Below are 71,052 nucleotides of genomic sequence, written 5' to 3' on the forward strand. Positions count from 1 at the left end.
GCTGGGCATGGTGGTGAACAGGTGCACACCTGTAGTCCCAGCTACTCAGGAGGCTGAGGTGGGAGGATTGCTTGAGTCTGGGAGGCAGCAGTTAAAGTGAACCAAGATCACACCACTGCACTCCAGCCTAGATGACAGAGCAAGATGCTGTCTCAAAAACAAAGAAATACTAAAGACTGTATTTTAGGGAGAAGAAAAAGAAAAAGAATATCAGATGGAAAGTCAGATATTCAGAAAGGAATAAAGATCACAGGAAGTGGTAAAAACAAAGTAAATGTTGACTATATAAAACCACAACAATAATATCATGTTGAATTAATAAATTTACATATACTTAAAATGCAAGACAATAGCATATATCAAGAGAAGATTAAGTGAAAACAAAATATTTTAAGGTCCTCAATGGTCCAGGAAGTTAATGGTGTTGATTGACATTAGATTTTGATAAGATAAAGATGTATGTTATCAGTTGTAGAGCAAACACTAAAAAATAGAAATACAGTGTATAATTTTCAACCTAATGGAGAAAAATAATGGGAAATTTTTTAAATATCAATCCAAAGCAGCACAAATAACACAAAATAACATCGTAGATTTAAACCTAAATTTTATCAGTAATTCACTTAAATATAAATAAATTGTTCCATTAAAAGGTAAAGATTGTCAAACTGAGAAGCACATCTAATTGTGTATTGTTTATGAGGAAAACAGGCATTTCATAATAAAATTAATGGAAGTATAAATCGGGATAGTACTTTGGAAGCTTCGAAGATATTTTCAATGAACGAACTACCAAGACTTTAAAGTACCGTTCGAGCCAGCAATTGCACTTATTTCAATTTACCATCCAATTTTGCTCTTATTGCACAAAGATGAACATGTGAGACTGTTATCGCAGTGTAGTCTATAATAGCAGAGGACCGGTCTTCTTGTAACTACTTACCAACAGGAACCTAGTTACATCGTAATAATCTATATAATGGCACATTCTTCAACAATAAAAAAAGAATGAAGTATATTTTTATGTGCTGATAGAAAACGATATCCAAGCTCTATTACAAAGTAGAAAAGAATAAGATGTCAAGCAATCTGTAGGGTATAATCCTTTCTGTATAATAGAATATATTAATATATATATTTTGCTTGTTCATGAATAAAGCATTTAGGAAGAACACACAAACACATGCCCAAAACAGGCAATGGTGGTTTCCCCAGAGAAGGAGACTGCAGATGGCAGGAGGAAGGGAAAGAGATAAAATATTTAAATTGTGTGTAAAACTTTTATATAATAAAATAACTAATACAAAAATGATTTAAAAATTTTCTTTTGTCACAGTAAGGAGTTTTGCAGTTGAAAGCTGTCTCCTGGCCAGGCACAGTGGCTCAGGCCTGTAATCCAAGCACTTTGGGAGGCCGAGGCAGGCAGATCACTTGAGGTCAGGAGTTCGAGACCAGCCTGGCCAACATGGCGAAACCCTGTCTCTACTAAAAATACAAAAGAAAAATTAGCCAGATGTGGTGGTGCATACCTGTAGTCCCAAGTATTCAGGAGGCTGAGGCAGGAGAATCGCTTGAAACCAGAAGGTGGAGGCTGCTGAGATCACACCACTGCACTCCAGCCTGGGCAACAAAGCAAGACTCTGTCTCAAAAAAAAATAATAATAAAAAAGGTGTCTCCTATTTGGCTGGAGCATCACCTTTGCCTTTTCATTTTCCCTTTCTGCCTATCACACACACTCTCTCTCTCTCTCTCTCTCTCTCTCTCTCTCTCCCCTACACATCATCCACAAAAGTCTTCTTCCTCCAGACCATGCCAGAATCCCAGCTACTCGGGAGGCTGAGGCAGGAGAATCACCCTGAACACTTAGGTAGTGTTCATACTTATAACAACATAGGCCAGAGAAACTTTCTTTTTCTTTTTCTTTTTTTTTTTTTTTTGGAGACAAGGTCTGGAGTGCAGTGGCATGATCTTGGCTCACTGCAACCTCTGCTTCCTGGGCTCAAGTGACCCTCCCACCTTAGTTTCCCAAACAGCTGAGACTACCAATGTTCACCATCGTGCCTGCTAATTTTTTTTTTCCTTCAGTAGAGACGAGGTCTCGCTAAGTTGCCCAAGTTGGTCTTAAACCCTGGGGCTCAAGCTATTCTCCTGCCTTGGCCTCCTAAAGTGCTGAGATTACAGGTGTGAACCACCATGCCCAGCTGCCAGGGAAACTTTAGTCACCACAAATTCAGTATGAAGTAACTAGGTGAGATACTGATGTTTTAAAAATGATGTGGTCTTAGGTTGCATTGTAGAATAATGTGATGGCTTTATTCTCTTCTATGGTGGCCAGGCCCCCGCATTCATTTCAAGCAACACTTGGCCAGCTTGATGATTCATGCCTATAATCCCAGCACTGTGGGATACCAAGGTAGGGGGATCACTTGAGTCCAGAAGTTTGAGACCAACCTGGGCAACATAGCAATGCCCCATCTCAATTGAAAAAAAAAAAAAAAATTAAAACAAGCAACATCACTTTTAAGAGCCTTATTAAAATATAAATTACATACCATAAATTCACCTATCTTAAGTGTACGATTCAATGGTTTTTAACATATTTACAGAGGTAGCTACTCTAGCTATAATTTAATTTTAGAAGACTTTCATCGCCCCTAAAAGAAATCTAGCACCCATTAGGGTCACTCCTCATTTTTGCATCCTCAGCCGCACGTAACCGAACATTTTTTCTTTTTCTTTTTTTTTTTTTTTTTTTGAGATAAGGTTTCACTCTGTCACCCAGGACGGAGTGCAGTGGGCATGATCATAGCTCACTGCAGCCTTGATCTCTTGGGCTCAAATGATCCTCTTCCCTCAGCCTCCCTAACTACTGGGATTACAGGAGTGAGTCATCTTGCCTGGCCATAAGCACTAATCTCTACGTCTCTACAGATTCGCCTATTCTAGAAATTTTACGTAAGTGAAATCATACAATATGTAGTCTTTTGTATCTGGCTTCTTTATCATAATGTTTTTGAGGTTTATCCATGTTACATGAATCAGTACTTCTGTTTTTTTTTTTTTTTTCTTTTTTTGAGACAGAGTCTCACTCGGTCACCCAGGCTGTAGTGCAGTGGTGCAATCTTGGCTCACTGCAACCTCTGCTGCCTGGGTTCAAGCGATTCTCCTGCCTCAGCCTCCCGAGTAGCTGGGATTACAGGCACCCGCCACCACGCCCAGCTAATTTTTGTATTTTTAGTAGAGACGGGGGTTTCACCATGTTGGTCAGGCTGGTGTCGAACTCCTGACCTCAGGTCATCTGCCCACCTCGGCCTCCCAAAGTGCTGGGATTACAGGTGTCAGCCACCGCACCTGGCCCGTATATTTTCATTGCCAAATAGAATTCCATTGTACGTTCCACATTGTGTTTATCAGTTTATAAGTATTTGGGTTGTTTCTACTTTTGGCTATTATAAGTAATACTACTATGAGCATTTATCTCCAAGTCTTTGCTGTATCATATAGTAACTATGTCTAACATTTTGTGAAACTGCCAACTATCATCCAAAGCGGCAGCACCATTTTACATGCTCACCAACAACGCATGAAGGTTCCAATTTCTCCACATCCTTCTTAGCACTTGTTATTGTCTTTTTTTAAATTATTACAGCCATCCTAGTGGGTGTGAAGTGGTATCTCATTGTGGTTTTGATTTGTATTTTCCCAAGTGACTATTGATGTTGAGCATCTCATGTCCTTAACAGCCATTCATATTATCTGGCCGGAGAAATTTCTATTCAAATTGTAGGCCCCTTTTGAAATTGGTTTATTCATTTTCTTATGAGTAACCCCATCTTAAGAGGGAACAGTGATAAAGCAGAGCACATTCAGACAAAGACTAAGACGAAAGTAAAAGTGTTGTTAGGAACCAGAAGAAAGAGTACGTGGAGGCAGAGAGAAACATGACCATTGTCTTCAAGGGTCTGAAGGGCTGTCATGTGAAAGAGAGAACAAAAGCCTTCTATTTTATTCCAGATGGGAAGAGGGATCATGAGGCAGAAGCCACGGAGAGGCATATTTTTCCTTACTTATGAAAATATGTTTTTTTACCAGTTAGAGCCACATAAAAATTAAACAGGAGACAGTGAGTTTCTAGTCACTGGAGGGATTCAAGAAAACCTGGCTACCTATTTGTCAGAGGTGTTGTAAAACAGACCAACTCATGGGAAGAGAAATAGATCTACCTTCATTCAAGAATATTTGAAAACACAGTGAGGCCGGGTGCAGTGGCTCATGCCTGTAATCCCAGCACTCTGGGAGGCCGAGGCAGGTGGATTGCATGAGGCGAGGAGTTCAAGACCTGACTGGCCAACATGGTGAAACTCCTGTCTCTACTAAAAATACAAAAATTAACCAGGTGTGGTGGAGGGTGCCTGTAATCCCAGCTACTCAGGAGGCTGAGGCAGGAGAATCACCTGAACCCAGGAGGCAGAGGCTGGCTGCAGTGAGCCAAAATTGCACCACTGCAATCCAGCCTGGATGACACAGTGAGACTCCATCACACACACACACACACACACACACACACACACACACACACAAGTAAAAGAAAAAGAAAAAAGAAAAAGAGTGCAGGCCAAATACTGCCAAGCAATGGAAACAGAGGGCCATGACAGCCTCAGTCAGGTAGGAGTGTTCAAGAAACTCAGCTGTGAAACAGGAGCAATGGCTGAGGGTACTAGAACTAGAGAAAAAATGGGCACTGTCCTGGGGTTAACTGCAGTGGACTGAGAAAGAGAATAAAATAAGACCTATCCACAGGGTCGAAAGACAAAGATAAATAAAGCTGAGTGAGGGTTCAGAAAAGCATGGCAAGACCAGAGTGGCTAGGAATTGAGATGGCTGATATCAGCCCTGTTTGAATGTGAGCCTCTGAACCACACTCTCAGAGCATGATCCTTTGTCCACCTGCTTCAGAATCCCAGTGCGCGAGGTGGAATTACAGGGCCCCGTCCAGCATCGCAGAATCAGCATCTCTGAGGGTCGGGCCCAGATATGTGCATTTTAGCATGTCCCTGGATCATTCTTATGCTCTTTAAAGGATGAGAACTGCAGGCCAGGAGACACATACTCAGCTTTTGAAACAGAGCAGGAACCCCCAGGTTTGATATTCTGGTTTTGCAAGTATACCAAATGCATCCTCACTGGGAAACTGTGCCGGTCCTGCCAGCAAATATCCATAAACACACACTTATAACTCTAAACTTGCTGGGCCCAGAGAGTGAAGAGCAGCAGCAGCAGCACCTGCTAATCATGGGGCACCTGTCTGTGCCAAGTACTGTGCTGACTGTTTTACTGACATTAACACATTTAATGCTCACTTATGAGGAGGCTACCATTAGTTTTCTCAATTTATAGATTACAAAACTGAGACTGAGAGAAACTGAGCAACTTGTCCTGGGCCACCCAGCTGGCCTATAGCAGCTTCATGTTCTAGGCCAATGTGACTCCCAGACCTGTGCCCTTTCCATTTGCCGACAGGTGGCAACGTTTTTCAACAATAGGTAACAAAGGGTGGTGGAGGTCACAGCATCATCCGCTGATGATAAGGCCTTGGCTAATTAAGAAACTTTATTTACCCCGGGATACCCAGGACATTATGGTGAAGCAAGCCTGTGCTGTCTTTTCTAATCATCTTGATCCCTGAGCAAAAGGTATTGTCAGCATTTGTAATGTCGTTCAGGCCTTTTTTTCATCTCAGGGAAGAAGGGTCTGAGATTCAGTTTGGGAGATTGAAAACCAAAGCTCATAGGAACAGATTAAAATGATGCAGAGATGTTCTGAATCTGGAGGGAAAAAATGATAGCACTGTGTTGGTGGAGCTGCTGAAGGGAGATAAGACACCAGCCTCATCTCAGAGGGAGGAGAGAAGGGGAAAGAAAGAACTAGAACAGAGGGAACAGGATAAACAGGGTGGAGAATGGATATAAGAGGTGAAACAAGGGCAAGGCAAGGGAGGAGGATGGTGAGACCAGGCTTCTCTAAAGGAGAGTGGAACCCAGGCCACTTCCTTTTTTCTTTCTTTCTCTCTCTTTAAGTCTTTTCGTGTATTCTTTAAAAAATGAGAGGTGGCAAAATTTCTAGTATAATTATGTTTGAACCTGATCATTTAATCTCTGTGCTTTAATATATGACCTCATTCGGAGATCTGGGTCTAAATTTGAGTCTCTTCAAGAAGGTGAGACCCAGCCAGGTGTGGTTGGCTCATGCCTGTAATCCCAGGTCTTTGGGAGGCTGAGGCCAGAGAATCACTTGAGGCCAGAAGTTCGAGACCAGCCTGGGCAACATGGCAAAACTCTATCTTTACCAAAGAAGAAAAAAAAGAAACACAAAAATTAGCCAGGCATGGTGGCTTGTGCCTGTAGTCCCAGCTACTCAGGAGGCTGAGGTGGGAGGATCACTTGAGCCTGGGAGGATCACGCCATTGCACTCCAGCCTGGGTGACAGAGTGAGACCCTGTCTCAAAAGAAACAAACAATGTAAGACCCAGACCCAAAGAACTTTCTAGCTCCATGCTCTTCACTCCCCACCCATCTCCATATTGGTGGTATTAAGAGAGGCTAGGGATGGAGAACACGTTGATACAGGTGTTAAGAAGACATCACTCAGGCAGATAGCAAGGGTATGGAACTCCTCAGTGAGGCTTTTCTTTTTAATGAAGAGCAGTCCCAAATCATTTTCTACCAAAGAGCAGCCTGCAAGCTGGGAGCTTGCATGGGTGAATGCCGGCAGAACCAGGGACTAGACATGTTCAAGATGGCGGCTCCATCGTCCCTTCTCTGCCAGCCACATGTACAGTAAGAAGCAGACAAGATGGTCACAATCAAATGGAAAGTGCATTTGCATAAGAAGATTAGGGTGGGGCGACCAGCCTTCCTCGTGCGCCATGTAAACGTCATACCTCATCAAACCAATCTATGAGTCCTATGTAAATCAGACACCGCCTCCTCAAACCGGACTATAAACTTCCGCACATTCACCACCAGCGAGTCTTTTCCACTGGGAGACCCCTTCCTCTATAGAGGAAGCTGTTTCTCTTTCTCTTCTCCTCTACCTATTAAACCTCTGCTCCTAAACTCCCAGTGTGTCTCTGTGTTGTAAATTTTCCTGGTGCGCTGCAAGGAACCCCAGGGTATATACCCCAGGCAACGCAGCCGCTCCAGCATCATCTTACTACGGTGATTAGAGGGAAAATGGGGACAACCTAAAAGTCACAGCTGAATAGTTCTTTCCACCTTCCACATGTATGTAATCATTAAGAGATCAAAAAAGTGCTTTTATATACCTGGAAGGGCCAGGGCGCATGGGTTAAGGCCCTGGACCGTGGAGGTTCTTCTTAGTTAGAATCCCAGCCGACTAACCTCTTTATCTGACTGAGCTTCCGTTTCTCATCTCTCAAACAGATAAAACTGACAACAACCTCAAAGGGTGATTGTCATGATTAAATTTAAAAGCGTATTTAAAGTGCTTAGGGCAGTGTCTGGCTTACTGCACGTGCTCTAATAATATTAGTGATGATGATTGGCCCTGTTACGAATTCCAAGCACAAAGCCAGGGGCACATGGTGAGCATCCCATGAAGATGGCATGGATTCGTTGATTTGAGGAGGAATCAGGACACTTGACTCTAATCCTGTCTCACTAACCACGGTGGGAACACAGTCACTTTGCTTCTCTGTGCCTCCATTTTGCTCCTCTATGAAATGGGGATACACTGTCCCTATGACACAGAGCACCAATGTTTGAAAATGCCTAGAAAACTATGAAGCAGCATAGAAATATAAGGTGAGATTTATTTCTATTACTCTCACATCTGTGATAAAGCCAGCTATCTTCTGCCAAGCTAAGAAAGTTCTGCCATAGCTAAGAATTCTCGCTCTAATTTGCCTTCACCACCTAGGTCTCAATGTTTCAGCCCCTTCCTCCATTGACTGGTGACCCTTACAGCAAAGGTACAGGTCCACAAGTTCAAGAACATATCTATATATACACAGAATTTCTAAGCATATTATCCCTTCAGTCTTTTTGTTTCTCAGACACATAAGATATGATCCAAATATTTGGAATCATGAAATAGACAATAAAGATAGAAATGGCTTTGTAGACTGTAAGCTGCCTAGGATCAGGGACTGGGACCCTCTTGTCCCTCACAATGCCCCAGCTCCCCACTGGGCCTTTTGGCACATAGGAGATAACCAGTAACCTTCTGGTGGATGAGTAACTACAGCAGAAATCAAGACTATCCACCCCACAGCCATTTCCAGTTTCACCCATGCTAACAGATGCTAGTCAATATGCATAGCCTAGAGAATGAATAATGATTGATTAGTATAAATCATCTTAGTAATTGCATTCCCCTTTGCCAAAGTCTGGGTATGTGACCCAGTTTGGACAATCAAACATAGGAAAGTCTTCTAGTAATGTCTGTGAAAGATGTCCCTTTTTGATAAAGCATCATATTAGAGGAAAAGTCCCATTTGCCACCTACTTCACCTACTTCCTTTCTTCCTACTTGGCTTATTTTTTTTCTTCTTGACAGGATCTTGCTCTATTTCCCAGGCTGGAGTGCAGTGGTGCAATCAGCTCAATGCAGCCTTGAAATCCTGGGCTCAAGGAATCCTTCTGCCTTAGCCTCCTGAGTAGCTAAGTGAGCAGATACATGCCACCACCCAAAGCTAATTTTATTTTTTAATTTTTTTGTAGAGATGGGATCTTGCTATGTTACCAGGGCTCTTTCTTTCTACTTGGGATGCTTTTGTGGGAGGGCATATCAGAGCTGTGGCAGCCATCCTGCAACCATGAGGGAAGCGCCAATGAAGACACAGAGACCTGACTAATACCTCATTTTCATGAAGCTGCTGAACCAACCCTACAACAGTCCTAAGTCCCAACTCCAGTTACGAGAGATGATTCAAAGTCTTTGGTAATTAAATCATTATTTTTTGTATTCTCTTACTTGTAAAAGAATACAGTCTTACTGAGACAATGAATGACTGCTTGTTCCCTACAGAAGATCTCCCACTATATCTACGTACAAAAGAAAACGTAGTTGCCTTTTTACCAAGTTCCTTATTGTGCAACAAAGATTACCACTTAACCAATCTCCCACATTTCTCTTACAATCTTGGTGTCAAGCCATCTTTCCAATGTCTTCTGAAGAGATTCATAGTGCCACCCTGACCCTAGGACATTCCTTCTCTGATTATCTTTTGTCTTTTCTTTTTATCACTTTCCATAGACTAAATATTATATCTTGGTTTGTAATTACTTTAATGGGCCTCTTCCATAGTAACTGGTCATTATCTTTATGCCTCAGATCTTCTTGAGCAATATTGATGATTTCTGTATGCAAAATCACGTGGGGGTAGTAGAACCACATAAACTTAGGCCAAGCTTTGTTCTGATTAATTAGAAACATTACTTTCTGGTGCAAAGCTATCTCCTCTTTAGGGCTGAAGTTTGCAAACATTGCTGTATATTCAAATCACCTGAAGTGCTTTAAAAACTGATACCCATGTTTCCTCATTGTGAATCAAATCAGGACCTCAGATGGAAGCCAGGCATCAGTATTTTAAAAAAATTATTTATTTATTTATTTTATTATTTTATTTTTTGAGATGGAGTTTCGCTCTTGTCACCTAGGCTGCAGTGCAATGGCGTGATCCCGGCTCACTGCAACCTCCACATCCTCCCAAGTACCTGGGATTCCAGATGCCTACCACCATGCGCAGCTAATCTTTGTATGTTTAGTAGAGATGGGGTTTCACCATGTTGGCCAGGCTGGTCTCAAACTCCTGACCTCAGGTGGTCTGCCTGCCTCAGCCTCCCAAAGTGCTGGAATTACAGGCGTGGGCCATCCCACTTTGCCTAAATTTATTTTTAGTTGACAATAATTGTGTGTATTTATGGGCTACAAGGTGATGTTTTGATCTATGGATCAGGCATAAGTATTTTTTAAGTTTCCCCATGCGATTCCACTGTACAGCTGAGTTTGAAAATCAATGCTTTAGACCAGGACTTCTCAAACTTTAATGTGCACATGAGTGACCTAGAGATCCTAGATTTTACAAGGTGAATTTTGATTCGGAGGGTCTAGTGTGGGGCCTGAGATTCTGCATTTCTAACATGTTCCCAAGTGATGACAGAACTGCTGGTCTGAATCCCACACTTTGAATAGCAAGGGTCTAGATATATAATGTAGATCTAGTAGTAGTCTACTCTAACAACGGATCTGAACAAACTAAATTCCATTTGGGTCCAACTGCGAAGTCACAGGAAAAGTGATCACTGCAATAAAGTCAAGAGCAGGGGCTGTGAGAGAACCGAGAGGATGGTTGTTTTTGATCTCTAGTTTATGGACTTAGGTTGACCAACCATCCCAATGAAGCCATCTTTGCAAAATTCTAACGGTGAGAGAAATCTGACACAGTTGACCCCATTTTGTATAGTTGACATATTTTGACCCCATAGTTTCTATAGTCCCTTACTGCTCAGGAGTTACATGGCCAGAGATCACAAGATTTGTGACTTCCTCAGTTGCTCATATAGGTAATATCACTATTGTAGAACCTAAGATTGGATTTTTGAAATATTTTTTCAGACTGATCCCACCCAGACTTGTGACTCATGATTCACCTGGTCCTGTGGCCCCACCCAGAGGTGGACTCAGCACACAAAGAAATTTTCCCACACCCCTATGATTTCATCCCCAGCTCATCAGCAGCACCCTTTCCCTAGCCTCCTGCTCTCCAAGCTGTCCATAAAAAACCCTAACCTTCAAGTCTTTGGGGAGATTGATTTGAATAATAACTCTGTTTTCCATGTGGCTGGCGTCATGTCCATTAAACTCTTTCTCTACTGCAATGCCGTGGTCTCAGTGAACTGGTTTTGTCTGTGCAAAGGGCACAGGAGGAACCTATTGGGTGATTACACTAGTTTGCCCAGGACTGAGGGTTCCTGGCATGTGGGACTTTGAGTTTTAAAACCAGAAAAGCCCAGAGCAAACTGAGACAAGTTGGTCACCATAGTTATGGTGCTGCTAGGATAGCAACAGAGCAGCCAAGCTGTGTGCTTTTTGCATTCGGATTCCTCTTCCTGGGGGCAGCAGCCCACTATAAAGCCAGGGGTGTGCTAAGAGAGATGGCTCACGGAAAAGAAATGCTGAATTGCATGGCCATACCAACAAGAACTTAATTACATGACTCCAGACGGGCAATAACAGGGCAGATTCTGTGAAAACCCCAGAATCTTAGCCACAGAGACAAGTCTAGAAAACACAAGTTACTGCTTTGCTCTAGCACTGGTTTATTGTGGGGACTGGGCAACTCATGCCCCCTTTCTGAGCCTCAGTTTCCTTGGCTGAAAATGGGAGTGAAACTGACAGATGTGTGCAGGTCTTTCCTGTGCTCCCACCCCATTATTTCACATACAATACGGATAATGCATATAACTGCACAACAGCACCTTCTCAGCACAAGCAGCAAATCCACCTTCTGTTTTGTGAGCTGCCATTTCCAGTGCTCCCCAAACTCCCTCTGGATAGCATTAGCATTCATCTTGTTCGAGAACACTTCCCTTCACTGTTCCTTGATGCTCACAGAGCTGAGAACTCGCAGTGCTTTTTTTTTTTTAAGGCTGTAACATATTTACAAATCTAAATGAAGCTCTATTTCCAGACCCAGTCTTTTGGTTTTGAGTGGCTTCCTCCTTCTGCTCTCACCTCCACTCAGGAGCCCACTTCTCAACTTCGTGTTTTCTTTAGAGAGACAAAGAGTCTCCCCAGCCACCCATTGCTGAATTCCTGTTAACCTTTCATTAAGCCTGCTGACAGCTGGCTTCGGCTCTTCATGAGTTAGTTCAACACATTCCCATTTAAATGTGTCCCACCTGGCTTCATTAAGGTTCCTCCCAGGTTCTCCCTTTATAGCTTCCTCTGCAAATGCAAATCAGATTCTGAGTAAATAATATGGTGAGAAGGGAAGATTGAGCTATAATGGGGTTGGAATTGGAAAGCCATTGATATACTCAGGTTGCTGTGGATCTGAGGACACTGAAATCCATTTGAGTCCAATGCAGGTCAGTGTTACAGAGCCATATGCATGAAGTCTGGAATTGGAGCCCTCACCATGAAGTACAGGGTAGTGGTTAGAGTGTGGAGTCCTTCAAGCCTGGTTCAAAACCCGGCTCTGCTACAGGAGATTGGACGACGTGACCTTGAGCAAGTTCCTTCACCTGCGTCTGATTCTGTTTTCTTAGCTTCAAAGCCAAAATAATATACTTGCTTTGTTGAGCTGCTGTCAGGAGTCAATGAGATAATTGCGTTGAAACAGTTAACAGAGTTAGAATCTAGTAGGTGCTCATTACAAATTGATAGTGTCTCTTTTATTTAGCCTAGAAAGGCCATGGTAAGGAATTCCGTTGCTTTAAATTGAGCTTGCATGCAGCCCAGGATGGCTTTGAATGCGGCCCGACACAAATTGGTAAACTTTCTTAAACATTATGAGACTTTTTTGCGATTTTTTTAGCTCATTAGTTATAATTAGTGTTAGTGTATTTTATGTGTGGCCCAAGATAAATCTTTTTCTTCCAGTGTGACCCAAGGAAGCCAACAGATTGGAAACCCCCGCTTTAAATTGTGAGGTTTGATCGTGGATCCACCATATAATCATTAGCTGTAAGAACCACACACTGCATCAAATTCCTTCCTCATGGAAATGGAAAAACAACATTGATGCCATCCTATTGCATTACCTTTTTTTGTTGTTGTTTGTTTCTGAGACAGACAGAGTCTTAATCCATTTCTCAGGCTGGAGTGCAATGGCGCGATCTCGGCTCCCTGCAACCTCCTCCTCCCAGGTTCAACCGATTCTCCAGCCTCAGCCTCCCGAGTAGCTCGAATTACAGGCACCCGCCACCAGGGTTAGCTAATTTTTGTATTTTGGGTAGAGACAGGGTTTCACCATGTTGGCCAGGCTGGTCTCAAACTCCTGGCCTCAAGTGATGTGCCACCTCGGCCTCCCAAAGTGCTGGGATTACAGGTGTGAGCCACCACAGCCGGCCTATTCTATTGCAGTTCCCATGTGTGTTTTGTCTCCTTCAGATGTGAAGCTCCTTAAAAGAAGCAGTTCTCTCTCCTGGGCCCCACATATAATAGATACCAAAAAGTTATTTATAGATGCTAACAATTCATCCTGATTACACACAGAGGGCATGAGAGGAACAACTACGTCCACAGCCTTCTCTGATCAAGGAGTCTCAGTATAAGAATTACATATTTATTTTAATTCATGTTTTACTAAAATCCACCCCTTACCCCCAATCTCAAACTGGCTACCTTATTTTAGCCCACAGCCATGCTTCGCTTGCCCAGGAAATTATTTTAACTAATTTTAAATGTTAATGCCCTTAAGTAGACATACACACACTCCAATTTATCATGGGCCATGTCATCTCCCATTGACTCCCTCAACTGTATCAGCTGCCTGGCCTCTGAAGTCATCAGAGTTTGCCACCCCTGCCCCAGGCAGAGCTAAGTGTACTGCTTCTAGGTAGGTCTAGAGGCCAAGGATGAAAAGGGCTAGAAGTCAGGAGACAGGAATCCCATACCTGTATTGAAAGAGGGTATCTCTGCCAAAGCATGGAGAACAGAGAGGAAAATGAGTAAAGTCGGAGATTATAATTAGGAAGATACTGCAGGAATGCAGGCAGAAAGTGATGTCAGCTTAGAGGAGGTGAAGCAGCAGGACCTTTGCCCCCAGTGCTGGAAGCTCCTGACCCTCTGTCTGGCCAAGCCCACCACCACACAGCCCTGGTAAAGAGAGATTATTTTCTTGAACTCTCAATCCATCTGTTAGAAATTACTACAGTGCAACACCTCTCAAACTCTAATGCGCATCAGAATCATCTGGATGGTTTGTGAAAACACAGCTTGCTGAGCTCTACCTCCCGTTTCTGATTCTGGAGGTATGGGGTGAAGGACATGAATTTGCATTTCTATCAAGTACCAGTGATGCTGAGGCTGCTGGTCTGAAGTGCATAGTTTGAGAGCCACCAGGCTAGACCAGCGTTTTTAGACCTTGGTTCCACATTAGAACCACTTTGGGACATTTTTCAAAAATTCAGATGCCCATGTCATACTCTGGACCAATTACAAAAAGAATCTCTTAAAGGGTAGGACTCAGGAATTGGCATTGAAAAATCTCCGCAGTTGATTGTTCAGCTAACATCGAGAACTACTAGGACAGAGGCTCCTAGAGGCCATTACCAGCTCTAAAATACTATGATTTGTTCATGTCAATGTTTCTTAGTCCTTACAAGGAGTTTCAGAATTATATTTGGGAATCGATTGAAAATAGCCCTTTGCAAAACAGAAAAATAATATTCATTGAGTTTAAATGTTGTGTTGAGGAAGTATCTGCTGTCTTCTTTTTCTAGTTAGACCCAAGTTGGTAGTGACATTGATAATGGTGGTGGTTTTGGAAGGTGGATAGGGACCATGAGCTAAGTTAGGGTTGGGTGTATCATTAACTCACAAAATATTATAACCTGACTATATACACAAAGCCATCTAGACCCACTCTATTTTCCAGATGGGGAAATTCAGGCCCTGAACCTGACTCTAGACCCACTTCCCCCACATTTTTAAATAAATGTTTGAGTTTAGCACACTAGACAAAGTCATTTCAAGTACCTTAAGCTAACATCAAAGCCACGTTGACCTAAACAAAAACAAAAAAAAGGCCAGCCATGGAGATTCATACCTGTAATCCCAGCACTTTGGGAGGCCGAGGCAGGCAGATCACCTAAGGTCAGGAGTTTGAGACCAGCCTGGCCAACATGGCGAAACCCCATCTCTACTAAAAATACAAAAAATCAGCCAGGTGTGGTGGTGGGCACCTGTAATCCCAGCTGCTTGGGAGGTTGAGGCAGGAGCATCGTTTGAACCCACCAGGCAGAGGTTGCAGTGAGCCAAGATCGTGCCATTGCACTCTAGCCTGGGCAAGAAGAGCAAAACTCCATCTCAAAAAAAAAAAAAACAAGAAAAGAAAAGAAACAGCTGTCAATCTGTTGCTCATTGTTTTCATCATTGGGGCCAATCATTCTGCCCAACTGCAACTGAACAAGTCAGAAGTCAGGCTGCCCTGGGCCAGTTTTTCCAAGTGCCCAGGTGAGGGGGATTTTTACTAACTGCTGGATCAGTGTTGTGTGAACTAATAGGACAAAAACATCTATAGGCTTCACCAGTCAAGTAAAAAGACTGACTTTTTCCCTCTCTTAAATGTAATGTCAGCCGCGCGCGGTGGCTCAAGCCTGTAATCCCAGCACTTTGGGAGGCCGAGACGGGCGGATCACGAGGTCAGAAGATCGAGACCATCCTGGCTAACCCGGTGAAACCCCGTCTCTACTAAAAAAATACAAAAAACTAGCCGGGCGAGGTGGCGGGTGCCTGTAGTCCCAGCTACTCGGGAGGCTGAGGCAGGAGAATGGCGTGAACCCGGGAGGCGGAGCTTGCAGTGAGCTGAGATCCGGCCACTGCACTCCAGCCTGGGCGACAGAGCGAGACTCCATCTCAAAAAAAAAAAAAAAAAATGTAATATCAAGAGAGTTGAAATCCAAAAGATGGCTACCTTCAGAGAACCACGTACTTATTCCATTAATGTTGCTATTGCTCTAAACATGCTGGGAAGTCCTTCACAGAAATGTCTTTCAGATCTGGTTTACTTTCCACACTTCTACCCAGCCAGAAGCCCCTCTCACTGAGGCACACATGTTTTTTATTCATTCATTCAACAACTGTTTGCTTTAATCTCTCTCCCAGGGCTCCTCATGTTAGTAGTTATTAAAGTTTTAAAATAAACCTGTTGTTACTGAGGAGCATATTTCCATGAAGTATATTTAGAGAAACTTATTTGGATTGCCTTGCTTTCGCATCCAAGCACTGCCCCTGGGTGAATATCCCTGTCATTCACCACATTTTACTCCCACGGACTCTTTCCTGTTTCCAAAATTAAATTCCCCGGGCAAGAATTAGCATGTGACACTATGGTCATCTTTAAAGACACTCAAATGTGAAAATAAAATTATAGAAAATTTAGGAGTTTTACAAGTGAGTCAATGTTGGCCAAGTGCAGTGGCTCAAGCCTGTAATCCCAGCAATTTGGGAGGCCAAGGCGGGCAGGTTACCTGAGGTCAGGAGCTGGAGACCCACTTGACCAATACAGTGAAACTCCATCTCTACTAAAAATACAAAAATTAGCTGGGCATGGTGGCATGCACCTGTAGGCCCAACTACTCAGGAGGCTGAGGCAGGAGAATCGCTTGAACGCGGGAGGCGGAGGTTTCAGTGAGCCGAGATTGTCCATTGCACTCCAGCCTAGGCAACAGAGCGAGACTCCGTCTCAAGAAAAAAAAAATAAATAAGTGAGTCACAGCTATGGTGTGATTCCGTGTCATTTCCTGCAATGTTAATGAACCATAGGCTCTGTGCTGCTCATATCATACCTGCAGCGAGACAATGAACTCTTAAAGCTAGGCATAAAAGGAGAGATACAAATACATACGAGATGAAGGCAGTTAGGGTAACAAAAGAGCCAGAAATTGTATCCCGGAAGCAAGGAAATTTGGAGAAACATGAGATTTTCCTTCCAACAGCTGAAGAGTTAACAGCTCTCCAGTACTTCCCAGCATGCTTAGAGCAATAGCAACAGTAATGGAATAAGCACATGTTTCTCCAAAGGTAACCATCTTTTGGATTTCTACTCTCTTGACATTACCTTTAAGAGAGAAAAAAAAAAAAAAAAAAAAAAAAAGGCGGTCTTATTGACTGATGGAGCCTATAGATTTTTTTGTCCTGTTAGTTCACACAACACTGATCCAGCAGTTAATAAAGAAGAGATGTTCTGTATAGGCACGAGGAGCTCAACTAGGACCTATAGGCTAATGTCATCCGGAGACAGATTTTGCTTTAAGTATTTCTTAATCTCAGAAGTGCTCTGAGATTGAATGGACTCCCTTGGGTGTGGTAAGGAGTTCACCCTCACTGAAAGTGTTCAAGTGTAGTGTGCAAGATCACTTAGCAGTGATTCTACAGAGATGATTAGAGCACGGACAGAGAAGGTGTGGTCTCTAAAGTACCTTTCATTCATGAAACTAAAGCAAGACGTGGAATAAGTGAATCCTTTTTATGAAACAAAGAAACCTCCTAAGACTTATTTTGACACTTGATTGTCATGCCGCCATCCTCAGTCTAACATGCTCCTGCATTGTTAGAGGGTAAAAAGTCCATCTTCATCTTCCCTTCCATGCCGCATGTCATTGAGGACATTTTTACTATCTCCAATGCAGTCTAGCCTGTAAACAGAAAAGAGGGGCTGATAATGGGAAACACAAGACTGGAAAACAAAACAAAAGACAGATGCTGCTAGGTTACAATGCAATTACCCTTAAAGTTCAAAGGGCTCACAGTTCATTCAGTCTAAGCTCCACATTTTATAGATGGGAAAACTGAGGCTGCAGGGGAAAAAGAGTTTCTGCCAATCCATTATAATGAGGAGATAAAAAAAATTCTTAGCAAAATATGAAATCATGATTTCAATACATTTATTTACCAAAAGGTCTCTAAGTATGACCTTGAAAGGTCACCTTGCTGGGCATCAATTTTCCTTCTTGTTAATACATATTGTGGTATTAATGCAATTAATTAGTGAAGGCAAGGCCTTCATTAATAATTTACATCAAGTTCCAGCACTTTGGGAGGCCGAGACAGGCGGATCACGAGGTCAGGAGATCGAGACCATCCTGGCTGACACGGTGAAACCCCGTCTCTACTAAAAAATACAAAAAACTAGCCGGGCAAGGTGGTGGGCGCCTGTAATCCCAGCTACTCGGGAGGCTGAGGCAGGAGAATGGCGTGAACCCGGGAAGTGGAGCCTGCAGTGAGCTGAGATCCGGCCACTGTACTCCAGCCTGGGCGGCAGAGCGAGACTCCGTCTCAAAAAAAAAAAATAATAATAATAATAATAATAATTTACATCAAGTTTTTACATTTCTTTTCCAAAAGCCAAGGAATAGGGCAGATAGCTAAAATCCCTTACTAGAGAATCTTCAAATACCATTTTTAAAAAGGCCCCAAAACAAGCTACTCCCATGGTCTAATGGGGCAGAGGAACCAACTCCCAAGAATAATATTCTACATGCTTTTTTCACTTTCCATATTGCCAACTCTCCTCAATAAACTCCAGTTTAACAATGGCCTCTTAAACTAATCTACCCATAGGTGAACAAAAAATTTCAAACAGAGTAGAGGGCCATATCACCTTCTTTCTTTTGCATGCTATACTTCTATTAATCCTACCTGCCTTGGTACTGGCATTTTGTTCAGACACAGTGTTAACCGAGACACAGGTTAATGTGAGCTAAATCTGCACAACTTTTTCACTTCTAATGTCACATTTTTCCAACTCTATAATCGGAACACAAGCTCAAGTCATTAAACCACTGAGTAGTAGCTAATCATTTGTAACAGCTTGTACAATCATTACAACACCCATTCATGCAAGATCAATTACCTTGTGTGTTTCTGCAAACAATTGGTTTCCATGAGTTTCCCTGAAAAGACAAGTCCACAGTGTGAGCCTAGGGGCTGCGGTGCATAGAACATGCAAAATGCTGGGGGAATTCCAGTACTGCTTCCCAAAGAGCAGACATAGGCCAAAGGTGAGAACCAGTGGCTGGCTTTGGCAGAAAAAGCCATTCCCTTTCCCAGGTCAAACACTTGCTATTTTAGACCACAGTCAGTGCTCATCAATTACACAGTTGTTCCAACATTCTGGGCAATGGTGTTAAGCTATTTCATTTTGAGTCATCTGTCTATCCAGAATTCAAGTACTCACTTGGGTTTTAAAACACTTCTTTATGAGACATACTCAGAATTTTCTGAAACTGTAACCATGCCTTTGTAGGAAGACTAACAGCAGGATTCCAGTAAATTTTAAATTTATTTTTGCACCTGGGGCAGGTGTTGAAATATACAAGTTTCACTATTATTCAAATCAGCTGAGATGGTTACTAGTCTCATCTCCTGCCATACTGCCCTGAAACAGCTTTTGTTAATGAGTACAGAACAATTTATCCGCATTTTACAATGGTACCAGGTGCCATGTGCCTATAATTTGTATGAAAACCATAAGCTCTGTTTCATGGCTCGTTTTTGTAGTGTTTTAAAACTTCTGGGGGTAGGGTGGGGGTGGGATGGAGGTGCAAGGTCATGGAGCAGCTTGCGAATTTAATGAAAACTATAGACCTTGTCCCCTGAAAAATGCAGGCATGAACACATAAACACTTTTGCACATGAATTCAAAGGATTCACATTACCCTTGAAGTCCCTCTGTGGCCTCTAGGTTAAGAAAGCTTGCTTTTAGGGAACACGTAAGAAAATCAGAATCAGGCCAGGAGTGGTGGCTCATGCCTGTAATCCCAGAGCTTTGGCAGGCCAAAGTGGGTGGATCACCTGAGGTCAGGAGTTTGAGACCAGCCTAGCCCACATGGCGAAACCCCCTCTCTACTAAAAATACTAAAATTAGCCCCACGTGATGGCACGAACCTGTAGTCTCAGCTACTCGGGAGGCTGAGGCAGGAGAATTACTTGAACCCAGGAGGCGGAGATTGCAGTGAGCTGAGATTGCACCACTGCACTCCAGCCTGGGCAACAGAGTGACTCTCCGTCTCAAAAAAAAAAAAAAAAAAAAAATGAAGAAGGAGAAGGAGAAGAGGACTGTTCATGGTCTTTGTCCTGCAACAATCCTAGCCAAAAGAACAAGCGACAAGCTAGGGTTTTCTCAATCAAAGAACAAAGGAAGTGAAGAAAGTGAACAAAGAATAGTACTTTCCTCTTAAGGCAGTAATAGGGAGAAAATGAATTAGGCATGTCAAGAGTATACCATCAGGACTGGCACAAAAATGTCCAATAAATGAAGGTGCTTTTCTTCCGCTTTTTTCCCTTTTCCAAAATGTGAACTCTACCAGGAGGTTAATACACAGAGCCATTAGCAACTTGTGGAGAATGAGCTTACCTGTTACATCCCTGACCGGGATGGGAACAATGACAGAACTGAGTCTCTTTGGGGAGGGATAAAGGGGAAGGAAGTGGAGACAACTCCAGATCCTCCTACAGTCGCCAGGGTTCTGAAGTGCTCCATCACCTGGCCCTCCCTCCTTACCTCTCAGGAGAAACGCCATGAGCAATGCCAAGAGCACAAATCCCAAGGAGGGGGCGAGGATCATCAGTAGTTGGGAGATGGGCATTTCATTCTTCATGGGCACGGGCATTCCATCCATCTGATGGGTCACAAGCAAGGAGATGGGCCCAGTCACTGCTAGACATCACTCTCACAGGATGACATCCTGGCCTAATAGTACCTTATAACCACCAGCAGTTTCACTACATTTTCACTACATTTCACCACCTTTTGCCAAAAATCTCTGAAAACCTAAAACACGTGATCCATATCCCAAAATTTTCCAAAGTGTTAGACATCAGACATAAGGAACTGTGGGGCTTAGGGGTCTGAGGATAAAAAATAACTGTTGTGAGCTATGTTTTCCACAGTCAAATCTCTTTCCTGGCCACTGCTCAAATCCTTTGAGCTCTCCCTAGCCCTGCGCCACTCTTTTCATGGCTGACTTAGGCTACTAGAGAAAACAGGATTGAAGAGAAAATGAAACTTAATTTCACATTTTCTACAGCAGTGGTTCTCAAAGTCTAGATGGGAAGCCCATGAGATCAAAATGATTTCCATGGGACATTTTTTGCCATTTTCACTATCATTCTGTCATGAGATGTACAGTATACTTTCCCAGAGGCTATGTGATGTGTGGCGTCATTGCTCTCACTTATACAGAATGTGGAAACAGATATGAGAATCCCTCTGTCTCCTATTAAGCCAGATATTAATGAGACTTGCAAAAAACGTAAAACAATGCCATTTTTCTCACTAATTTTCTCATTCGTTTTTCTCACTCATGTTTTTTCAAAATAGAGTTAGTTGCCATAAAACATACTATGTTAGCACAAAGCGGGTTTGTTATTTTTAAATAAATTGATTTTTAAAAATGTTTAAAATACAGACACCTGTATGACAAACTTGCACATGTACCACTGAATCTAAAGGAAAAGTTTAAACTTTTTTTTTTTAATTTTAAAAATGAGATGATATCTCACTATGTTGCCCAGGCTGGGCTCAAGCTCCTACCATGGCCTTCCAAAGTGCTGGGATTAAATTTTTTTTTTCTTTTTCTTTTTTTTTTTTTTTTGAGACAGAATCTCAGTCTGTTAGCCAGGCTGGAGTGCAGTGGTGCGATCTCAGCTCACTGCAACCTCTGCCTCCCGAGTTCAAGCAATTCTCCTGCCTCAACCTCCCACGTAGCTGGGGTTACAGGCACACACATCCAAGCCCGGATAATTTTTGTGTTTTTAGTAGAGATGGGTTTCCACCATGTTGGCTAGGCTGGTCTCGAACTCCTGACCTCAAGTAATCTGCCTACTCAGCCTCCCAAAGTGCTGGAATTACAGGCGTGAGCCACTGCACCTGGCCTAAAACATTTTTTTTAATTGTAGAAATGTCTCCGTTTTTTCTGCTGAGCAGTCTAGAGAATAAAAAACAAAACAAAGTCTCAGTTTTAAGAAACTGATTTTTTTTCTTTTGTAGAGACAAAGTCTCGCTCTTGCCCAGGCTAGAGTGCAGTGGCAATGATTACAGCTCACTGCAACCTTGAATTCCTGGGTTCAAGCAATCCTCCCACCTCAGCCTCCTGAGTAGCTGGGACTATAGGCATGCATCACAATGCCTGGCATTTTTTTATTTTTATTTTTTAAATATTTTGTAGAGACAGTCTCACTATTTTGCCCAGGCTGGTCTCGAACTCCTGGGCTCAAGCAATCCTCCTGCCTCGGCTTCCCAATGTGGGATTACAGGAGTGTGTCGCAAGACCCAGGCTGTTATTTTTTTATTTTTATTTTTTTTTGAGACAGGGCCTCTCTCTGTTGCCTAGGCTGCAGTGCAGTGGCACAAACAAGACTCACTGTAGCCTCAACCTCCTGGACTCAAGTGATCCTCCCACCCCAGCCTCCCAAAGTAGCTGGGATTACAAGTACATGATACCTTACCCAGCTATTTTTTTTTTTTTTAATGTTGCCCAGGCTAGAAACTGAGTTTCAAGAGTATAAAAAGACCCTGTGAGAGTCCTCACTGCCAGTAACATGTTCAAGGTGATTTAGAGGTCCATGGGGCTGGCCAGCCTGAGCCTACTCACCTTCAAAGTCTATGTGGCACCAAGAAAGGACTCCCCTCCCCAAAATCCCATGAAGGTTTATGAGCTTTTACTCTACTAAATTCTCGAGGGCCAACCTAAACATGCAGAGGAGTCAAGGACCCAGCTTAGGAAAGCATCTCTCAGCTTTGACATCATCATGAGCTATATGCAAGTTGGTGTCAGGAAAGGTACTCCTAAACGAAGCCCAAGATGTAGAGTTTGGTTCAATGGGAGTGAGACAGCTATGAATATCTCTAAAATGCACCTGCTGGATTTTTTCCATGACTAGGTGTGATTGGTTTTGCTGGCCTTGTTGGACTTCTTTTGGCTAGAGGTTCAAAAATAAAGAAGCAGGCATTTCTATCTGGTTTCATGGGATTAGCAGCCTCTATCCATTATCCACAACAAGCCATCGAGTTTGTACAAGTCAGAAAGGAGAGATTATATCAACGGGGTTTACAAGGATACATAGCTGGGGAAGATTTTTGGAAGGAGAACTTTCTAAAGCCAGGAAATGTGAGGAATTCATCCGAAAATAAGTAGAAAATTCCATGCTCTACACATTTTAATCAGTTATAGGTAAGCAACAGAAACTTCATATGGTCAATCAGTATTTTTACAGAAAAATGGCAGAAAAGTCAGTATCAAATATATTAAACCGGCGTTCTTCTTCAGGAAAAACTATACTAGGCCTCTGTTATCTTGGGTGATGCCATCCTACAAGCAAATGAATCTGAAATCCTTTCACTTAGAGATAAGGCACAAGCCTTGGAACTCCCTGTGCTCCTGTTGCTATTCACATACATGATTAAAATCCAAGTTAAAAAAAAAAAAGAGTATTGTCCAGGCATGTTGCCTCACGCCTGTAATCCTGGACTTTGGGAGGCCAAGGCGGGTGGATCACTTGAGGCTAGGAACTCAAGACCAGCCAACGTGTTGAAACCCCATCTCTATTAAAAATACAAAAAATTAACTGGGCATGGTGGCATGTGCCTGTAATCCCAGCTACTCAGGAGGCTGAGGCAGGACAGTCACTTGAACCCAGGAGGCAGAGGGTGCACTGAGTCAAGATGGCACCACTGCACTCTAGCTTGGGCAAAAGACTGAGACTTTGTCTCAAAAAAAAAAAAAAGGAGCATAAAGGGACCCTGATATCAAAAAAATTGAGAGGTGCTGCTCTGTAGGCAGGCACTGAGGCATCTTGCTGGGGCTATGCCATCTCCATTGACCAAGCTATGCTCTCTCCCTCCCTTCCTGTTACATTCTCTAACACACAGAATCCCAGAGACAGTGGGCACAGCAACCAGGACAGGACAACAGACAGTGTCTGACAGAGAGATGGGGAAGAAGAAAGAGGGGATGGGGAAACTTTATTTATCCTTTACAGACTTCTGTACTGCCTGAAAGCTTTCACTTAAAATGGTTTGAATCACTTTTGTAATAATAAAAATAGTACCCTCAGAAAATAAGAGAAATATTGATGGCAGGTGTTGATTCTGCAGTATGTCATGAATTCTGGGTCACACAGAAGGAACACACAATGATCTTGCATGTTTTTTGGTTTTTGTTTTTGCTTTTCAAAGCATTGGCGCATATAGAAGTAAGAATCAAGGTTATTTCTGCCAAGAGTACAAGTCTATAAATTCTTGGGCTGTTTCATACTCGTTGCAATGAATTTTTCTAGTTATCAATATCCTGCTTTTCTTAGTTCACCTCTGCAAAACTCTGTGGATTTTTTGTTTGTTTGTTTGTTTGTTTTTTGTTTTGTTTTAAGAGACAGAGTCTCCCTCTGTCACCAGGCTGGAGTGCAATGTCACCATCTCGGCTCACTGCAACCTCCGCCTCCTGGGTTCAAGCAATTCTCATGCCTCAGCCTTCTGGGTAGCTGGGACTACAGGCATGTGCCACCAAGCCCGGCTAATTTTTGCATTTTTGATAGAGATGGGGTTTTGCCATGCCGGCCAGGGTGATCTCGAATTTCTGGCAGAGAGTGATCCGCCCACCTTGGCCCCCCAAAGTGCTGGGATTATAGGCATGAGCCACTGTGCCTGGCCACTGCTGTGGATTTTTACGATTTAAGTGATATACTTCAAATACTTCACAGATTGTTTACCTGTCCTGTTTTTGTTGTTTTGTTTTGCTCAGGAACTGCAGTATCGGATGCTGGGAAGGAAAAGAGAAGAAAATGGTTATATGTCTGGTGGGGGAATAAAGCATCACATCCTGAAATAGGTAATTAAGAGCCCATCTGGAACTGCAGCTGCTGTATTTAATTATTTAATCCCGTGTTTTTTGTATAATCTATTTATGCATATTTGTTTTGATATGGTTTTAATGTAAAGTTTATCTGCTATACAACATTATCCCCCAGGAACATCTCCATTTTACAGATGGGTAGAGTCAGGCATTGGGCCAGCAGGCGATTGGCTCTAATTTTTCTGTAGGCCTCAGCAATTCATTCAGGATTTTTATCCAGCAAGAAAATGTGTCAGTTTTCTATAACAAATATTTACTGAGCACCTATTATAGGCCATGCAGTGTGATAGCTATACCTTGGACCTCACAGAATTTACAACTTAGTGCAGAAAACCAAATGTAAAAATGTAATGTAAATAGTTGAAAACATAATTAGTTACAAGTGCAAAATTCTGGGGAAAAAAACCAGTATGAGTTGTTATAGGGACATATCATGAGGTTGCCAGACTTGTTCTGGAGGGTCAAGGAAAACTTCCTTGAGAATGGGAGTTTATGCTGAGAGGTGGAGTCATGTATTCTTAATCTATAGTTGAGTTACAAGGGAACCATACTGAGAATCTACCAAATGCTAAGCACTGTTCCAGGCACTAAGAATACTGTGAGACTGTGGCAAGGCCCCTACCCTCAAGAAATTTACAGTCCATTAGAGAAGAGAGACCGAAAGATGATTTCAGCCTAACAGGCCAAAGGTAGTGATGGAGCACACACAGGCTGCTGGAAGGGCAGGTAGAGGAAGAGGCATTCAGCTCAACATTGTAGTTCATTGAAAGTTTTATTAGAATAAAGGTTCATGAGGACAGAGTCCCTGTCTGCTTGTTCACCAATGGGACTCTGATACCACCTGGCATATACTTGGTGCTCAATAAATGTTTGTTGAATAACACTTCTGAGTTAAGGTCGTGTAAGAATTAGCCAGGCAAAGAATGGTGGCAACGGTGTTTCAGGTGGACAGAACAGCATCAGCAAAGCTGTGGAAACAAGAAAGAGCGTGGCGCCCACATCAGATGGCAAGCGGCCATGAAGAGGTGAAATGAGGGGTGGTAGCTGCAGGACATGAGACAGGTGAGCAACAGCCAATCAGGGAGGGCCTTTGTTTCCTGATGGTGAGTCTCCATTGGATTCTGTAGGCAATGGAAAACCACAGAAATGTTTAAGCATGATATGGTCCAGTTAGGAGGATAAGGGAACAGCCAAGATGACAGTTATCATCTAATTCCAGGTCTGAAATTCTGAGCTAGTAAAACTGAAGAGAGAGAGAGATTTCAGAAATGCTTAGAGGGGAGAACAACAGGATATGGATGTTGAATGTGGGAGTGAGAAAGACAGAAAAGTCTTTGTTACCTCACCAGTTCCTACTTGAGACACCTGGCCATGGCCTGAGCTGTCCACTAAGACTGAGAACAGGGGCAGGAGTGGAGAAGGGTAAGTCTAGGGGAGAAAGGTGATGAGTTCACATTTACAGTCACTGAGTGACTGTGGGGCACATGCAAGCAGAAGTCGCCTAACAAGCCTCTGATGCATTTGAATCTAAATCAAACTCAGGAAAAGGGTGCAGCTGGAAATACTGATTTGGGAGTCATCAATATCCAGGGAGCAGTTGACCTCCTCAGAGTATATAAGAAATCCGGCCTGGGCACAGTGGCTCACGCCTGTAATCCCAGCACTTTGGGAGGCTGAGGTGAGGGGATCAAGAAGTCAAGAGATCGAGATCACCCTGGCCAATATGGTGAAACCCCGTCTCTACTAAAAATACAAAAAGTAGCTGGGCGTGATAGCGTGTGCCTGTAGTCCCAGATAATCGGGAGGCTGAAGCAGGAGAATCACTTGAACCCAGGAGGGGGAGATTGCAGTGAGCCGAGACTGCCCCACTGCACTCCAGCCTGGCAACAGAGAGAGACTCCATCTTAAAAAAAAAAAAAAAAGAAAAAAGAAAGAAAGAAATCCATGGGCTGCATGTTCGAAGAGAAGAGCAGGGATCCTGGAAAACATCAGCATTAAAAAGTAGGCAGAGGAGGTGGAGGAGAAAAAAAAAGAAAAGAAATGGTCAGAGAGATCAGAAAGTAAGAGCAGTATCAGAAGCCGGGGCCAGGAGGAAAACATCCAGGAGGGACGTAAAGTCATATGTACAATAAAATCTTAAAATAGAAACAGAACTTCAATAAAACACACAGGGAGAGGTCCTGGATATAATAAATACCTAAGCTAATAATTAATGAAATTGATCATTGTTTCCCCAGAGCTTCCTTTGTACTTAAGGCAAAAGGATAAATGTGGGAGATTTTGTAAGGCTCAGAATTTGGTATCAGAGAGCTGATCTGTTCATCAGGAAAGTGACTTGTTAAATGCCTAGGAACAAAGGAGAAATTCAGCACGTTTTCATATCCTAGAACTAAGTTATTGTTGTTGTTTTTCTCTCTACAATTATCCCCTACAGTTGAAAATTGCAGGTAAGAATTCAAAACTCCTACCCTTGTTCTGTCAAAATCCTGTTGTATTACAATCATTTGTGATGAATTATCCTGAAATTGAAACCATCAAAGGGAAAAGCCAGCCTGGGTCAGTTTTATCAGAGCTAATCTGTATTTTAAATTGGAATCGTCCAATGGGAGAGACATTTTGCAAACACAAATGCTGCTGCATGATACCAAACAGCACTTTTTTCCTTCTTCTTCTTCTTCTGAAGATGCTAAAAGCCCAAATGGGAAGCACTCCAAGGGCTACAGTGTCATACACCGAATGGTAACACTGAGGACAAGTTGATGGTGCTTTTTCTTCCTTGTGAAAAGTAGCCATGCCAGTGGCGAGGGGATGGGGGTTAGAAACGGCAAAACTACTGATTTCCAGGTTGTCTGTGTTCCCCCAGCCCTTAGATTCTCAAGTCCTTGAACTCTGACACATGTGTACTGAGACAAAGGCAGGAGCCTCCCAGAACTTGGTAGTAAAGCAATTCTGCAAGACGGAAGTATAATGAGTAGCATAGTATCACTACCCCCTCTCCCCACCAAATCACATCCACCCAGAAACTCAGACTGTGACATTGTTTAGAAATAGTGTCTTTGCAGATGTAATTAGTTAAGCTCTTGAGAGGAAATCATTCTACATTTAGGGTAGGCCCTAAATCCAATGATTGGTGTCCTCAAGAGAAGGGGTCACAGAGAGACACACACAGAGAAGGTCATGTGAAGACAGGAGAGATTGGAGTGATGCTGTCATAAGCCAGGGAATCCCCAGAGTACCAGAAGCTAGGAAGAGGCAAGGAAGGGTTCTCCTTTAGAGCCTCCAAGGAGAGCATGGCCGTGCCAACCTCTTGATGTCAGACTTCTGCCCTCCAGAACCGAGAGAGAATAAAAAGTTCTGTTGTTTTAAGTTTGTGGTACTTTGTGTTACAGCAGCCCCAGGAAATAAATTCAAAGGAATCAACACACAAAGATCGAAAGCAACCTTAAACGGGGGTAACCAACCTAAAAAAAAGTCAGGAAGTGGGTGCTGAGCACAGGTAAGAAGACTAAATCCAATGAAAGATCCTAGTATTAAACTACAAAGAGTATAACTCTAATGTCATATTATTATTATTAAAATTCCGTTGAACTTTATTTATTTATTTATTTATTGTGGAGACAGAGTCTCGCTCAGTCGCCAGGCTGGAGTGCAATGGCGCGATCTTGGCTCGCTGCAACCTCCGCCTCCCAGGTTCAAGCGATTCTCATGCCTCAGCCTCCCAAGTAGCTGGGATTACAAGTGTGCACCGCCAATTTCTTGTATTTTTAGTAGAGATGGGGTCTTGCTATGTTGGCCAGACCAGTCTCAAACTCTTGGCCTCAAATGATCCGCACGTCTCGGCCTCCAAAGTGCTGGGATAACAGGCGTGAACCACTGCACCTGGCCTCACACTGAATATTTAATCCTCATAAGCAACCCTATGAGGCAGACATTATGCCATATTGCCAGTGAATAAACTGAGGCCCATGGGGTTGAGCAATGTGATGGAGGTTGGACAGGTGGTAGCTGTGCAGCTGGTATTTGAACTGTCTGACTGACATAAATACCTATACTGTTAACAACCTCATTACACTGGAGCTCAAGTGCCTTGTACCATGTAAATAGCATGTCCTACTGACAGAAGAAAGGAATGTTCAGGACAGTGATTTTCACTGAATGTAGCAAAAGGATAGTTTAGGACAGTATTCTCTAAAGAGGGCTTTGTACTTACCATGAGTGTAGTAGGCAATCCACTGGCTGTGGGGAAAATGACATCTTCTATTTACATTTATGTGTACTTTATCTTTTAAACATTTTCCAGAAGGATATATTTCATAGTGTACAGAACAAATTGGTAAACAAATATAAATAAGCATCTTAATAATAAGAATACATTATTTTTCATCAGAACACATTATTAGTCTGGTCTAGAGAAGAAGGAGTCATTCATCTCTCAAATGTAGTTTGGAGACTGTGGTCAGCAAAATAATGACACCCAAATATGTCCATATGCTAATCTTCAGAAACTGTGAATATGTTCTCTTACATGGCAAAAGAGATTTTGCAATGTCATTAAGTTAAGGATCTTGCAATGAGAAGATTATCCTGGATTATCTGGTGGGTCTAATGTAATTACAAGGGTCCTTATGAGGAGGCGGCAAGAACATTAGAGAAGTCAGAGGATGTGTGATAAAGGAAGAAGAGCTCACAGAGATATTTGAAGATGCTATGCTGCTGACTTTCAAGATGAAGGAAGGGGTCACAAGCCAAGGAATGCCTCTAGGAGCTAGAAAAAGCAAAGAAACAAATGATCCCCTAACAAATCCAGTATGAATATAGCCCTGCCAACACCTTGATTTTAGAGCTTCTACCCTCACAACTGTGAGATAATAAATTTGTGCGTTAAGCCAGTAACTGTGAGGTCATTTGTTACAGCAGCAACAAGAAACTAACACAGAGACAGTGGTCCCTAAGACCTTCCAAAAGAACAGTGGCTCTGGGACAGGCACAAGAGATGAAAGGAAGATTGACTTTTCACGTTAACATTTTTTGTATGCTTTGTACTTTTTCCATGTGTGTGTATGATGTATCTTAAATTAATTAAAATTTAAGCAATAACAAAACAATCTTAACATTAACTCCACTTTTCCTAGGTACATGGATTCACCAAACCTTCTGGTTAATATTAGATTTTTCTACAGGATGAGTATGTGTTTTCAGGAGGATTACAGGTTAGGTCTCTTGACAGCTAGAATTCTGTTAGTATATTGGCTTTCTAGCTTGTATTTTGGTCTCTTGAGTTCTTGGTAGGCATGGGCACTTTGGTAAAATGAAATTCCTGTAACATTTAACTTTAGATCTTGGAGTATTGCCAAGTGCTTGCACCTCAACCGTCTTCACTGTGGCATCCTGGGACTCTCTGCCATCACTAAGTATTTATCTCAACTTTTCTGGCTGTGTGACCTTGGCTAAAATACTTTCCTTCTCTGAGCCATAGTTTATTCATCTGAAAATATTAATATTTCACCAACTGATCTCCTATGTCCTTTTTAACCTTTCTAATTCTGGATATCTTTTTACAAAGAATTTTACTGAGAAAAATTATCATTACACAATACTCTTTTAAAAGGATATAAAACTACACTTAGTATAGGAAATGAGTATGCAAATACTTAAAATACATACAGAAATACAATTGTGTATTTTTAAATATTTGTATACTCATTCCCCAAAGAAAACTAAAAAGAAACATAAAGACTGAATACATCTGCTTTCAAGTAGAAATACCAAGAGAATTATAATTATTCTTCCCAGTACCATTTTAATTTTGTCTAATTTCTAAATTTTATCAAATGTGATTTTTTAATGGTAAATTTTCTTTGTATCATGTGTTAATCACTGGAAACTCCACGATGCTTGAGGCAAGAGCAAATTCTTGGGGTGTGTGTCATTTCCCCGAAGCAGCGTCAAAGCGACCTTCTATGTGAAACCTTGAAGACAGGTGTTAGAAACCCAGTAACCCACAGCCAAAAAACGGTTAGAATGATGCTATTAAAAAGGGATACCCTCCAGATCTGAAAGTACTGACATGGAAAGCAAACTGCCCAATAGATATATACTGCTTGTTTTTTTATGTCCAAAGAATTTTTAACAGTAAGTACATATAAAACCCAACAAAGGCCTGCTAGGATTAATACACTAGTTAATTGTATTGTGCCAGCGTCAGTTTCCTGGTTTGGACAATGTGCTATCATTATGTAAGATGTGATCATTTGGGACACTGGAGGAATATAGGAGAACCTCACTGTACTATTTTTGCAAGTTCTCATGAGCCTAAAATTATTTGAAAACAAGCTTTAAAGAAAATGGTTTAAGGGCCGGGTGCAGTGGCTCAAACCTGTAATCCCAGCACTTTGGGAGGCCGAGGAAGATGGATCACCTGAGGTCAGTTCACCACCCGCCTGGCCAACATGGTGAAACCCTGTCTCTACTGAAAATGCAAAAATTAGTTGGGTGTGGTGGCGGGTGCCTGTAATCCCAGCTACTCCGGAGGTTGAGGCAGGAGAATGGCTTGAGCCTGAGAGGCAAAGGTTGCAGTGAGCCAATATCGTGCCACTGCACTCCAGCCTGGGCAACTGAGTGAGACTCTGTCTCAAAAAAAAAAAAAAAAAAAAAGAAAGAAAGAAAAGAAAATGGTTTAAATATCAGCCATTTCACAGTATTCTATCGAATATATGAATGGTATATAGCAGCTTTGTGGGAAAGATTTCTTGAATGAAACTGTTTAATGAAATTTAAAGTGAGTTTAAAAGAACATAGAATGATTTTGAAAAGAAAAAATTGAAAGTTTTTATGAAAAACAATAATCTATTGTTATGAGGAAAATTAAAAAGACTGGGCAAGGATCACGCCTGTAATTCTAGCACTTTGGGAGGCCAAGGTAGAAGGATCATTTGAGGCCACAACTTTGAGGCGAGCCTGGGAAACATAGCAAGATGCTCTTTCTACAAAAAAATTTTTTAACAGATTAGCCAGGCATTCTAGGCTGCAGTGAGCTATGATCAGGCCACTGTACTACGGCTTGGGCAACAGAGCGAGATCTTGTCCCCTCCCCCCTCCAAAAAAAAATCTGAAAAGTAAAAGGATATAGTCCAACCTGTAACAGTGGTAATCTCTTTATCTGTTGGCACTACAGTGGCACTCCAGGTTCAAGCGATTATCCTGCCTCAGTCTCCTGAGTAGCTGGGATTACAGGCCTGGCTAATTTTTGTATTTTTAGTAGAGATAGGATTTCATCATGTTGGCCAGGCTAGTCTTGAACTCCTGACTTTGAGGAGCTGTGATCCGCCCACCTTGGCCTCCCAAAGTGCTGAGATTACAGGTGTAAGCCACCGCGCCCGGCCCTTTCTGGCCCTTTACAGAAAATGTTTGCAGATCCCTACTGGTCTACTGGTGCAAAAACAACCCCCATGGTTTCAAGGAATTAAATTTAATTGTAAGAGCCTTCAGAACTTAGGATGATGATAGACTTCCTTTTCAACATGGCTGTGCTTACCGTGGTACACCAGAACCTGCTCTGTCACTCAATTAGAACTGTGCTATGTGCAGTTCTGAAGTGGCATTACACTTTTAGACAAGAAGATATTTTAAGAATCCACTTTTAATATCCCCGTTCCCATCCTATTCATAGAAACTTGCTTTAAAATTAGCAGAGACTTTCTCTTTGAATACATTTATTGAGTGCTTACTATGTGTCATGTACAGTTATAAGCACTTCATATAAATCATCGTTTTTTAAAAAACTTGAGACAGGGTCTTGCTCTGTTGCCTAGGCTTGAGTGTAGTGTTCAATCAGGGCTCACTGCAGCCTCAACCTCCCAGGCTCAGGGTATGCTCCCACCTCACCTCTGCTTCCCAAATAGCTGGGACTACAGGTGTATGCCACCACACCTAGCTAGTGGTTTTTTTGTTGTTGTTGTTTTTGGTTTTGGTTTTGGTTTTTTTGGTAGAGATGGAGTTTTGCTATGTTATCCAGGCTGGTCTCAAACTCCTGGACTCAAGTGATCCTCCCACCTCGTTTTCCCAAAGTGCTGAGATTACAAGCATGAGCTACCACTCCCGGCCAAATTATCACATTTAATGCTCATAAACCCATTTTACAGATGGTAAACTGAGGCTAAAAGAAGTTACATTGATTGCCCAAGGTGACACAAACAATTAAAGGATATTTGAAACCAACTCTGAATGACTCAAAAAAAAAATGTTTTTAACGAGTCTGACAGAAAAGAAAAAAAGCAGATTATAATCCTACTTGAAAACACAAATTCTCTAATGAGTGAGCTTCAAGCCAGAAATCAACTGAAAAGAAGAGCACTCTGTCTTCTCAGTGGGTGCATTTTAAAACAGATATCACATATGTTGACTCATCATTGAATTCATAGATGCTGGGACTCATCTGTCCTATGTTTAAAACAAAATTAGTTCTGAAATAAGTCAACTCAAAGATACAATTTTAACGCAATCCTGGAATTTTAGAAGTGACAAGTGCAAGCCTTCAGAGAACAGTTTCTTTTCTTTCATGGGTAGCCTCGGGCTTACGCTGCCCCCTGTGGATCATGGGCGATATGGTCTTAATATATCCAAAAGACAGCAAAAGAATCCAAAAATCACAATCTGAATGTTTAAGAGTTGGGAAGGATTTGAAATTGTCTCTTCCAATTTCTTTTTTTTTTTTTAATTTGTCAAGAGGGAAGCTGAAATCTAGAGAGAAATGTTCATTTGCACAAGATTTTACATAAATAACAAAGGAAGGGACTACCTATTTTGCTGACCTCTACTCAGAATTCATATTTTCTGACCTTTCTCAGCAGCACTAATACAGATCTAGAATTTCAAAACCCCTGTTGAAAGTGGAAGCACACATTTATTGAATTCGCATACTTGCTTTAAATTCTGAAGGCCTCTACATGTTTTTATACACTTAAATGAATATATACACTTAAATGAATAAATCAACAGAGCATTACATACATCCAGGCGTTCCTTAGGTCAAAGGGAAGAATTGGGTGGGGTCCATGTTGGTAATTATGAAAGAGAACAGAGAGCAAGTTGTGTTCACACCCAATGTGTTTCAGAAAGAGGAAGAAATGGTGAGATACTGTCACATTTCACGCAGATTAGGTAGATAGAAGAAAACCAGAGATTCTAGAACACCATTGTTCAAGAGGCACCTTGGTTCTGAACCTTGGCCTCAACCTTCCACTGCTCTTGAGACACCCTAGCAACAAAATCTTGTCAACCCTGTGAGAGCCTAGAGTCACCTCCTTAGGCTTCTGTTCTTGTGTGACAATAGCCAAGGGTCTCAGTAGAGCACAGATAAGACCTCATTCCTAATCGTTCATCACTGGACTCTCCTCTGGAGGGCAATGTCTAGCACTGTGCTTTGCCCACACTAGCTGATCAATAAATCTTCACCGAGGCCAAGCGCAGTAGCTCATGCTTGTAATCCAGCGCTTTGGGAGGCCTAGGTGGCCAGATCGCTTGAACGCAGGAGTTCAAGACCAGCCTGGGCAACATAGGGAGACACCATCTCTACAAAATAAAAAAAATTAGCTGGGCGTGGTGGCACATGCCTGTAGTTCCAGCTACTCAGGAGGCTGTGGCAGGAGGATCCCTTGAGCCCAAGAGATCAAGGCTGCAATGAGCCATGATCACACCACGGCACTCCAGCCTGAGCTGCAGAACGAGACCCTATCTCGAAAACAAAAGTAAATAAATCTTGATTGAGGGAGGTAGGAAGATCTGCATTTGACCTAAAAGCCTCAGAATTATTGATAACAACAACAATAATAATAAATGGCTACCATATACTGAGCACTTACTGCATGCCAAGTGCAATGTGAAGTACTTCTCGTGTTCTTAGTTGATTCTCAGAAGATGCTCGGCGGTAGTTACCATTATTGTCCTCATCTCACAGTGGGAAACTTGTGGCCTAGAGAAGTCCGGCAACTTGCTCAAGTTGCATAGTAGGAAGGGACAGAGCAAATCTCGGAGCCAGGATCATCTACCTTCGGAGCCCAAGCTCTTATCCTCTGGGCTCTATGGACTTTGGAAAACGTGGCAAGATGAGTGCTGGAGACTGAATACAATGGGAACAGTGGTTCACGCCTATAATCCCAGCACTTTGGGAGGCCGAGATGGGCAGATCACCTGAGGTCAAAAGTTCAAAACCAGCCTGGCCACATGGTGAAACCCTGTCTCTACAAATACACAAAAAAAGAAAAAGAAAAAAACATTAGCCAGGCATGATGGTGTGTGCCTGTAATCCCAGCTACTCAGGAGGCTGAGGCAGGGGAATCACTTGAACACAGGAGGCAGAGGTTTCAGTGAGCTGAGATGGCGCCATTGCCCTCCAGCCTGGGTGAGAGAGTGAGACTCCATCTCAAAAAAAAAAAAAAAAAAAAAGAAAGAAAGAAAAGAAATGAAACCCCAGTCCTCCACCACCTGGATGGGTACAGTTTTTGGAAAAGAGATTATAATAATCATTATTATCAATGATTATTATTGCGAGTACAACGTAAGCATCTGAAAGTGCACAAAGCACTTTCACATACATTATCTTATTGGAGCTTTAATATGAGTCTATGAGCTAAGCAAACTTGGGCAGACTTACTGAAAGAGGAGGAAAGGCCAGGCGCGGTGGCTCACGCCTGTAATCCCAGCACTTTGGGAGGCTGAGGCGGGTCACGAGGTCAGGAGATCCTGGCTAACACGGTGAAACTCCATCTCTACCAAAAATACAAAAAACTAGCCGGGCGTGGTGGCGGGCGCCTGTAGTCCCAGCTACTCAGGAGGCTGAGGCAGGAGAATGGCGTGAACCCAGGAGGCGGAGCTTGCAGTGAGCCGAGATCATGCCACTGCACTCCAGCCTGGGCGACAGAGCAAGACTCTGTCTCCAAAAAAAAAAAAAAAAGAAAGAAAGAAAGAGGAGGAATGAAAGCTCTGAGGGGTCCATGTCTTGCCCAAGGCTGCATTAGTAATAATGAGAGCCAGTGAATGGTAGTGCAATGACATCTGATTTCAGGTTCCACTTCTTTTCCCCTCCATTGTACTGTTGAGTATCACAGGGTTCAACAGTCCCCAATTACAGATGGTAGATCTTGCCAAAGGGCATTTGTACCTTTATTTGTTGACTTGTTTACAGGGCAAAAAACAGAGAGACCACACTGCAGAACTCACTGAGGTTTACTCATTTATTCTATCCGCTGTGAAATCAGAGACCTCTCCAGTGCCTGGAAACCCCTCTCCGGCTCTGCGTCCGAGAGATGTTTTGACTACAGAGGGGGGCCACCCAGCTCAGTTTGTTAGCCATCAATGGGGACCTATCTTGGGGCTGGCTTTGTGTTGTGTTTCAACAGCTCACCCCTTACTTCTTTTTCACTCTTTGTTTCTCTTACATGGATATACATCTTTTAAAACTTGGCAATTTTATTTGATCTTATTTGGTTGACATTTCTGAAGGTGAGCTGTTAGATGTTAGAATTACATGGGTTCAATTCCAGTGTTATTAATAAAAAAATTGTACAGTTGGTAGACTAAAATGCTATTGTGGGAAAAAATAATAAGAATCCACTTTTGTCCTTTTCCTGTATCCCCCAGCCGGGTTACTAACTGATTCAAGCCTGTGAACAGCACTGGGCATGAGAGATAAAACAAATCTGTTAATACCTCATGAAAGATGTTGACTTTGAAATCAAGTGCATCCAATTTATTTCTTCCTAACAATGGCATTGGTGAGTACAAATGTCGTTTGCTTCATTCCTCTGCCTTTCTCTGTTCCTTCTGCTGAACTTGCACTGAGAATGGCAATTCCTCCTACAACTTTTCCATGCCCTTGATCAGCGAAAGGCTCAGAAAAGTGTCAGGTTCTGACAGGGCTCAATTTTATCTTTACTTTATTAAAATAGTGCAACGTAGGGCAATGAGCTCTAATTTGGGAGCCAGAAGAGACTCCTACCTAAGGATGAGTGCTCACTCCTCTTTAAACTTTTTAAATGTCTCTGTGCCTCAATTTCCTTATTTGTAAAATAAGGAGAGTGTACTATACTAGTAATTCCTAACTGCCTTCTTGGGACCAGGGCTGTGGCCTCAAAAGACTCATCTGAGGTTTGTTAAACATACAATTTCTTGACCCCACTGCCAGAGGTTCTCATCTGCAAGTCTTGGGTACGCTAAGGAGACCTATATTTTTACTGAGTTCCCTGTGATTCCAACACATGATCAGGTCTGGTATTCATGGATGAGATGACCTCCAAGTTCAAGGTCCTGGTTCCCCAGTCTTCTCCTACCTCCTTGAGGTCAACATGAGATCTGACTGTTCTCACACCTTCATTTATTCTCTCCTCACCCTCTTCTCTCTTATCTCCAGGTCTAGATCAACCTACCTCTGCCACATTTGACTGCATCCTCCTATGCCATGCCAGAATACACCTTGCTCATTCAATGGCTCCTTCCTTCTCTACCCTGCCTTCCCTCTAAATTTCTTGAAAGAACATCAAACATTCATCCTCTAGCAATTGCTCATTTCGGGATTTCATGAAGTCCGCCCACAGAGCTCATACTCTCTGTCCACTTCATGGTGACCCTGCTGCAGTACACAGTCACCTCTCTAAATGCCTCCTCCTAGAATTTCCTAATCTTTAACTACACCCTCCCTAGGCTTTGAGAGCCCAGATTCCTCTGCCCTTGTGCGCTTATGCATCCCATTCTACTTTTGGTATCTCCCTGTCTAGCTCCTTAGCTGACTTAGGAGTAGCTCCTTAGCTGGCTTTCCTTCCTCCACCACAAGCTCCCCCAGCGTACTGCTTCTTTGTGGGGAGAGAGTCTTCCTTTGCACCTCTTCATTTCTCTCTTCATCTCACACAATATCTTTAGGTGATTATACAGGAAGTTCCATTATCCCTCCTCTGCTAATGAGGCAAGATAATAAAATGTGTAAGAGCTCAGGTTCAAGCACCAAAGAGACCTGGGATTCAAATTCTGGCCAATTTTTTAACCTCTTCAAACCTTAGTTTTTCTCCTTTATCATGGACCTTATAATAGAATCTTCCTCGCAGATTTAGACAATTGCTCACAATGAGACAATGCACTGGACACATTGAGCCAAGCCTTGGCATATAATAAGTACTCAATAAGTGCCATTTATGAGCAATGACCTCCTAAATTATATCCTTAGTCTTGTACTATTCCTTTTGAGAGAATATGCATGAAAGTATTGGTATACTGGCAAGTCTTTATTTAGCACTTATAATGTGAATCATTGTAGTAATTATTTTGATCAGATATAAGTGCCAATTAGCAAAGACACCCACCCAGGAATCCATGAGTCAGCCCAGACCCACACTTCCAACTGCCTGTTAGACACTTCTCAGAGGCATTTCAAACTCAAGATCTCACACACAAACTTAACTCTTCCTCACAGAGCTCCTTTACCAGTTAACCCACACATTGACCCATTCTCCCAGCTGCAGAGAATTAGCCATCCTTCATTCTCCACTTAGGCCACCAAGTCCTCTGACTCCTAATTGCTAAATGGCTGTTACTCTGTCCCCTCTCTATTGTTACTGCTGCTATCATTCTAATCTAGACACTCATGCTTCACCTGAAGTATTGCAGGAGCCTCCAGCCTTGCTCCCATCTAATCCATCTTCCATATCCTTGCCAGAGCAATTTTTCCTAAAACAACTGAAAATGTCACTCCCTACTCAAAAAACGTGAACGATTCCTCATGACTCTGAAATAAAAGATAAATTCTTTAGTCGATCATACAAGTCCCTCAAGAACCTAGACCATTACCAGCTTCCTATCCCTATTTTTGGATTAAACCAGACTGTTAAATAATCATCCAAAGACATCATGCTTGTTTTACATTTGCCTGTCTTTGCTCATGCTGTTCTTCCATCCTGTTGGCTCTTCCCTCCTTAATAGCATTTTCTCCTTGAAGAACCAATTCAAAGGTCAATGAGTAAAATCAGCCCTGACCCTGGCCCTCATTTTCATTTTCACCTCTTCCATCTTGGGCCCCAGTGTACCTTTTCTTACCTCTATCTCAAAGCAGAGCTCACTAAAGGATGGTTTGTTATGCACAAGCCTGTCCATCCCACTGAAGTGTGATCACTTTAAAGATGAAGGCCATGACTTACTCATTTTTACATGTCCTATGCCACATAAAGTAGCAGGCAAATATATTACCTATTGTCATATATCCAAACCAAATGCCAGAGTTACACGGTACAGATTTAAAATTCCATGTCCAACCACATTTCCCTCTGAACATGCTTCCATGGAAAGGCCAGCTTGTTTTGGACCTCGAAGCTTTGACTGGCTTTGCAAAATAAAAATATATAGTAATAGAAAAAAACTGTTTCTCAACTCATCCCTAACCCACTCCCCCATATTCTTGTCCCCGGGACCAAGAAATAACTACCGTTAAGTATCACAAGGAAAGAAAAATGTTGTTATTGTCAGAGCAATCTTCATTTTTCCCAATTTGAATATTGACAGCAAAGTCCTCATGTGTTTTTTGGTGCTTTCAATTTGAATTTGCCCTACAGTTTTGACTTCCTGCTGATTATAGATATAATGATTCATTTGGGGCACAAGAAAAAGTGAAACCTCATATTTTAGGAGTAAGTAAGGAACCCTGCCTTCAAGAAAGCTCTGCTGAGAAACAGTAACTGCCAGTCTGGGAGCAAAGACCAGCTCCTCTACATGGGATCTGGACCACTGGCCTCTTGCCTTAGCTCTCTTCCTAACTCACTACAAGGCTTCTCTCAATTCCTTGGCCTTCTCTAGGTCTCAATTTCCCATCTTCTTAGTTTCCTAGTATTCCACAGACAAGACTTCCGCCCCGCCCCCCGCCCCCCACATCCCCCGGAAGTTCGTAGACACAAGTTTAAAATCCCTGAAATGTGAGTGTGAGTCCCAGTTCTCCCTCTGTCTAGCTGTGTGACCTTGGGTAAATCATTCTACAACTCTGAGCCCTATATCTGGCATCCAGAGAGTGGACGTTAGAATTTGCCACACTAAGTAGGTCTTCTTTGGTTTATATCTGCAGACCAGCCACCTAAAAATTGGAGGAGAGCATTGAGCTAGAAGGCATGTACATGGATTTGCTTTGTAAAATAAATAACACAAACCTGGAAGCATTTGGATGGCAAACTGGACCACAGCTCCTTTTCAGCTGTAACTTGATTCTCAAGCCTAAATTATAGACTAGAGCCTCAATAGACTGAGCAATGTGAGAACAAAACAACTGAGAGGCAGTTGAAAATTAAAGATGTTCACCCACAGGAATAAAACCAGTAATTGAGAGTTCTACAGAACCATCTAAACAGAGCTCAGTGAAAAGCTTTCAGAATCTCAGATTTATTCTAATACTGAGAATTACTACTATGAGATTGTAAAAGCTTTTGTAACTTCTCAGGGTTTGTGATTTTGTCACTCCTCAACTGTTTCCCTAGTGTGATTAGTAGTTAAAAAAATCGTAAAACCAAAAAGTATCTATGTACTTATCAGGAACAGCCAGTCAACTGGGAGCTGGCAGAGGTGGCCTCTTGTTACCCTGCTGGACTGCCTGAAAATGAAGGTTTGTGATCTGGAATAGCAGCAGAGATGTAAAGAAAAGAAAAAAATAGAAGTCCCTCCTAATGACTATTATTTACAAGCCAATAATTATGTACTAGGCATTTTTCTCATGCATATTGTCACTTAACAGCCCTACACAATAAGCACTACTGTTATCCCCATTTTACATTTTGAGGAAACTGAGATTCAGAAAAGGATAGAAGAAATAACTCACCTGAGATTCTACAAGAAAAACAAAAATCTCACAAAATGGCAGAGGTAGGATATAATCAGGAGCCTTTGGGCTCCCTGACTCAACTCTTTCAACTCCCACCTAATGCTACCCAACAGGCTACGAGAACAAAGTACAAAAAAGAAAGGATAGGAATTTGAGATGTTATAGAGGCAGTGAACATAAGCCGGAGATACAATCAGTAGGGAACTTAATCCCAGGCCACCTGATTTTATTTAGGAAATGGCATAGTTATGTGGCTTTTTATGTCCTGGCTTCGGAGTCCCTACCCAGTAGAGATGGGGCCTTTTGGGAGCAACTGGGGGCCATTTCACACATTCCTGCTACCAAACAAGAAATAAAATGAATCCCGGCTGGGCGCGGTGGCTCACACCTGTAATCCCAGCACTTTGGGAGGCCGAGGTGGGTGGATCACAAGGTCAGGAGTTCATGTATAGTCTGGTCAATACGGTGAAACCCCATCTCTACTAAAAATACACACACACAAAAATTAGCCAGGGGTGGTGGTGGATGCCTGTAGTCCCAGCTCCTTAGGAGGCTGAGGCAGGAGAATCACTTAAACCCAGGAGGCAGAGGTTGCAGTAAGCCAAGATTATGCCACTGCACTCCAGCCTGGATGACAGAGGTGAGACTCTGCCTCAAAAAAAAAAAAAAAAGAAAGAAAGAAAGAAAAGAAAAAAGAAATAAAATTAATCCCATAGGCGAAAAGGTATGATCAGAGTTCCTATGTATCGAGGTGTGAGTTTGTATTACTCTAACAGATTTGGGGGGAGTGGGACCTATGTCATATTTTCACGTGAGTTGTTACCGTTGTTTTGTCTGTTTGTGCTTGCATTTTTTACTGAATTATAGTTCCTAGCCATTTAGAGGATAATATCTATAGTTGCCTAGGAGGTTGTTGTGAGATTCAAATAAGAAAATTAATGCAAAAATGCTGATCATAGTACCTAATGCATAGATAAGTCCTCAGGGGATGTTAACCACAATTATCACTATGAATGTTTCATTACCAAAAGAACAGTGGGAAGAGAGGAAGTAAGGAGTGAAAGAATTTTATTTCTATCTGTTTTTATGTATCCCTAACAAAAAAGCAAGAGTGTAATATTTGTGTAATTTAAAATAAATGAATAGTGGTTAAAAGAATATGACTTTTAATTTCAGATTAGAAAGCCAGATAAAATAAAATGATATCTAAAGAGTGTAGAATCAGAGCTAGACATCCCGGACCGGACACCTGAGAGCTGAGTGGCCTTGGGAGATTTAGATAAAACAAAAATATGAGCATTTGCTAAAGAGGGATTAAATGAAGTGGCCCAGGAAGACAACTTGACACTGACCTAGCACATAATACGTGCTCAATAAACCCTGCTTTTCATCCCTAATGACTACATGTTCCATAGAGACTGACTGGCCTTCTTACACCAACCTCCTCTTCAGACCAGCAGCAAGGGTTCTCTCTTCTGGCATTTGGTCAAGGAGGAGAGAAATGAAAACTATCAAGAAGCTTATGGAAGGTAAAAATCACATGACCTCTTGTTCCCTTGTAATTCAATGTAAAATAGTTCAAGATTTAAATGGAATAAAGGATGATGGTGTTAGAATGCTCTCCCTACTTTCCATCACCTTTCTAGTCACTGCCTTCTCTTTCTTTGTCAGAAAATAGTCCCCTATCCTTACCCCATCCCATAAACAAAGAGGGTTTGGATCTTTGGCACCCCATTTCCCCTAAATTATCAACTCCTAGTCCAGATTTTCTGTTTTCCCACTGTATGAGTTAGTGCAGGCCAAAGCGTCTTAATGTCAGGTCCCCCTGGCATTTCATCCTGAGTTACAGTCTTACTTCAAAACCTGTCCCCTTCCATTCACTCTTGTCTATTTCCTCCAATTCTGTCTTCTGAGCTTTTTCTTTTTTTTTAGACAGAGTGTCACTCTGTCACCCAGGCTGGTGTGTAGTGGTGCTATCTTGGCTCACTGCAAGCTCCGCCTCCCAGGTTCACGCTATTCTCCTGCCTCAGCCTCCCGAGTAGAGTAGCTGGGACTACAGGTGCCTGCCATCACGTCCGGCTAATTTTTTTGAATTTTTTTTTTTTTAGTGGAGATGGGGTTTCACCCTGTTAGATAGGATGGTCTCGATTTCCTGACCTCATGATCCGCCTGCCTCGGCCTCCCAAAGAGCTGGGATTACAGGCGTGAGTCACCATGCCTGGACTCTTCTGAACTTTTGAGAGTGATGTTACATTGTTTCCTTCACAGAATTAAAGGATGCCTGTTTCCTGGGTAATAGAAATATAGAAAGGAAGTCAAACTCTCCATTAATCAGGATAAGAAATGAACAAGATGGGCCGGGCAAGGTGGCTCATGCCTGTAACCCCAGCACTTTGGGAGGCCGAGGCAGGTGGATCGCCTGAGCTTAGAAGTTCAAGACCACCCAGGGCAACGTGGTGAAACCCCATCTCTACTAAAATACAAAAAATTAGTCAGACATGGTGGCATGCACCTGTAGTCCCAGCTACTCGGGAGGCTGAGGCACGAGAATCGCTTGAGCCCAGGAGGCGGAGGTTGCAATGAGCGGAGATCGCACCACTGCACTCTAACTTGGGCTACAGAGTGAGGCTCTGTCTCAAAAAAAAAAAAAAAAAAAAAGAACAAGATGACATTTTCTTCTCATAAGATTGAAAAAGTTACACAAATGGTCACATCAAGTGTAGGGAGGATATGGGAACGCAGACACTCTGTGGGTGGAAAAATAAATTGGCACAGCCTTTTCTGAGAACATTCTTCTACCAGCTGTTAAATTTAAAGGTGCACATTTCTTTTAACCAGTAATTTTTACTTTTCGGTCCCCATCCTAACTACAGAAACACTTGCATGAATGTTTAGGGAGGCACGCATGTCCTAGGATGTTCACGGCCACACTGTTTATAAAAAGGAAACATTGAAACAACCTAAATGCCCCTCAATAGACAAGAAATACTGTGAGTACTCATAATATGAAATACCACACAGCAGTTTGACATAATGATACATATCTACATAGATTAAAGAGGAAAGTGGACCAATATATAACGATAAGTGAATAAAACAAAATTCAGAATGCTGCATATAGTGTGATAACACTGTTTAAAAACATGCACAAAACTGAACTCTATATTTCTATATCTAAGATGTAGACACATAAGGGAATGGAAAAAAGACCTAGAATGGTCATCTTCAACTAATCACAGTTATTATCTCATGGCAGGCGTCTGGGATTGAGGACAAGGAGTGAAAGAGAATTTTATTTCTATCTGTTTTTATGCACCCCTAACAAAAATGCATTAGTGTGATATTTGTGTAATTTAAAATAAAAATTTGAAAAATGAATAGGTGGTTTTCCTACTATCATTCCTGGCGTCAGGTCCGCAGTTGCTAAGGAAGAAAGAAGATTTCAACAGAGGGGCTTCGGAGATGAGCAGAGGAGAGGAGAGGCCAGAACTGATGCTTGCAGCATATTTTGCTTTCACCCCAGGTGGCAGGAGGATGTGGTACGTGGCCACAAAGGAGCCAGAATAGTTGAATCCCAAGACAACCAGACAGATGACAGATTGTTTCCACATCCAAAGACAAGCCACTCATAAGAACATAGCCTCAGGCCAGGCAGGTGGCTCTAGCACTTTGGGAGGCCAAGGCAGGAGGATCACTTGAGGCCAAGAGGTTTGAGACCAGCCTGGGCAACATGGTGAGACCTCATCTCTACCAAAAAAAAAAAAAAAAAAAAGGAAACAAAGAAAGAAAGATAAATTAACGAAGTAAAATAAAATAAAATAAAAAATCACAGCCCCCTTACCTCCAGGCTGAGGAGAAGACACTGAATCGCTCGTTTTCCACATCGACACGTGGGATGTTGGTGGGAGATCCCAAACTTTGGACTCTTTGGAAAAACAAAGGAAAACAGAAAACAGACTTAGGTAAATGCTTGTCTTCCTGCTTTTGGTACTCAACTGTCCCTATACTGACTTCTGTCATTAAAAAAAAAAAAAAAAAAGTATGTGCTAGACACTGTCCTAAGTGACCTACATGAATTCTGTCATTTAATCCTTGGAAAGAGCCACAGGATAGGTGTTATTCCCATTCTACCAATGAGGAAACTAAGACCCAGAGAGATTAGGTAGATTAGCTAAAATCACACAAGCAGGGAAAAGGCAGGATTTGTACTTAGGCAGAGTGAAGCAAGAGCGCCCACATAAATCACTCTATTATTTCCCTGTGTTGTACTATGACAAACACTGATTTACTTACCTTACAGATGTGTGGTTTCCTTTGCTAGAATATTAGCTCCATTACGGTAACACCTCCCATGTGAGTGCTTACAAACGTGCCAGGCACTCTTCTAAGTCCTTACATGCATGAAGTTACACAACTCTACAACAAACCTAGGAATAAACTGAGGCCAGGGATCCCAGGAAAAAGTAATAGAACTGGGGAATCAACCCCAAGTGGTCCTCTCTAGCACCCCAAGGATGCCAATCGTGTCTTATTTCAGGGTATACCCCGTCCCAGGCCCCAGTAACTACCTAAAGAAGTTCTGATGGGTAGATGACAAGATAAATAATGAAAGAGTGACTGATTCTCCCTCCACTCTAAAAAGCCAATGCGTTGAATGAGTAAACCCCTCAGCAGTCTCAACAAAGATTTGTGTGCATGAAATTAGAATGAGACATCTAAGTGCTACTTAGCCTAGAGTCGAAAAGCAAACATCCTAGAGATGTGGGAAATTAGAATGAGACATCTAAGTGCTACTTAGCCTAGAGTCTAAAAGCAAACATCCTAGAGATGTACCATGAGCTACTGCGGAGAACTGCACCAATCAAGAAGGGCCTTCCTTTTCCCTCCCTCCTCCTCTTCTTCCTCCTCCTCTTCCTCCTCCTCCTCTTCCTCCTCCTCCTCCTCTTCCTCCTCCTCCTCCTCCTTCTCTCTCTCTCTCTCTCTCTGTCTGTCTGTCTTAGCCACAAGAAGGAACAAACTACAAAGGCTGCCCTGAGGCCAATTTGCCGCAGGGGGATTTTATGGCACAAAAGACCCAAAGAGGTTGTCAGTCATCTGATTCAGTAAGACTTTTAGTAATTTCCTACTCCTCAGTCCAAGGGGTGAGGGAGGACAGAGAGGGTGAGTGTCTGCACACCTCTGGATGTCAGCAGGACAGTGTCTGCAGGAGACTTGGCACTACTCCAGGAGTCACTGGGGAGGACAGGTTCTGATTCTGGAAGAGAAAAAGGTTGGATAAAAGGCAGCTAAAAAATAACAGTGTTACTGTGTTTGTGGTGGGTGGCGGGATTTGAGAGTATCTTTTTTAATGTTTTAATTAATTAATTAATTTTTTGAAACAAAATCTTGCTCTGTCACCCAGGCTGGAGTGCGGTGGCACAATCTCGGCTCACTGCAGTCTCCACCTCCGAGATTCAAGCGATTCTCCTGCTTCAGCCTCCCGAGTAGCTGGGATTACAGGTACCCGCCACCACACCTGGCTAATTTTGTATTTTTAGTAAGGGATGGGGTTTCACCATGTTGACTGGGATGGTTTGAGCCCCTGACCTCAAGTGATCCACCTGCCTTGGTCTTCCAAAGTGCTGGGGTTACAGGCATGAGCCCCTGCATCCGGCCACTTTTTTTTTCTAATTTATCTAATTTTTTAAAGACAGTCTCACTATGTTGTCTGGGCTGGAATTGACCTCTTGGGCTCAAGGGATCCTCCTGCCTCAACCTCCCAAGTAGTTGGGATTACAGGCTCGCATCACCATGTTCCAGGGTATTTTTATGGCTGTCTTGGTGCTTCTTTATATATTTCAAGTTTTCTTCAAGGATTGCAAGTAATTTTTACAATCAAGTAATTTTTAGAAACTATAAATGTTGTGTTTTACGGTAGTTATTTATTTTAAAGCCCAAAGGAATAAAAAAATACATACAAGAATTGATTGGCTCAGAGTTCATGGATTTTAGGTGACTATTCAGAGTATAATAGAATTAGCCAATTCAATTTTGTAAAGCTATTTGAATTATCCAAGACTTCTTGAGGCAGCTGAAATGTCTAAGAAAGCCTTCAAGCTATCTCATGATTGCTTTCCTAATTCTTACTGAAGAATCAGAGTCTGACACACAGTGACAGCCCTGGCAAGCCCCCCTGAGCAATGGAGCCAGTCACTCAGTGAGAGGTACAAGTTGCAGGGTCAAGAATTCCAGGGGAAAAAAAAAAGAAACAAGGCTAGAACTAGCTCACCATCAGGGGATATTTTAAAGCGTCTGGAGGTCTTTCCTCAACCAATATCTAATGTTCAGGCAGCGACTTAACCCCTGAAAGAATGGAACTGGAGTCTGACCAGGAGTGACCTTTCTTGGTTCTTCAATAAAAGTCTCTTGCAAGACTCCTTAGAGGTCAACTGGAGAACCCAAAATGCTGACTTTTCAAAAACACAAAGGAAAAGGCAGAAGAAAAGAGAAACCATGAAAAAAGAAAAAGAACAGTTTGGTGAAAACACCTCCTTACACACACACATGCGCACACACACACACACACACATATGCCTACTGTTAAGGAGTAAATTGTGTCCCCTCAAAATTCATATGTTGAAGTGCTAACCCTCAGTACCTCGGATGCAAATGTATAGTGAGATAGCGCCTTCAAAGAGATAGTTAAGGTAAAATGAGGTCATAAAAATGGACCCTAAACCAATACGACTGGTATTCTTACAAGAGATTAGGACACAGAAGGACAGACAGAAGGAAGACAGCCACCTGCAAGCCAAGGAGAGAGGACTTAGAAGAAACCAACCCTGCTGACACCTTGACCCCGGACTTGTAAAACTCAGAGCAATGGGAAAATAAATTTCTGTTGTTTAAGCCACCCAGTCTGCGGTGTTTGTTTGACAGGCCTAGCAAACTAATATATGCATGTGCACACACTCACACACACCGAGAGAGAGCAAGTCACTGGGCTGCCTCATTCAGTGAGACAGCTCTGTTCTAAGAAACCCAAGATACATCTGCGTACCTGCAGTGAGGATGGGCCCTTCCTTAGAAGGCTCAGGAGTCAGAAGACCTGTGGCTGCCTCTGGAAGGGTGCTTGGGGTTGGTGAAGGGCACGTGTTTGCTGTTGTGAAGACGGCAGTGGTTGTCATCTGAAGTGGTGTTTCAGTTGTGAGATCTGGTGTGGTCACGACTGTTGTTGGAAGTGCAGCTATGGTTGTTGTCACGTGTGGGGTGGTGGGGGGGCTCGTTGTTCTTGTTCTGCGTGTGGTTGTCGAGGCTGTAACCAACAACAGACATGTCTGGCACCAAGCGGAGATGGAGGAAAAAGAATATAATGCAAGTAGATCTGGGACCCATCCATTTCTGTTGCCCTCACCTGGTCCACTGGCCTGGACCATTGTAATCCCCAATAAAATTGTGTTTCCTGCCCCCACCCTGACCCGTTCCTTCCAATCTGTTCTTCACACATTGGCTACAGTAATCATTTAAAATGTTGGCCAGGCGTGGTGGCTCACACCTGTAATCCCAGCACTTTGGGAGTCTGAGGCAGGCAGCTCACTTGAGGTCAGGAGTTTGAGACCAGCCTAGTCAACATGGTGAAATCCTGTCTCTACTGAAAATACAAAAATTAGCTGGGCGTGGTGGCGTGCACCTGTAATCCCAGCTACTCAGGAGGCTGAGGCAGGAGAATCACTTGAACCCAGGAGGCAGAGGTTGCAGTGAGCTGAGATAGTGCCACTGCACTTCAGCCTGGGCAACAGAGTAACAATCCATCTCAAAAAAAAAAAAAAGTCAAATGTAATTATGTCCATCCCCTGCCTAAATCTTTTACTGGGTCCTCCTTGCCCTTAAGGTAAAGAACCCAGTCCTGCACCTTGGCCTGCAAGCTGCAAGCCTCCATTTGACCCCATCTTGCCTTTCTTTCCAATCTCATATCTCCACCCCGTGCTATCACTTTTTCCCACCCAACTGGTGTTTCTTTAGCTCTTTGAATACATCAGCAACTTTCCCGCTACACGAACCTTTGTACCTGCTGCTTCCTATTCTTATTCTTCATGAGGCTGACTCCTACTTCACTCTCATGTCTCAGCTAAAAGGTTACTTCTGCAAGGAGGCCATGTAGATTCTCCAATAATTATTAGGCTTTTTTATTACATGCTCTCATAGTTTACCTCCACAGCCTTTACTGCATTTCATAACTGCACATTTATTTCATTGCTATTGTTTAAAGTCTATTTATGGGCCGGGCGCGGTGGCTCACACCTGTAATCCCAGCACTTTGGGAGGCCGAGACGGGCGGATCACAAGGTCAGGAGATCGAGACCATCCTGGCTAACACGGTGAAACCCCGTCTCTACTAAAAGTACAAAAAACTAGCCGGGCGAGGTGGCGGGCGCCTGTAGTCCCAGCTACTCGGGAGGCTGAGGCTGGAGAATGGCGTAAACCCAGGAGGCGGAGCTTGTAGTGAGCCGAGTTCACGCCACTGCACCCCAGCCTGGGTGACAGAGCAAAGACTCCGTCTCAAAAAAATAAAAATAAAAAAATAAAAATAAAAATAAAATAAAGTCTATTTATCCCATTAAACTTTAAGCACCATGAGGGAAAATCTGACATTTATTTTGTTCTATGCTACAAATCCGATAACTATCACAGTGTCTTGCATATAGTAGGTGCTCCAAAAACATTGCATGAATGTGTAAATGAGTTCATCAAAAGTGAGCTCAAAGTATGCAATCTAGAGTGAGAACGTAGTCTCTTTCAGGCAGTAAAGATGCGTTCAAACTGACACCACTTACTCCCTAAACATCTGATTTGAGCTTCGTTAGCCACCGTTTATGCTACAAATCTCATCCTCCCTAGAATATGCCAAATTTCCATGACTCTAATGGACCAGAAAGACACCATTTGTTCCAAGTGAACTTGGAAATGACCTCATAATATATTAAGGTCAAGTATTTTATAAAATAATAGCTGGTTATACCCAACTTGAAAAGAGAAGACTTGAGTAGGAGTCATCTAACTTCAATAAACCTCATTTCTCTCTTCTGCAAAATTGGAATACCTTTTATCTCACAATGTTGCCTTAAGAGAAAGACATAATAATATGTATGTAAGTTCTTAAATTAGAAGCATCTACATCAGTTGGTCTCAAATTTTAGAGTGCGTTAGAGTCACCTGAAAACTTAAGAATATAGGCCGGGCATGGTGGCTCACGCTTGTAATCCCAGCACTTTGGGAGGCCGAGGAGGTGGATCACTTGAGGTCAGGAGTTCGAGACCAGCCTGACCAACATGGTGAAACCTCATCTCTACTAAAAACACAAAATTAGCTGGGTGTGGTGCCAGGTGCCTGTAATCCCAGCTACTCAGGAGGCTGAGGCAGGAGAATCGCTTGAACCAGGAAGTAGAGTTTGCAGTGAGCTGAAATGGTGCCACTGCACTCCAGCCTGGGTGACAAGAGCAAAACTCTGTCTCAAAATAAAAAAGAATATAGATGTCTAGACTCCTGTCTTCCAAGGTGCCCATCCAGTTAGGAATAGAGCCCAAGGATCCTCCAGGTGACACTGACGCAGGTGGAATACAGAGCTCACTTTGGGAAGCTCCATTCCGGACAAGCACTAAAGGTAATTATTGTTAGCATTTTTCAACCATAGGCTCAATGCAGCTCAAATTTTTGAAGGCCCACCATATTCCAAATTTCATCCAAAGCAACTGATAGTAACAGAAGAAAGAGCTCCTGAAAACTGCTCTGTGTCCAAATCTCACGCCCTTTCCCCCCCAGCCAGAAGTGGCACGCTGTTGGTTTACTGCTTGAAGATGACCCCTGAATACATTTTACTTAGTTCATGCAGTTTTTTTATTATTTTAAAATCTGGCAACATGCAAAATTCAACAGAGTTCACATAAAAATTGATAGATCTGAAAATACTGGACCCAAATATCTGCAAGGTGGTAATCCCCTAGATACGTAGCAGCTGCCTCTTCAAATTGACCCTGCAATTCACTAGTTCCCTTTCCACCTTCCACTCATTTCTGTGACTGCTTTTGTGTTTACTTGCCTACTTCATGCCACGGCACCTTATTTCAAATTCAATCTTCCCAGTCACCGTGAAAGCAACTCCAGCCTCTTCACCACCAGCCACTGATCCCATTATCCATTAACCACTGAATCTCTCCTTCCGCAGACATGAGGCCCTTCATGTGCTTACCTCTCTGCAGATTCAGGCGCACGTTTATCTTTACATCGTTGAACCAGCCAGGCACCTCTATGCGGCAGCAGTACACACCGCTGTCACCTTCCCTGGGGTTCAAGATGGTCAAGGAGACATTGCCTCTCTGGATAGTCCCCGGAAGTCTATATTTTGCTGACTTTCTTGAGGTCACCCTCGTTCCATCAGTGCGGATGAGCGCCTCGTTGCAACCGGAGTAGGGGCACTTGTCTTTCCCCCAGCACATGCTGTTGCTGTTCGGAGACCAGGATGAGTACAGACAGGGCAAAGTCACCCGGTGACCCAAAACCTCCGTCACAACAGTCTCTGAAGTGACTGGTGCTGCAAAGGAAACATGCGAAAATTAGGTGGTGCAGTACTGAAATCTCTCAAATATACTACACAGTTTTTGTGCTAATAGATGCTTCTGGGAAGATGAAGAGACCTATCGTCTATGTTTCTTTTCTTTTTTTCTTTTTCTTTCTTTCTTTTTTTTTTTTTTTTTTTTTTCTTTTGTGATACAGGGTCTTGCTTCGTCACCCAGGCTGGAGTGCAGTGGTGCAATCATGGCTTACTACAGCCTCGACCTCCCAGACTCAATCCATCCTCCCACCTCAGCCTTCTGAGTAGCTGGGACCACAGGTGCATGGCAGCATTCCTGGCTAATTTTTGTGTTTTTTGTACAGACAGGGTTTCCCATGTTGCCCGGCTTATGTGGTTCTTTAGCATAAGTTTTGATGTGTCTTGCTGTTCTCCTGTGCTCCTAACTCCACATGATTCTATCCCCCAAGTGGTGCCAGGTGACCACTTCAATCTCTAACCATGGCAAGACCTTTTTGCTAATTTAAATACTCCAATTTCAGTTCCATTCACTAACCAGTAAACTCTCACATGAAAAATCCTGACCTTGTAACTCAATTTCACTTATTCATATAATCAGGTGGGCTGTTTTCCACAAGTAGATATTGTGGACATCAGACTTAAAAGCTTCAAATGGGTCTCCTAATCCAGAGAGTGCTATGAGAAAAAGATAGGCTGTAAAACTGTATTCCATTTCCTTCTCTCCTTTCAGTGGAAATAACTATAATTGGAAATTACTTGCTTTGGACTATTTGTTTGCTGTTAGATAATATGAAGTTAGGTGGAGTTCATGGACTATTTATTTATTTTTAATGGACAAATAATAATTGTGTGTGCGTGTGTGTATATGTGTGTGTGTGTGTATATATATATATATATTTTTTTTTTTTTTTGAGATAGAGTCTCACTCTGTCACCCAGGCTGGAGTGCAGTGGCACAATCTCAGCTCACTTCAAGCTCCGCCTCCCGGGTTCACACTGTTCTCCTGCCTCAGCCTCCCGAGTAGCTGGGACTACAGGTGCCCGCCACCACGCCCAGCTGATTTTTTGATTTTTAGTAGAGACGGGGTTTCACCGTGTTAGTCAGGATGGTCTCGATCTCCTGACCTCGTGATCCACCCGCCTTGGCCTCCCAAAGTGCTGGGATTACAGGCGTGAGCCACAGCATCCAGCCAATAATTGTGTGTATTTATAGGGTACGATGTGATGTTCTAATATACATATACATCGTAGAAAGATTCAATCAAGCTAATTAACATATCCATCGCCTTACCAACTTAACAAATTTTTGTGGCAAGAGCATTAAAAATCTATTAGCAGTTTTGAAATATACAACACATTAATTACGGTGGTCACCATGCAGTGCAATAGATCACTAAAACTTAGTCCTTCAGTCTAACCGAAACTGTGTACCTTTTAATCAACATCTTCCCTTTCCCTATCACCCACTCACCCACCCCCCAGCCTCTGGTAACCACCTTTCTATTGTGTCTATGGGATTAACTTTTTTAGATTCTGCACATAAGTGAGATCTTGCATTTGTCTTTCTATGCCTTGCTTATTTCACTTTGCATCATGTATTTTTTTGTTAATTTTAGAGCTAGAAGGAACCACAGGAATTATCTAAAATGGCAGCTGTGCCATAAAAAAAAAAATCTGGAGGGTTTCACTGCATCAGCTATTTGAGATGGAATGTTTCTCCCTTTCTAAAATGAAGCATGATTGTGTCCTAACCACTGCTACTCATTAGCATGACCTAGGGAGCTTGTTAAAAATACATAGTTTATTGCCCAAACCTGAGCCTGAATCCCTGCGGCGAAGGCTGGTGCATATGTACTTGAATCAAGTTCTCCAGGCCACTCTGATGTAGTTGACTACTCATCCAGTGTTTGAGAACCACTAGACAAGCTCCTCTAAGATTACTTTCACCTCTGATAATCTGCAAAACATTTTCACTGTTAAAATGTTAAGCCCGTTGGTTTAATTGTGCATCAGAGATTATTCTAAACCATTTCCTTCCCCTAAAATGCGATTGAAGTGAAAGCCAGGCAGCCTGTAGATCTCAGATTGTTGAGACCACACCCTGCTGCCCCTTGGGTACCGGGGTCCCTGCTCATTGTTTTCTCTGAGGCACCTTCCTGTGAGATTCTCCATTCACGAACTTTGCTGACTTAGTTGGCTAAGTTACAGAAGGCACGGCCGGCCAGCAGTGCTGTGCTCCTCCCTGACTCTGCTGGCAGTAACATCCAGGGATTCCTCTCTCTAGGAGAAGGTGGCCCTGAGCCCTAAGAGTCACCCATATGGTAAGCAAGACCATGTGCTTCTGGGGTTTTTCACAGCTGGCTTTTTTTTTTTTTTTAAGACAGTCTCATTCTGTCACCTAGGCTGAAGCATAGTGGTGCAATCTCGGCTCTCTGCAACCTCCAGTTTTTCTTGTGATAAAAGATCATTCCCAGTTCAGACCAGCCTGCAGCCTTCCCCGAATTTAGTCTCTTCACTTTGCACAGTGGAAATGTTTCACAGATTATAACTGAAGTGGGAGGCTGGGCACAGTGGCTCATGCCTGTAATCCCAGCACTTTAGGAGGCAGAGTCTGGCAGATCACCTGAGGTCAGGAGTTCAAGACTGGCCTGGCCAACATGGTGAAACCCCATATCTACAAAAATATAAAAATTAGCTGGATATGATGGTGGGTGCCTGTAAACCCAGCTACTCGGGAGGCTGAGGCAGCAGAATCGCTGGAACTCAGGAGGCAGAGGTTGCAGTGAGGTGAGATTGCACCATTGCACTCTAGTCTAGGTGACAGAGCGAGACTCTGTCTTAAAAAAAAATGAAAAAATAAAAATAAAAAAGTCAATGCAGTGGGAAGTCCGTTTTGCCTCCCATGAATCCAGGAGAAAAATAAGAAGTTCATTGTCATCACCCTCAGCTGTGTTAACAACATAGAACACATGCACCTAAAATTAATAACTACTAAAATATGAACTTAGCCAAGTGTGGTGACACATGCCTACAGTCCCAGCTACTCAGGAGGCTGAGGCAGGAGGATGGCTTGAACCCACGAGTTTGAGGCTGCAGTGAGCTATGATCATATCACTGGACTCCAGCCTGGGCCACAAAGCAAGACTGCCTCAAATTCAAGAAAGTAAAAAGAAAAAATAGATGATCTTGTTCCTATAAATATTTGGTAAACTAATAAAACATGTATAAGAAGTATTCCACTGGAGAGTCAACATTTTATTTTCCCAAGTACCTTAGTATAAAAGGAGGCATCCTAATTGATAATAAGAAAAGATGTGGCTGGGCGCGGTGGCTCACACCTGTAATCCCAGCACTTTGGGAGGCAGAGGTGGGCAGATCATGAAGTCAGGAGTTCAAGACCAACCTAGCCAACATAGTGAAACCCCGTCTCTACTAAAAATACAAAAATTAGCTGGGTGTGGTGGTGGGCGCCTGTAATCCCAGCTACTCAGGAGGCTGAGGCAGGAGAATCGTTTGGACCCAGGAGGCAGAGGTTGCAGTGAGCCGAGATCACGCCATTTCACTCCAGCCTGGGGAACAGGGCAAGACTCCATCTCAAAAAAAAAAAAAAGAAAAGAAAAAAGAAAAAAAGAGAAAAAGAAAGAAAGAAAAAAGAAAAGATCCAATAGAGAAACTAGCAGAGGACATGATAGACAATTCATAGATAAGGAAATAGGAGCAGCCAATAAATTTTGCCCATTAGACTGGCAAAAACTTAGAGTACTGATAATATTGAATATTGGTCAAGGTGTGAGTAAACAGCACTCCAAGACACTTGTGGGAAGGGAGTTAGGAAAGGACTTAGCCTCCTGAGACAAACCAGAGTGAAATGGGGGTATAAATTGGTACAGCCACACTGTGAGGAAATTTGATGGTTTCTGTTAAGTATTCACTATACATGAGTCCTAGTATGCCTTAGCAATTTCACGTTTGTTATCTACCCTAGAAAAACACATGTTGACAAAGATGCTTATTTGCAAATGTTTATTGCAGCCTCCATGTATATGTGAATGAAATGGACAATGTATATATGGGGAATGGCTAAACTGGGGCATATTTATTCCATGGAATTCTATGTAGATTAATAGCATTAGAGATAGACCTACATGAATTGGCATGAAGACTCCAAGCTATTTAATGATGAAGAGGGCAAATTTCAAAACAAGACATAAAATATAAAACCCTTCTTATAAAATAAATAAATAAACCAATTTCTTTTTTTTGTGGACTCAGACATTTGAAAGTAAATGCACAGAAAAGTGTCTGGTGGGATAGACACCAAACTCAGTGTGTCAGTTACCCCCAGGATCAGAGAAAAGGGATTGGAATTGGGGATAGCAGTCCAAAGGGCATTTGGCTTTATAACATTTTAATTTTTTCACCAGGAGTATTTCTGTGTTACTCATCTTATTACAAATTCACATAAGAAAAGGAAGCAGACACTGAGTATGGCAGGAAAAACAGCCATTAAGCTCACATTGTAAACCCCATTCTGCCAGTTACTGCTTTTGTGTTGTTGGAGGAAAGCCACGATAATCCTGACCTCATTATTATCGCAAGGCAAAGGGGATAATACTCACCTCAGAAATGGTTCTGAGGTCCACATGAAGAGGAGTATCAAATGCCACGTGAAATTAACAAAGTATTAATGTGTGTAACCAAGGACATTAGAATGTAGAAATAAGACAAAAAAATGGTTCCTGTCTGTTATAAAACTATCCCTGAGTAAAGCAATTGTTGATATCAAATCAGTTTCACTTCTGTGGAGCTACCTGGAATGGTGGTTAGGTCTTTATGCCAGCTTGGTTCCTTCCTTAGCTGGTGAGCTTAAACAACACTGGCCCTTCCCCAATCTGTCTCAAAATCACCATCTACAGAGTGAAGGGCATCTTTTAAGAGTACATCCAGCTCTGATCCTTGGTGATTCTGACCAGTCACTCTGTTTTAAGTTGGTTATCTTAGAAAAGGCACATATAGGCCCGGTGTGGTAGCTCACACCTGAAATCCCAGCACTTTGGGAGGCTGATACAGGTGGATCACTTGAGTTCAGGAGTTCAAGACCAGCCTGGCCAAATATGGTGAAATCCTGTCTCTACTAAAAAAAATACAAAAAATTAACTGGGTGTGGTGGCAGGTGCCTGTAATCCCAGCTACTTAGGAGGCTGAGGCAGGAGAATTGCTTGAGCCTGGGAGGCAGAAGTTGCCATGAGCCGAGATTGCACCACTGCACTCTAACTTGGGCACTGGAGTGAGACTCTGTCTCAAAAAAATAAATAAATAAATAAATAAATTTTGAAAAACAAAAGAAAAAAGAAAAGGCACATATGAAAAAACAAAATTAAAAAAAAAAAACAGCTCACCAGGTGCCGCCTCCTTCAAGCAGGATTAGAAAATCTCCCTCAACCAGTGTCCTGCCAGTAGCAGGACATGTAGACATAGACCCCTGCAACTTTCAACCTAACAAAACCCTCCAAACCTCAAGTTTCCAGGATAAGACAAAGACAGTAAAAAAAAAAAAAAAAAAAAAAAAAAAAAAAAAAAAATTGATGAAAAGGCAAATGGTAGTTTTCTTACATCCAAACAAACCCATACCAAACCCAAAATAAAAGTGTGAAAGTGACAGGGACTGCTTTCATTCTGTAGATTGTTTTATTCTTCCTTTTTTTTTTTTTTTTTTTCTTTTTGAGATAGAGTCTCACTCTGTCACCCAGGCTGGAGTGCAGTGGTGCGATCTCGGCTCACTGCAACCCCTGCCTCTCAAATTCAAGCGATTCTCCTGCCTCAGCCTCCCGAGTAGCTGGGATTACAGGCACATGTCAACACACCCGGTTAATTTTTGTATTTTTAGTAGAGACAGGGTTTCACCATGTTGGCCAGGCTAGTTACAAATTCCTGACCTCAGGTGATCCACCCACCTCGGCCTCCCAAAATGCCAGGATTATAGGCATGAGCCACCACAACCGGCCTGTAGATTGCTTCTTCAGTGTCTATAATATATCAAGCGTGTAACTAGGTGCTGGAATATAACAAGCCACAAAGCAGACCTGGCCTCCGCTCATGGGGCCTGCAGAGTACCTGGGAAGAGAGGCAAGTGAGTGAGCATTTGCTATAGAGTGACAAGTTTGCAGATGCAGGAACTCCAAGGAGGATGAGAACTCATAGCAGAAACACCTAAACTAGTCCAGAAGTTATGGGGTAGCCAGGAAAAGCCTGACTTAAGTAGGGACCTGAGGATGCATGGCACTATGGAGGAAAGAAAGGCATAGAGAATAGTATAATACGAATTTGAGAGGTGAGGAAATACGTTTGTTTTCCCTAAAATGTGGGTGTTTTCTCATGCACCATGTTGGAAAGGTTTCTGCACATACAAAGAGTCAAAACGTAGAAGAAAAAGTGTTTAACATCGCTAATCACTGGGGAAATGCAAATCCAAACCACAATGAGATATCACTTCATTTCTGATAAAATGGCTACTATCAAAAAGACAAAAAGCAACCATTGCTGGTGAGGACACAAAGAAAGAGGAACTGTCGTACACTGTTGGTGGGACTGTAAATTACTACAGCCATTATGGGAAACAGTATGGTGATTCCTTAAAAAACCAAAAATAGAACTACCATATGATCCAACAATTCCACTACTGGGGATATATCCCAAAGAAAGGGAATCAATTAAAGAGATATTTGCACTTCCATGTCTATTATAGCACTATTCACGATAGCCAAGATAAAGAATTGACCTAAGTGTCCATCAGTGGATAAAGAAAATGTGGTATATGACTGGGTGCAGTTACTCATGCCTGTAATCCCAGCACTTTGGGAGGCCGAGGCGGGTGATCGTCTGAGGTCAGGAGTTCAAGACCAGCCTGACCAATATGGTGAAACCCCGTCTTTACTAAAAATACAAAAATTAGCCAGCCATGGTGGCTGGCATCTGTAGTCTCAGCTACTTGGGAGGCTGAGGCAGGAGATGCTTGAACCTGGGAGGTGGAGGTTGACGTAAAGCTGAGATCGCGCCACTGCACTCCAGCCTGGCAACAGAGCAAGACTCAGACTCAAAAAAAGAAAGAAAAAAAAAAGAAAGAAAGAAAATGTGGTATATAAACATAGTAGAATATTCAGCCACAAAAAAGGAATGAAATTCTGTCTTTTGCAACAACATGAATGGAAACAGAGTTTATTAATATTAAGTGAAATAAGCTAGGCACAGAAAGATAAATATTGCATGTTCCCACTCATACATGAGAGCTAAAAAAGTTGATCTCATGGAATGGAGAATAGAATGATAGTCACTGGAGTCTACAAAGGATAGGGGAGAAGGGGTATGAAGAAAGGCAGGTTAATGGGTACAAAAATACAGTTAGAACATGTGGAAAAAGGGAAAAAATACAATTAAATAGAAGGAATAAGTCCTAGTGTTTGATAGCATAGTGGGGTGCCTATCGTTATTAATAATTTCTCGTGTATTTCAAAATAACCGGAAGAGAACATTTGAAATGTTCTCAGCACAAAGAAATTTAAGTGTTTCAAGAAACGAATACCCCAATTACCCTGATTTGATCATTGTACATTGTATGTATATATCAAAGTAACACACATGTAGCCCATAAACATGTATAGTTATTATGTATCCATTTAAAAAAAGAAAAACATGGACTTTTATAAAACTGCAAGGGCCGTTCAATATTATCTTGTCCTAGAAGCATAGATTGTGACAACTGGTCATTTAAAAAGCCAGGTCTCTCATTTCAAATATGGGAGAGCCAGAGCAATTTAGACGTATTCCCAGTGTCAACAGTTAGTGCCCAAGACGCAGCTGCAGTGCAGGCCAGAACACTTGGCCCTATACCACCAGGATGCAAAGAACTTCACTGGCCAAAACTGAGTGTGTACATTTGTATCATCCAAAACCCAAAAACAACATGCAGAAAAGAAACCTTACCATAAAGCCTCACTCCAGCAAAACAAAACGAAAAGCAAACAAACACTTCTAAAAACAGAGGGAATGGTAAGAATTATCACAGCTCTCACCAGAACAAATTCTCCTGGCTTATTGATTATATGAATAACACCCATAGAGGAAATCTCTTTTCCCCAATTTATCTAACCACTTATTTCAGTGTCTCTTCTTCAGTTGCCATTTCTAATACAAGCCCAAATTACCCCAGCCTAAAACCCCCAGACCAGTCTCTGGATATAAACCTCTGCATAACAAGGCAGGACAGAGACCCTCCACAGAAGGAAGCCTGGTAGGGAGAGGGGAGGGATGCAGAAATGAAGTGAGCTTCCGCTTTACTGAGGCCCAAACCAGTGCATGGAAATCCATCACACAATAGCAAGTCCTCCAATAACTTCTACATAGAAGGTTTCAGAACACTTACTCAGATAAAGCCACCAAAACTCCATCACCAGCCAGAGAATGAGAGGTTCTTTGGACATTTTGATGGTTGACCGGACCCAGGAGTCTGTCTATCTATCCAAAGCCCAACCTCTTATATCCCAGTTAATGCTGACAGGGTGGGACTCTTTAGTTTCATTTCTCTTTTTGCCTCATAATCTTCCCTTTCTCCTGTCCTACATGGCTTCCCCCAGTTGGCGATGCATGATGAAATGTGCTGAGCCCTTTTCTCCTGGTGACTAGTGTGTGTGTGGAGGGATGGCGTGGACATACTTGTGCTTCTTTGTCCATGTGTATTGTGGATTTCCTATATGTGCACGAGCATCCGTGCATGTGCTGGTGCAAATATGCCTGTATAACCTGTGCATGTGCCACAGATGTCCCAACTGCTGTACAGCCTGTCACAAAATGCAATTGACTCTCCACACTGGCAAGTGTTACATGTAGATTCCTCATGGGGCCAAAGCACAGTTAGACCGAAAGTTACCTCCATTCCCATTCTAGTTTCTCCCTCACCCTGTCCCCTGGCCTCCTTGCCCTAATAATGGAGAAAGAAAATTGAGGACAGGCACAGTGGTGCACATCTGTAATCCTAGCACTTAGGGAGGCCAAGATGGGAGGATTGCTTGAGGCCAGAAGTTTGAGACCAGCCTGATCAACATAGCGAAACCCCATCTTAATATTTTATTTTTAAAAATGTTTAATAAAAAATTTATTTTATTTTTTTTAAGTTTTAGGAAGACACTGAAGCCCAGAACTTCCTGATTCCAAAGATTATGATTAATCACTACATTGTCCTTCGACCTGTGACCCTTTGGGTACTGTGTCCATATGACCAAGCCTACCTGTGGCTAGCTCCTACTTAGTACCAGAGAGAAAATATAAGAATGCACAAATATTCTAGATTTTTTTAAATCCTCAATTGATTGTAACCAGCCAACAAACCTCTAACATTCAACATTGCTTCTACTGAAGGTATCAGTGAAAAATCTAAACATCAGGTGAGGTTCTAGACCCAGAGAAGCCAGACTAACATGGGAAGGGATGAAAATAAGGGGGATTCAGAGTGAACCTTCCCACTGAATGCCCACAGAACCAAGGGATCCTTTCCCCATTCTATCCCCAGGAAACTGGAGGATTTAATCTCTGGATAAACTAAATGGTCCCAATAAAACATTTTCAGATATTTATATTTTTGAGTGTTCCTCAACAAAACCACTCAACCCTCCTTCAATAAGTTCATCAGTGCATAAGCCTCAGCCATGCATGCAGAACTTTTAATTAGTTTTTAGTGTCACTTTCAGATATGAACAGATAACCAGGGATCATCAGACATTTGAGGAAAGCATTTAACATAAAAAAGAGACAAAAATAGCAGGGAGCACTAAAGATAACTTCAAAAAAATTTTAAAGAGCTAATATTTTCTCAGAAAGATTTTACATTCATGAAAAAGAACACAGACATTATAAAAATGAAAAATCAGAAAATAGAAAAGAACTCTCAGAAATTAAAAATATTATACCTACCCCTGAATTTTATGGAAGGTTTGAAAAATAAAGTTAAGAAAATTTGTTAGAAAGTATAATCATCTACAAAGTCAAAGGACTAGGATTGTTTCAGAACATTAAAAAAGAAAACAGAAGAGAGGAAATTTCTAAAGAAATAATAAAAGAAAGACTCTCGCAACTAAAGGACATGACTCTCAGTATTGAGAGGGTCAATCAAATGCTAAACTCAATGAATAGAAATATCCCCACAAAGCAAGACATTATCATGTAATATGAGAACATCAGACATAAAGAAAAGATACGAAAAGACTCTAAAGAACAACACGTTGCACTGAGTGGATTCGGAATTAGAATGGCATTGGTGTTCCAAACAATAAAGCTAGAAAATAATGCATGAATGCCTTCGAAATTCAGAGGGGAGGCCAAGTGTGGTGGCTCACATCTGTAATCTCAGCACTTTGAGAGGCCAAGGTAAGTGGATCACTTGAGTCCAGGAGCTCCAGGTTAGCCTGGACAACATGGTAAAAACCTGTATCAGCTGGGCACGGCGGCTCACACCTGTAATCCCAGCACTTTGGGAGACCAAGACGGGCAGATCATTTGGGTCAGGAGTTCAAGACAAGCCCGGGCAACATGGCAAAACCCAGTCTCTACTAAAAATACAAAAATTAGCTGGGTATGGTGGTACACGCCTGTAATCCTAGCTACTTGGGAGGCTGAGGCAGGAGAATCACTTGAACCCAGGAGGCAGACGTTGCAGTGAGCTGAGATCGCGCTACTGCACTCCAGCCTGGGTGACAGAATGAGACTCCATCCAAAAAAAAAAAAAGAAAGAAAAAGAAAAAAAGAAAAAGAAAAGAAAATCTGTATCTGCCAAAAATATAAAAAATTGGCCGGACGTGGCAATGCGCACCTGTGGTCCCAACTACTCCAGAGGCTGAGGTGGGAGGATTTCCTGAGCCCGGGAGGTGGAGGTTATAGTGAGCTGAGATTGTGCCACTCCACTCCAGCCTGGGAAACAGACAGAGACCCTGTGTCCAGAAAAAAAAAAAAAAGAAAATCCAGAGGAGAAATTTATTTTCAACCTAGAATCCTACCCCCAGACAATCTATTTCTCAAATGTAAGAGCATAATAAAGGCCTTTTTGGACACAGATTCAAAATTTACTTACCATACTTCCTTTCCTAGGAAGTTATGGAAGGGAAATCTGTAGCAAAACAGGAGAAATAACCAGGAAAGAGAAAGTAATGAGGTCCAGAAAACACATCTAACTCCAGGGAAGAAAAATTTCACAAAGAAAACTGCAGAACAGTCCTAGAGGGGAACTGTTTCACTGCATCACAAACCACCCCAAAACCTAGTGCCTGAACAATATACTTTTCATGATTCCCTGGGATGACAGTGTTCAGCTGGGTAGCTCTCACTTGGTGACAGTGGCTAGAGCTGCAGCTATCCCAAAACTAGATTGGACTATTTGTCCAAGATAACTTTCTCACTCACATGACTGATCATCCAAAATGACATTTTTAGCTAGACTCACATGTCTAGCAAATTAATAGAATGGCTAGAAGAGGTAGGGGCTGGAATGACAACTCTCTCTCTCCACATGACCTTTCTACATGGGAACTTGGGCTTCCTTATAGTATGGCAGTCTCAGAGTAGTTGGATGTTTTACATAGCATCTGGCTTTCTCAAATATTAGCATTCCAACGTGCTCAGGAATAATCCACAAAGGTTCTCAAGACCCAGCCTTAGGTGACATTCAGTATCATTTTTACAGTATTCTATTGGTCAAAAGGCAAATTATAAAGCCATCCCAGAGAATTCAAGTGGAAGGAGCAATACAAGGATGTGAATACGAGGACGTGTGGTTCATTGGGGTGGTAGGGGAAGCATCTTTGGAGAATAATTACTTTAATAACCAACTCAGGCTGGGGCAGAAGAGCAGAGGAATAAGCCTTGGGGTGGTGGTAGTGAGTGTTACGAATGAGCTCATGTACTTAGGTATTTTGAAAATAAATTTGATAGGTGTTTGGTAGATATGATGGAATACTTGGGATGATTTTTTTTTTTTTTTTTTTTTTTAGACAGGGTCTTGCTCTGTTGCCCAGACTGGAGTGCAAAAGCCTCAACCTCTGGGCTCAAGCAATCCTGTTGCCCCAGCCTCCCAAGTAGCTGGAACCACAGGTGTATGCCTCCACACCCGGCTAATTTGTTTAAATTTTTGTTTTGCCACGTTGCCCAGACTGGTCTCAAACTCCTGGTCTCAAGTGATCCTCCCATCTCAGTCTCCCAAAGTGCCGGGATTACAGGCATGAGCCACTGCTCACAGCCGTGGGATGAATTTTTGATGGATACTTGGGAAATTAAGAAAAAAAGACAATGAAGGCCAGACGTGGTGGCTCATGCCTGTAATCCCAGCACTTTGGGAGGCCGAGGCAGATGGATCACTTGAGGTCAGGCGTTCCAGACCATCCTGGCCAACATGGAGAAACCCCATCTCCACTAAAATTACAAAAAGTTGCTGAGTGCGGTGGCGCATCCCTGTAATCCCAGCTACTCGGGAGGGTGAGGTGGGAGAATCCCTTGAACGGGGAAGGTGGTGGTTGCAGTGAACCAAGATCGCACTACTGCACTCCAACTTGGGCGACAGAGCAAGACTTCATCTCAAAATAACAAACAAACAAACAAAAAATGAGATAATTATTACAACCAGGAAAGATAAAATTTTGTACGAGAAAAGAAATGTAATTATGGTGCACTTGCTAAGTGCGAACGATATTAACAGTTACATACTGATAATAATGTAAAATCTGGCTACCGGCTTAATACACAATTTTTATTTTTATTTATTTATTTTTTTTGACACAGGGTCTCGCTCTGTCGCCCAGGCTGGAGTGCAGCGGTGCAATCTTGGCTCACTTCATGGAATACTTGGGACGAACCTCTGCCTCCAGGGTGCAAGCGATTCACACCCCAGCCTCCCAAGTACCTGGAATTACAGGCATGCACCACAACACCGGGCTAATTTTTGTATTTTTAGTAGAGATGAGATTTCGCCATGTTGGCCAGGCAGGTCTTGAATTCCTGGCCTCAAGTGGTCTGCCTGCCTCAGCCTCCCAAAGTGCTGGGATTACAGGCATGAGCCACTGTGCCCCGACTTAACACATAATTTTGATTTGACTACATTGGAAAAATTAGTAGAGAGGAAGTGGGGTTGGGGTGTAAGAAAGCTAAAGTCTATTCATCTTGACAGGGAGTCAACAAATAGTGTCTCAAATTGGTCAGTCAGACAATACCAGCATAAACACACTATGAGTCATATGAAGATAAAAAAAAAACAGAAGAACAAGCTCAAAAGAGTTTAATGCAAAGAAGTGGGAAATAAATTCACTATTTTTTTAGTTATAAACCTTTTACAACTTGACTATTAAAAACGCATATATTGAGGCCGGGTGTGGTGGCTCATGCCTGTAATCCCAGTACTTTGGGAGGCCGAGGTGGGCAGATCACTTGGGGCCAGGAGTTCAAGACCAGCCTGGCCAACATGGCAAAACCCTGTCTCTATTAAAAATACAAAAATTAGCTGGGTGTGGTGGTGTAAGCCTGTAGTCCCAGCTACTTGGGAAACTGAGACAGGAGGACCTCTTGAACCTGGGAGGTAGAGGTTGCAGTGAGCTGAGATCACACCACTGCACTCCAGCCTGGGCAACAGAGGGAGACCATCTCAAAATTAAATAAATAAATAAATAATAAAATAAAATAAAATGGTTATACTGAGCATACCCAGCACCCACATCTTAATTCCTAATTCCATCCTCCCATGAAAAGAACCAGGGCATCTTGGAGAAATGGCTGATTCTAATACTGAGGCAAAAAACATACAGAATGAGCCTGGAGCATCCTGCAATGTCAGTAAGTAAAAACAAGAAAGTGCTAAAAATAATAATAAATAAATAAATAAAATTTTAAAAAATAAAAGAAAATCCCACATTGATGGGATTATTTTAAAAGGCAAAGGAGATTATAAAAGAGTTTCCAAAAAGCTTTGGCTCCATCTCAAAGCTGGAACAAACTGAGCAACAAAATAAATAAAAGAATACTGGATTATAATCCAAAGTATAATATAAGTATCTGAGTCCATACTGATGGAAGTAAATTATTGAATTCATAAATAAGTAGGGGAGAATAGACAAATCTTCTGCCCAGAAGCATTATAAATAATTTATGTATATACTCCCTACTCAAGGAGGTAAAGCCTAACTCCCTACTCTTTCAGTGTGGGTTTGACCTAGTGACTTCTTTCAAAAAAATTACAGTGGGGAATGGCGGGGCAGGAGTAGCTTTACAGTAGAGAAAACCGACAAATACTACCTCAGGCAGGCGATCAAGGTCAACATCAACGATAAGTTGAGTTGATAATATGTACCCTTGACATGATGTAATATAAGGGTCACTTTACCTCTGTGGACTTCCTCCTCAAAACCCATGACATTGAATCATGAAGAAAACAGGCAAAGTGAGGTGGCTCACACCTGTAATCCCAGCACTTTGGGAGGCTGAGGTGGGAGGATCACTTCAGCTCAGGAGTTCAAGACCAGCTTGGCCAACACAGTGAGACACTGTCTCTATTTTTAAAAGTTAAATTAAATAAATAAATAATAAACGTAATGTAGTATCCCAGGTGGGATCTTGGAACAGATAAAGGCCATTAGCTAAGAAGCAAGAAAATATAAATAAAGTATTGATTTTAGTTAATAACAGTGTACCAATCTTGATTCATTTATTTGATTTGATTTGATCATTATCATTATTTTTTGAGACAGAGTCTCACTCTGTTGCCCAGGCTGGAGTGCAGTGACATGATCTCGGCTCACTGCAACCTCTGCCTCCTGGGTTTAAGCAATTCTTCTGCCTCAGCCTCCTGAGTAGCTAGGATTACAGGCACCTACCACCACGCCCAGCTAATTGTATTTTTAGTAGAGACGGGGTTTCACCACATTGGCCAGGCTGGTCTTGAACTCCTGACCTCAAGCGATCCACCCATCTTGGCCTCTCAAAGTGCTAGAATTACAGGCATGAGCCACCTCGCTGGGCCAGTTCATTAATTTTAACAAATATATCACACTAATATAAGATGTTAATAATAGGGGAAACAGGTGTATGGTACATGAGAACTCTGTTGTATTATCTTTGATTTTTCTGTAAATCCAAAACTACTTTAAAATAAAATTCATTTTTAAAAATGCACATATTCCTTTGTTTTAGGAATGTAAATGTTAAAAGTAATCTAGTATCTGGAGGAGTCAAACACTGGAAAAAGAGACTGAACGTGGTTGTCTATTCCTAAGTTAGAGTCCAAGATCAAGCTTCAGAATATTCACAAACATCCTAATATTTGACGCTCAGTTTTTATTAAAGCATATTATTGAGAGAGTCCAAAGCAGTGCTTTGCCACCTTCATTCTCTGCATTTGGAGATTTGCCTCTGGAGAACCAGACTTCCCTCATTCTCAGTCAACGCGGTTCAGGTGGCGTGGATTTCATTCCTGGGTGAAATTGGCCAAGGACAGGCAATTGACTCAAATGAAGTCAAGGATACACAATCTTGAGATGTTTATTGTGACTTTTAAGAGATAAGGACCCTCTCTATTTTCCTCTGGTCTGAGCTGTGAGGAACTGAGCTGGAAGCTAATGGCAACGGTCTTGCCACCAACGAGGAAAGCCTACCTCATAAAAGAATCAATCAAGCAGAAGGCAAGCGGGGAAATAAAGCAAGTCTAGGTCTATGACATGAGTGGAATCCCTGAAACAAGGCACTTAAATGAGGCAATACATTTCCTTTTGGGTTTAAGTCAATTTGCATTGGGTTTGCAGTCATTTGGAATCTTAAATCTGGAAAAAAAAAAAAAAAAAAAACAACCCTCTGCAAAGTGAGAATTTGGCTGGATGATTTTAAAGTTTTTCCTATTTTAAGAGTTTAGGACTGGGTACCATGGCTCTCACCTGTAATGCCAGCACTTAGAGAGGCCAAGGTAGGAGAATTGCTTGAGCTCATGAGCTTCAGGCAAGCCTGGGAAAATGGCGAAACCTCCTTTCCACAAAAAATACAACAATTAGCCAGGCGCGGTGGCATGTGCCTGTAGTCCAAGCTACTTGGGAGGCTGAGGCATGAGAATCACTTGAACCCGGGAGGCAAAGGTTGCAGTGAGGTGACATAATGCCACTGCACTCCAGCCTAGGCAACAGAGCAAGACCCTGTCTCAAAAAATAAATAAATGAATAAGTAATAAAAGAGTTTATACTATTATCTGGTCCAGCTACGTGCTTCACCAACACCTGACTCACCTCAACCTTTTAATCATTCAGCAAGTGCTTGTCAACCTATTATGCTTAGTTGTGAGAATTCTGTTAGGCCCTGAGAATAAAGACAAATAAGCATAGATTTTACCTTTACAGACCTGACAGTTCCAAATCTTTAAACAAAGAAGGGATTATCAGGCCCCATTACAAATAAAGACAAGACGCCGGAGAAGATAAAAGACTATTATGTAATAGGCTGAAAATAGAATCCAGGTTTTCTGGATAAAGAGTCCTTTATAGTACCAATACGTTGCTTCTGGTGAATGGCATTATTAAATAAAATCCCATTCATTCATTTTTATTCATTCATTTGTTCATCATCTGTAGCAAGGGTCAGCAAACTATGGCCCATGGACCAAATATACAGCCCAACACCCATTTTTGTTAAGAAACTTATTGCAACATGGTCACGTCCATTTTTTAGCATATGGCTTCTTTCACGCTACAATAATAGAGTTGAACGACTGCAACAGATACCATATGGTCCACAAATCCAACAATATTTGCTATCTAGTCCTAACAGAAAACATTTGCCAACCCATTGAGTTCATGCTATGTGCAGGCACTGTGCTAACGCCTGAGACTGTCGTATCAGATGAGCCATTCTTGCCTTCAATAAGCTCACAACCTAGGCGCTAGGGAAATAGAAGAGGAATGAACATTCACTAAGCTATGGCTATGTGCTAAGCACTGTGCTAGGTCTTATTCACATGTAATCCCAGCAACAAACCCACAAAGGAGGTATTATATTTGTCACTATATGTACACTGAAAGAGGGACTGGAAATCATTGAAAACTTAACTCGAAATACAGCTGTTATTGCCTATATTTGAGCTGATTTCAGGACAAGAATAGAGGTTCACGCAAATTGCCCCAAGGAGGAGGTTACTCATGACAAGGGCACATGCAGTCTGGAATTAGCGCCTCATTAGGAAACATCAAGGTGTTACTTCCTCTGCTCTTTTCTGGGGTATCTCTTTCTGTCCCTCTCCGAACCTCTCCCCTGACTAGCTTTCTCATGAGGTCAGCTTTCTCATGGTCCTTATGATACACCCTAGCCCCAAATCCTCTAAGTAACCCTCAACCCAGCTCTCTGAGCTCACTCACTCTTTCTTTCAATTCTAAATGTCAGATTCCTGAGGGAGAACTTGAGCCACTCTGGTTCACATTTTCCAAGGTAGGCCTCAGATTGTTTTCCACTGGCTGCTCTCTGCGACTGGCTACCCTGAGATCAGCCTTACCCTGGAGAAGAAAGAGCCCACCGTGCAGAATGCCACCATTCCATTTGCAGTTTCAGCAATTGGGCTGTGGATGGAGTATGGTTGCTCAGAAGTGACTGGGTTTGGTAGGCAATGACTAACAAATCTAATACAGATAGACATTTTTTATGAGTCTGTCGCCAAAACAATCATTTAAGTCACTTAGGAATCCAGTCAGCTGGAAGGAACAGAAAGTCCAATTCACAGAAGCCTAAACATATACGGGGTTTGTTTTTTCTCTCATAAAAAGAAGCCTGGATGTAGACAGCCCAGGGAATCAAAAATATCATCAAGCACCCAGACTCTTCTCTTTCTGTTCCTCCATGCTGCTTTGTCACACTCTGGTCACAGGAGGGCTGAGGTACTTCTGGACATCAAGTTTGTGTTTGGGAAGGGCAAAGGGGACACAGAAAGGCTTTCACAATGTTAGTCTTTGACTTTTTATTTGGGAAGAGAAGCCCTTCTCAGCAGACTTGACTTACCCAGAACTAAGCCACCAGCTTACCCTCAAATCTATTGTATGCAGCCATAAAAAGGAATGAATTAACAGCATTTGCAGTTTTATATATATATATACACATATACCATATATATACACCATATATACACACACACATATATAGATATATATCTATATATACACACCATGTATGTGTATATACCATACCATATATATGTGTGAGAGTGTGTGTGTATATATATATGGAATACTATGCAGCCATAAAAAGGAATGAATTAACAGCATTTTCAGTGACATGGATGAGAGGTCACTGGATGAGAGGTGTGTGTGTGTATATATATATACACACACACATATATATATATATACACACGCACACACACACACACCCCCACAGTTTTTTAATCCACTCATTGATTGATGGGCATTTGGGGTGGTTCCACAATTTTGCAATTGTGAATTGTGTTGCTATAAACATGCGTGTGCAAGTGTACTTTTCAAGTAAAGACTTCTTTTTCTCTGGGTAAAATTCTACCCAGTAGTAAGATTGCTGGATCAAATGGTAGATCTACTCTTAGTTCTTTAAGGAATCTCCACACTATTTTCCATACTGACTGTAGTAGTTTACATTCCCACCAGCAGTGTAGAAGTGTTCCCTGTTGACCACATCCATGTCAACATCTACTGTTTTTTGATTTTTTGATTATGGCCATTCTCACAGCAGTAAGGTGGTATCACATTGCGGTTTTGATTTGCATTTCCCTGATCATTAGTGACACTGAGCATCTTTTATATGATTATTGGCCATTTATTTGTGTATCTTCTTTTGAGAATTGTCTATTTATGTCCTTAGCCCACTTTTTTTGATGGGATTGTTTTTTTCTTACTGATTTGTTTGAGTTCATTGTACCTTCTGGATCTAGTCCTTTGTCAGATGTATAGATTGTGAAGATTTTCTCACGCTCTGTGGGTTGTCTGTTTATGCTGCTGACTGTTCTTTTTGCCATGCAAAAGCTCTTTAGTTTAATTAAGTCCCAGCTATTTATCTTTGTTTTTATTGCATTTGCTTTTGGGTTCTTGGTATGACTGATTTAGACCAATCAGGCCTATGCCTTCAGCCTGGGGCAGCGATCTTCAGATCAGGAGACGAAACATGCTGGTTCCCTGAAGAAAATTAGAGTTCTATTAGAAGAAGAAAAGTCTATTGCCTGAGCAATGGACGGCAGAGCACAGAGACCAAGTACATACAAACCTGTGGCTGATTCAATGCCAGGGTTCTAATAGATAATGGAAACCTGATGAGTGAATGAATGAGTGAACATTTTGACTCATTAAAAGGAGAAAATAATACAAAATGGAAAGAAGGTAAGGGTAGCTGTTAGAAGAGGTAAATATTTCAGAAATGTTTATGAGACCCTGTTTCACCTCTGAAATCTATTTTCTTTATTTGTAAAAAGGGATTGAATAATGCCTTCAGTGTAGAGTCTATTTGAGAATTAAACGAGATTACTTATGGGCAAGTTCTTTGAGGTCATAAAGACATAGGAAAAAGTTTTCAATTTATAAGCAAAGGAAAAAAGACGGGAAGAAGCTGGCATGAGTCAATTGGCCTCATAAATCAACCTGACATAGGGAGGATCCACAAATAGAAAAGGAGAAATGGAGCTTGGGTGGATACTTGTTGCAGTTGGGTGAAAAAGTCATTATTACATTAGTTTTGCTCTCGGAAGAGGAAAGAGTTTCCATCTGAAGAAATACAGAAAGTACTGAAATCTTGGAAATCCAACTTTTATTTCTGGGGAAGGTCAGATCTTTGTTAAGAAATAGAAAGTGGACCGTGCATGGTGGCTTATGCCCATAATCTCAGCAACTTATGGAGGCTGAGGTGGGAGGATCGCTTGAGTCTGGGAGGTTGAGGCTGCAGCAAGCTATGATTGCACCACTGCTATCCAGCCTGGGTGACAGAGCAAGACCCATTCAAAAAAAGAAAAAGAAACAGAGAGTGAGAAGAAAAAA

General features: G+C 42.1%; 1 protein-coding gene and 1 pseudogene across 2 annotated transcripts; one reads left to right on the plus strand and one right to left on the minus strand.

Moving 5' to 3' along the window:
* Positions 1 to 17,205: 17,205 nt before the first annotated feature.
* Positions 17,206 to 59,545, minus strand: TIMD4 (T cell immunoglobulin and mucin domain containing 4). Of its 2 annotated transcripts, XM_003900423.4 has the most exons (9): positions 59,430 to 59,544; positions 50,670 to 51,011; positions 47,484 to 47,738; positions 45,621 to 45,698; positions 44,286 to 44,369; positions 24,461 to 24,510; positions 20,256 to 20,373; positions 18,606 to 18,645; positions 17,206 to 17,388 (listed from the first exon to the last, which is right to left on the minus strand). In XM_003900423.4, exons 1-9 carry the CDS (start codon positions 59,485 to 59,487, stop codon positions 17,304 to 17,306), a joined length of 1,110 nt encoding a protein of 369 aa, XP_003900472.2. In that variant the 5' UTR covers positions 59,488 to 59,544; the 3' UTR covers positions 17,206 to 17,303. The 2 variants fall into 2 exon arrangements, with proteins under 2 accessions (XP_003900472.2, XP_009207735.2); XM_009209471.3 differs by lacking the exon at positions 20,256 to 20,373 and having other exon boundaries at positions 59,430 to 59,545.
* LOC103885526 lies at positions 22,167 to 22,890 on the plus strand (annotated as a pseudogene).
* Positions 59,546 to 71,052: the final 11,507 nt, after the last annotated feature.

Source organism: Papio anubis, chromosome 5 (assembly GCF_008728515.1).
Source record: "Papio anubis isolate 15944 chromosome 5, Panubis1.0, whole genome shotgun sequence".
Taxonomy (NCBI): domain Eukaryota; kingdom Metazoa; phylum Chordata; class Mammalia; order Primates; family Cercopithecidae; genus Papio; species Papio anubis.

What these genes read in the sequence shown, in the direction of transcription:
- TIMD4 (XM_003900423.4), bottom strand. Translation starts at nt 59,487, where the DNA reads ATGTCCAAAGAACCTCTCATTCTCTGGCTGGTGATGGAGTTTTGGTGG. An exon ending in GTCTTCTCCTCAGCCTGGAG is followed by an intron (nt 24,511 to 44,285) that starts GTAAGGGGGCTG and finishes TTTCCTTCCCAG; the next exon opens with CATCCGATACTGCAGTTCCT. An exon ending in CATGGCGTTTCTCCTGAGAG is followed by an intron (nt 18,646 to 20,255) that starts GTAAGGAGGGAG and finishes TTGTCTTTTCAG; the next exon opens with GGAAACTCATGGAAACCAAT.